We start from the raw sequence: 72,089 nt of genomic DNA on the forward strand, positions 1-72,089 counted from the left end.
AGTTTAATATTAATTTGTTTATACTCTAACAACATAATATTTTGTGTTTGGTAATTGGTCTAAGCAAATAATGTTATGTGCATGTAATTGATCTATTTTTAGTGGGAGTGTATTATCATATTCCTACCATTAAATAATCTACTGATAACACAAAAAAGAAGTTAAGTGGCACTAGGAGTTAAGAATAAAATTTAGAAAAATTCAAATATAAATTTTGCAATGATAACTAAATTAAAATTTACTACATTATGTCTCAAGTGGTTGGTTAAGACTAAGTATAATACCATTTTAAATATGTTAAAACTTATTTGAATTTATATTATTTAAAATTTAAAATTAAGTTAGCTGCTCTTGGATGCTCAAGAAGATTATGCATTGCAGGGACATAGTGAGTCACACTACATACTGGGGTATAGCTGTGCAAACTCGAAAATACATAACACATATGTACCGAAAATTCTGTAGAACGCAAGTGGATGTTGATTAGAAACGAGTGATGTATAACAATTACCCAAGGCCTCGAGCACAATTTATTTTGTGGATGGCACTCCTTGGTAGGCTCTCAACCAAAGACAAATTGCTAAGGTTTGGAGTTAGCACCAATGGTGAATGTTATTGGTGTCGACAAACGGGAACGTATTCTGTTTGAGTGTAGAACCACATATTCTATTTGGAAAAATGTGCTTGAGCGGATGAGCTACATCAGAAATCCAGAATGTTGGAATAGGGAAAAGGATTAGATAATACGCGAGACCAAAAAGAAAGGGTGGAGAAGCCAAATCCTTTAGATGGCAACGACTGAAACGGTTTATGAAATCTGGCGCAACCGGAATGCTATCATTTTCTCCCAAAGTGCTAATGATAATCTGGAGGAGAGAATTAAGAAAAGTATTGTGATAAGATGTACTATGCACCAGAGACTAGGTGAACATGTAAATGTTACTAATCTTAGCATAGAATAGTCTCTTTGTTGTTTGGTGACCTGGATCCTCGCGATCGGTTTGTATGAAACTGTTTTTTGTTATAACTATATTTTCATTTCCAAAAAAAATTAAGTTGTGTATGGGTGAAAATATGTCAGACCAACTAACATGGACCTACAGTATAGCCTACCTAGACCTAGGTAATGTCATATTTTTTTAAATAGAAAAGACCTAGACTTTTTTATAAGTCTATTTAGTCAAAAAGACTAGGTCATAGGCCCTAAAAAGCCTTATAAAAACCTATCAGGGCTTTGAAATATTTAGCAGGACATACTTGAGTTTTGCAAAGCCTAACTTGACCTATTGTATTCTCAACCCTAGTTATGTGTGATATTATCATTGCTTAATGCTCCAATCACATAATCTCACATGCTTCACAATTTTTCTTTGTATGGTAAATGCCAACAAAGTAAAATTCTATTACTGAATACAAAAAATAAAATGTCAAATTATAATCCCACGTCTAGAAATTTAAAAAACATGTAAAAGATGGATATAACTAGAGTGCGTGATCTAAATTAAATTTGGTACAATCTTAAGTCTCAACCAGTTGGCCTAGATTAAGTATTCTACCACTTAAAATTAGCTTAATATTAAATTTTTTATACTTTAACAACAAAATATTATGTGTTCGATAATTGCTCTAAACAATTAATATTATGTGTATAGTAATTTCTCTATGTTTATTGAGAATGTAGTATCCTATCTATTTCTACTATTAAATAATCTATCGGTAACACAAAAAAAAAAAAAAAAACTAAATATTAGCCCCACATCGAGGAGTTAAGAATATAGATTTGAGAATTTCATATATAAATTCTACGATGATAATTAAATAAAAATTTGTACTTTCTTACGTCTCAAGCGGTTGGTTAAGACTAAGTGTAGTACCATCCTAAATAGTCTAAAATAAATATCTCAATTTATTTATTTATATATATTTAAAATTAAATTGTGTATGATATTCTCTTTGCTCAATGTTCCAATGACATAACCTCATATGCTTCACAATTTCTCTTCGTATGATAAATGCCAGCAAAGTAAAATTGTATTATTTAATACCAAAAATAAGATGATGAATTATAATCCCACATTTAAAAATTAAAAAACATGTGATTAAATGATGGATTTAAATACAGTGGGTGAGCTAAATTAAATTTTAAACTCGACCACTTGGCTAAGACTGACTGTTGTACCTATTAAAATTATGTAATACCCCATAATATTTATAGGGAAATGTTAACTTGTGCCCCAAAGGCACAAGTTAAGAACTAAATGAAGAAAGAATATTTTTGAAACTTGTACATTAATTTTAATGAAAGTATAAAATTAATTTCTTTATTGTATTTTTCAAAACAAAATTTCTAAAATAGGTTTCTTACACCATAAAACAAAGAGCAAAACACCTACCAAGACAAATTCCACATTTACGACTTATTATAATGCATCAACATATATCACCAATTCAAAGTTTGGTTTAGGAGTTTGGGCCCGAACCATACCCAATCTGTTGTCTAGCCCTAGTAAACGAAAACAGCAAAAAATAAAAATATAGGTGTTGGAAGCTGGAATCAAGAAACACATCGTTGAAAAATGGAAAGAAATACTCTTTACTTTCAAATATATGCTCACTAGTACTATCATCTAGCATCTAACATCAATAAGAAACTATTTTAAAAACGATACATAATGCAAGCAAAGTATGCTTAGCTTCCACCACCATCTGAAGATACTCGACTCATACTACAAAACTTGGCATAAACAGATAAGGAAATTAATGAAGTACAAAAGTAAAATTTCTTTGACATAACATGAGATTCAGGATGCTTACACCATAAAACACCATATCCAAACTATAGTAGCAATACCTATAGGAGATATCTCCCTTGTAACGGCTTGAAAACTGAATAGCGATGCCATGAATCAAGCACCATCTGATGGCAGGGTGCTCTGAATATTTGAAGGCATGAGGACATTGAATCCATCTGCTGCAGTAGACACTATCATTCCAGGAATCTGTGTGTGCCAATGCAGTTCTTTGGGGTCTTTTTGCCCCTGTTTCAAGTTAAAGGAAATAAGAGAATAAATATCATGGTAAACAGCTAAATTAAACACCTATTATATAAGCATTTGTATAATCAAGAAGGAATGTAGTTAAGCAGTTTTCATAAGCTATTGAAAAAGTTAAAAACAGTTTGTCTAATAAGCTATAAACAGTTTATAGACATGACACACTATTTCCATAACTTATGTCATAAGAATAAGATGAGTAGAAAATGTTGAGCAAAGTAATTCAAATTACCTGGTGAATAAACAATAGTTGGGGAGGTAGATCTTCAGGAGCTTTTACATGTTCTTGGGTTTTAGCTTTAAATTCAGCTTCCTCTTCCTCGTCCTTTTCTAAAGAAAGGTCCCATATTCTGTGACAAAGGATTACAAAACTGATTAAAATCCAAAGGTAGAGAGATAAAGAAAAAATGGCAGTTTGGTAATGTAAAGCTTAAGTTATTTGCAAATTCCACGAAAGGGTAAAACCCCGAAACAATATGAAAGAGAGAATAAAGCTCTGAAACTTGTTAGGAATTTGACCAACAATTCTGTGGATGACGTACTGCTATCAATATCATATTACTTACGTGAGTTGATTATCAATATCATATTACTTACGTGAGTTGATTATCAATATCATATTACTTACGTGAGTTGATTATCAATATCATATTACTTACGTGAGTTGATTATCAGAGGATGAAACAGCCAGTGAAGAAGCTTCGTGTGGACTCCACTCAATGGATGTGATTGGATGCTTATGGTATTCAAAATGCGCTACCACAGAATCTCCTTCCTATTCACAAAATAAGGCACTTTCACGTCATCTTTAATTTAATAACAAAATCAAAATAGTCGGATTCCTCCTACTCCTAACTCCTACTAAAGGTTTGAGGTTGGCTAAGGGGTTGCGAAAGAAATCAGACAATACGAAAGTTTTTTTTCAAAATCTAGATAATGTTATAGTTCTTCACCAAGTGCATCTAGAAGTTTTATAAATTTGAATTCAAAGGTACTTGATTCAAACATTCAAAATGAAATATACAAGGATATATTAAAGGTAAAGAAAATCTGCTCATATAAATTTAAGTTAATGATACAATATGTTATTAAGATTTAAGACAATGAAAACAAAATTATCAGAAAATTGAAACCAGATACGACATAGCATAACTAAAGCATCATTGACATTAGACAGCATCGAATCTATACAATAATTTTGTTATAAATGAGCAAGGTTTATGATTCTGTATGGTTTTTCTGTATGAGCAGAGGGGGATATTCACAACTATAGTCAAATTATTCATACCTTAAGCAATCTGAGATCACGAATAGATATGGTTCCATCATCACTACCAGACGCCAACATACAACTGGCCAACCTATTCAGTACAATAAAGTACAACAACGTGAAGAGATATAGAATGGAAAATGAGATGATGGAACACCAAAAGGCAATGCTATAATACCTGTTCCATGACAATACATTCACATCAGCATTATGTGCTTTAAAAGACGCAGCTGGTGACCTCCCACGAGTATCCCATATTGCAATGGTTTTATCCACAGAACAAGAAGCAAAAACATTAGGTTCTGTAGGGCTCCACTGCAAGGATTCATTGAAATAGAACTCTCATTATACATATAAATAAAATAAAAATACAAATGTAAGAGGCTGGAATGCTCTCAAAAGCAGAAGAACATAAGGTACTAGTTTTGCTTTGCATATAGTACATACTTGCAGATCTTCAACACTACCAGTATGTCCAGTAAAAGCAGTTGTGTCAATATTCCATGTTGCAGCAGATGTAGGCTCCCAAAGATAAATACTATTATTGCAATCCCCTTCAAACATGAATATCAAAATTAAGTCTCAGATCTATTTGATAACTAAATATGAATGTATGCTAGAGAAAATTATAAACAAATAAAATAAAATAAAATAAAATAAACCAAGGATTACCAGATATAAGCCTTCCTGGAACAAGAGGACTCCAGTCTATAGCATAGCCTTCATTTTTGTGCTTAAATTTTTGAAGTGGAGACTGAACTACATCAACTCCTTGGACACCTTCGGTTTCCGTCTCTGCTAGAGCATTTAGATGAGAACTCATGTCCCAGATCTACAAATTGATTGCCCAAAGTATCAGATTCAGATTAAATGCATAAATAGAAGGCACACATGACTTCATTAACATTTATCATTAATAGTTTCCTCAAAATAAGTTCAAACATTGGTCAGCAGTTACAAATCATATCTTCTGTATTGCTTCAACTAGTTCTGTAGCTGTGTTAAGTATGGGTTGAAATTGTTGCAACACGTGTTCAAAAAGAGCTTGTATACATAATGGTTGCAACGGAACAAACTAAAACTCACTTGAAGTTTCCCTAACTGATTTCTGGTCTATATTAGCACTGTCTTATATTTTATCATAACATAATGAACATTGACACTGCCATATCACATGAATTTTCTAAACTTTAAATTCTAAAAATAAGGGTAGCCTTCATCAAAGATCGCCACAAATTGAAAAACTAAGTGGTATGGTTAAAAATCTAACCTGTACGTGACCAGATTCTGCCCAAGTTGCACATATATGAGGATTTTGTGCCATGGCGCGTATCCGGTTGATACAACCCTCGTGAGTTACCTTCCGCAACTGAAGGTTTGAACAGAACAAAAAGTATGAGCAAGATAAACTTCAAAACTGTTGAGAAATGAAATATTACAAAAGCAGATGAAGAGGATGTTGCCTGCAAAGTCGGACCAGCGGCACCGCCTTCTTCTTCATCATCACTATCATCCTCGCTGTCACTATCCTCACCATCCACTCCAGAGTCATCAGTTTCATGTTTAGGCACCAGCTCACGCCGCTTCCCAGAAATATTGGATACTTTAAAAATCCCAATAGAATTCCAAGAAGGTTTCTCAGCCTGGGGCACATGCAACATCATATCAATGTGAGATTTCCAATAAAAGAAAAAGACACAATACACAAGCTAGTAAAGAACAACATGACTAGGAGATGCTAAGTGTTATTTTTGTAGTGATAATCACTACTCTGATTATAACAATCATAATAAAAAAATCTTTCAAAGGGAAATCTTTCTCCAAACTAATTTCTTACATGGCTCAATACAAAAGCTACCAGATAGCATCGTGTGGATATGCGACAAGCACTATTCTTTGTTATGGTGCTACAATTTGCAGGTCACGATCTTAAAAAAAGTGAAGTCTAAACTCAAAAGTCCATCAAAGGAAGAAAAAATTCTCCATTTGATGAGTAAGGAATGAATAGTTACAGACAGGCTCAAGGTTGATTAACTGAGACATCATATAAAGTATAAACAAATAAAAACACACATGCACATAAAACATATAAACCTAACCTGTGTTCCTGCCATGAAATACACTGTGTGCGGAAACTCTGTTCGAACTAAGCCCAGGGTGTCACGTAAAATGTCGAAGCTGTCATAAGTGCCAAACAAAAACAAATTCATAACACGAAGATAGCAATATGAAGCACGGACATCAGAAGCACAACACCAACACTATCACGTCGACACCACAAATAATTTGAAAAAAAATAAATAAATTAAACATAATCACAAATGTTTGACACTGACACTCAACACTCGCACGTCTTTTTTCAGAGACGTCACTGCTACGGATACTAAACATACCTAAGACAGGGCCACCCAATATGAAAAGCATGAAGAGAGTTGTAAGCAGAAGGATCACACTGAAGCTCTTCATCTTCTTCCAATTTGTCCACACCAGGTTGCCACACTTTAACTGGAACCTGTGGCGCTGAAGCAGACGATGATGATTCACTCCGTTTCTTCAAAACAGAACAAAAATCACAAAAATTAGAAATTTCCATTAAAATAATATACATAATGAAGTGAAACAAAATGATACCTTGGTCTTGCTCTTTGCCTTTTGGCGATGTTTAATTCCACGAGTCATCTTCGATTAGTTCAGAAAAAACTGAATAAGTAGAAGAAATAGTGTAAGTAGTTAACCGCCGAAAAAATCGGTGCGTTTGCGGCGGAGGAATGGTGAAGACGGCGTGCTTGAGTTTCAGTGGCGATTTTTAGGTTAAGGGAAAAGGAAGAACTCAAATTTTTGTAAAGTGACGTGTTGAAATAAAAAAATAATAATAATAGAATATTCGTAAACTCCAGATTTTTTTTTTGTGATGGGCAAACTTACAAAATTGTTATTTTATGTGTGATAGCAAAGTGTGTTTATAATTTTAATTTTACATAATTCATTGTTATTTCTATCATTTTTTATTTAAATTCATTTTATTGTTAATTTTGTATTTAATTTACATGATTTATTTAATTTTTTATGATTGTCTTTTAAATTTCATTGTTTATGCTTGCTAATGGATATATAAAAGAACAAATTTCAAACTCAATTTTAAAATGTGATTAAATATCATGCATTAGAAAAGAGACGGTGGTGATATTGAATATCTTTAAATCAGAAAATATAAATTGGACAAAAACATGTGTACTAGAAAAGTTATAGTTTTTTTCGTGTGGCTTGTACTGCACTTATATTAGTACAATTGGAGCACATGTTATTGTAAATTTGAGGTTTACTAATAACAATAAATATGTAATTTGTCATGACCAATGAAGTCGTCTTGATTATATAATGATGCAAAATTTAACTTCTCATGTAGCTCTTATTCTCAAGAGAAGTTGATAATTCGACAATCAATAATAAAAATTAGACAAAAATCTCTCAACTTTTAGATGTTTTATGGTTTTAATTGATGTAATTAGATTTTTTTTAATGTGGTGTATGTTTCAATTTCTCTACCACCTTGCAATATGATGGTCCTCAAAGCAGGTTGAGAATATATGTTAAATATGAATCTCTATCTATAATAAAGTATCTCGAGTTGTTGATTATCATTTTGATAAAATTATCATAAGTCTTATCAATTATCAAATGCCTTCACCAATATAAAAAAAACGTGACTAAGACACAGGGTCGGCCCAAGGGCTAAGCAACCTAGGTTAGGGCTTTAGGTCTTAAAAGTTTGGGCTAAGAAAAGGCCTCAAATTTTTTTTATGAAAATATATGGTTGAGATAGTAAAATGTATGTTTGTTTGTATTTTTGACATTGGGTTTAGCTCTTAGCAACCACAAAATTAGTATTTTTAAGACCTCATTTTAAAAATTGTTTTAGGCCTCTAAACGGGTTGGGTTGGCCCTGCTAAGACGTGTATACGAACAGATGATAACACCAAAATACACCGTATATTTGACTTAATTTTTATATGTTTTATCACTGTTTATTTCTATTTCTTGTATTATGTGGGTATTTTGTCTATATTTCAGGTATTTGACCACAGAGGTGGCCATGAGTGGTCCACGCACTAACGGTCACAGGACCAAGTCTCGCCTATTTTCAAGGCATGGCGTTCGCCATGAAGGGTGTGGCGGTCGCCACACTGAAGAAAAGCGCATAAGTTGTTTTCGGCCTGGCTTGGTCACCCACTCTTCCCATTCTCCCCCTAAACTCACTCCCCACGAATTTAGCAACTACCCACACTACTTTATAGGTTTTGAAACATTATAAATAGACCTTGAATTTCACTTTATAATTTTGTAAGTCTTGGTCTCTTCACATCGAAAAGCTATCGCACCATTGATTGAGTCTATATCGAGTTTAGAGCAATATTTACATTCCGCAGAAATTTTCTTCCCACATTTACATTCAACCAAAGTTTATTTCTTGTATCAGGTTCAACCCTCTTCAGAGCAGGGGATCAGAAGAACCACTTCACGTACTTACAAACTTATTAGTGCAAACAAAAAAGTATTTAAATTCAAAGTGATCATTGCAGCTTAAAATATAAGTAATAAATTATTAATGTTGCAAGCCCAATAAATGGAACGAGACCTATCATTTTCCTGACAATGATGATTCAACCCTATCATTGATTACTTCTCTACCTGGTACTAAAGGAACCTCATTCACCCCAACATTTTCATACAGTTGGTTTAACCACTTCCAAATTGTTGGATCTTCCTGAAAATACCAAAACAATGTCAAACTCTTACCACACTTTTGTGTGCCTAAATAATAGGGACTTGATAGCATATGAATCAACATATATAAGATAGGCTACAATATAATTTTAGAATTTATATTGATTTTAACTCAAAATCAACTTATAAGACGAATATTGTGCAACTCTTAACAAATGTAATATTTTGTTGATAACAAAGAGATAGTCTTATAATATTAAAACATGTCATGTCATGTCATATCATTTTATGTTATATCTTATTATATACGTATCAAACAAGTCATAAATAAAATTTATATTTTGTCATATCACAAGAAGTACTTACACGAAGGCAATTAATGAAAGTGGTATTTGTGAGCATGTTTGGAAGACATCTTGTTAGTGCAATACCAGCCCTGCTTTTATCATGAAATAAGTTTTATCAAAAAATTTAAAAAGAAGGACAAATGATATAATCCCCCTCTTCTTAATTATAAGGAAATATTTTTTCCATATTCATTTATTAATTAATATAGTTTGTCTCAAATATAGATAGATCAAATAGAGGACGTATACTATGATAATGTCATTTTTATGTGAGAATATGATAATGTATCTGAACTATTAGATTTTAAAATAAATTGTGGAGATTATGTGTCATTCTTTTTTTCTTTTTCCTCCATCATTAAAATTTAATAACAAGGGAAGGAGAAAAAAAGAATAACACAAAGTCTTCACCATTTATTTTAAAATATAATAGTTCAGATTCATCCTCATGTTATCACATAAAAATGACATTCTCATAGTAAATGTCATCGGATCAAATATATTGTTATTCAATAAACCTTAAACACACATATTTGCTTCTATTTCAGATTAGAGCGAGTATTTCAGAACATTTAAGACAATGACTTTTTTCTACCAACCTGTGATTATTAGACAAACGAGAATAGCACTGAATTACAAGCTTTAAAAGACGAAGTGAAGGCTGTCTCTGAAGATTTTCCAACATCATGTCCAAAACTCGACTTACTGCAAAAAATCGTTCTACTGTAGCACAAACATAAGCCAAACCATCTTCATCTGCTAGAATTTTCTCAATTATAAATGTTGCAATCTACAAAGATATACAAGTTTTATTCGAAGATTAGTAACAAAAATGGATAACAATAAAACTAGGAACCAAATCCAATTCATATAAAAAAAATCTATGTAGAAATAAATTAGCTAGCAAAACAAGAATACAAAAACTTACAGTTTTTGACATTTCTTTGCCGATTTCCATATTGCTCAAGCACAATGGAATTACCTCACTTGAAAGAAGGAAACTTATTACTTCTTTGGTGTTAACCTATGAAAATAAAATGTAAAATAAATAAATTTTCATGTTTTATTTTAAAAATAAAATAGTGGATTAACTTCTTGAAGCTTAGAAAGAGAAGGTAGGGCGATTGGGAAGAAGAATAAGGGGAGTCTTGAGTTCATCCACTAATTTCCATTGCATGTGTGTGTTTGATTAATTTCTTAAAAAAGAAGCATTAAGGAAATCTAGGGGAATAATCGTCTAACCTCCAATCTTAAAACCAAGTTTTGAAATCCTAACGTGGGTTTTAATCCTAGGTTTGATTGGGTTTAGTACCACTTAGGTTATACATGATGGAAGAGGATTGAAATGCATGATATTATGATTTCCACAATTGAGTTTTTGTGCTTGTTTGATCTTGAGTAATCTTCATGTCTAAGTCTTGCATGTTAGATAAATTATGTTTCTTGAACCTTGCACTATGTTGATAACATAAATCTTGATTAAGTTGAAAAGATAAATGATGTTACTTGTTGTTGTTCTTAATAGTATAGGGAAATGATAGAATACTCATGAAAATACTATGAGAAATGTTGTGTATGTTTTTTTTGGCTTGATTTTTTCAATTTTTCCCTTGTTTGAGTATAAGTGTTTGATGCTAGAATGGTTTGAGTTGGGAACTGTGGAAAGAAAGAGAATTCGGGCCCAAATGACGGTTGTCACCCTTGGTGACGGGTAACCTGTCATACCTCATGCATAGTGACAGGCACCGTGCCCTTATAACAGGAACTCTATTTTCCCATGTCAAAATCACGACCGTCATAGGAGGTTACGAGTCAGGTGATGACCGTCAGCCTCATGACGGCCAGCGCGTCATTCTTTCTGTCCCAAGTTACATTTTGGCAGGAAAATTGGATTTTCTTGGCTGGAATCCTTCCTTGTCTACTAGTATGATATGCTTAAATGAATTGAATTCTCAATTGGTGCGTTGTATTTATTACTTGTTATGCTTAAAGGTGTGTGAATATCGTTGTAGGAAGCGAGGAATAACATTCGGAAACTCACCAAATTTTATGCATATGAATCAGAAACTCACCAAATTTTATGCATATGAATCTGAAACTCTACTCAGTTAGATAATCCATCCTTATACTGTGATGTCATGAGAGATCAAGTGTAGTTAGTTGTAACACCCCAATATAAAATTCCTACTTTTGGTGTTAATCCCTAATCAAAGCCACTAGAACCCACCTTCTAGATGAGGAGACGAAGATGGTGGTTTCTAACCTGGTCTTTGAGCTTCTGCTTCAAGAACTCCCACAAAACAATTCCATGCACATGAGAATCCACTTGAATCAAGTTTTTATTCCCCTTCTTCCAACCCTTCCTCTAGCTTTCTTTCTCACTCCCAATTTTCTCTAGGAAATCTGACGTGAAAAGAGAAGGAGAATATGAAAAATGAGCTCTTCTCCTCAATTTTGAACTTTAAATATTAGCCAAGGGAAATGTCCCATTTGCCCTTTGTACTTAGGCCAATTAACTAATGAATGTCATTCTATTCTAAATTAAGGTTTAGGTCTTGATTAATAACATTAATTATCTCTAATTAACCATTCATCATGGTAATAATACCTTTATGCAAAAATTAGGTTCATTACATCCTCCTTCCCTTAATTAAAATTTCATCCTCGAAATTTAGGTCTTCTCACAGATGAAGTAATTATCCGTGCTTTTGACTTTCACACCCAAGAAGCTTAACTTGGGTGCGACCCCTCCTTAAATTCCCAAGGGCCTCCTATGCTAAGTTGTGTGACTCTTCTAACTAACTTTAGCTTCATTCTCATCTCCCTCGGTTTCTTGGATTATCTCCTATCTCAAGATTTCTTCTCATCCAATTTCTACTCAACAATAGGCGCTATACCATTTCTTCTAAGTCACACTTCTATTGCGACAACTCTAACTCAATTGGCCGCATGATCCTCCAGAGGATTCAAATCCAATAGGTCAATCACATCTCATTCTAACTGGATTACTCTTTAATCTTCACCCTTTGGTGTATGTTCCCCAATTCTTCATGCATTCTTGCATTACTGGCACCTCTCCTTTCAAGTAATTCTCCGTCAATATGATGGAGTCGACGATTCAGTCAATTGACAATTCTATCAGTCTTATATTAGTTTGATGTTGCTTACTTAAGCATATACACATGACTTTACTTTCTTGATATGACTATATTACAACTAAATTACCCAATTGTGAAAAGATTTGGCATCCATCTTTTCATATGCGAGTATTTCCCTAATTCTTTACGGAAATCTCATTGAGGTCCATTACTTGGCATCGTATATTGATCCACTAACAATATATACTTATCCCATCACGGTTTACTGACTAACGAGTTAGGATAACACACATTGACATGAAAACGATGTTGCGTTAATACGAAATCTCCAACTTAGGTATTCACGTCTTATAAATCATGTGATGCCACATCGAAATAACAAAACCTTCCTTCACATAATTTCCATAACTCGCATATCCTAGCGTCAATAGGGATGTTGTGGCATTGTATATGTCTGATACCACTTATATGGGGGTCCAAGTTCGAGGCCGTGTATACGAGTGAACTACCCATGCCCTACTGCATGACAACTTGATAACTGGAGAAGTATCTCGAGGCCATTTATTGCAAGTCTTTCAAGTCTCACTCCTCTTGAATATACTAGGATATGGGAGTGCTATTTGCTTAAGGTTCTCCTAAGTCTGCCATATTTAATTAAACAGGCTTTTAGAAAAACCTAAACACAACCATTTTATTAAATAAACTAGGTCACACCAAGCCTTAAATAAGTCAGGTTATAGGCCCACGTAGGCCGACCTAGCCTATTCCCATCCCCAATGGCCATCCAAACCGTACATACATGAGATTTTGAGAACCATCATAATCTGAAAGAATCACTACTTACACCTAGTAGTATGACCCGTCAACTTCATACTAACACCTGTTATGTAAAGTATAAAATCACTGAATGGTTAATGAATTGAAAGACTCACACGAACCAAGTCTAGTATGAGAGAATACTTAATCATGCTCTCACAAGGTAAGACATATTTTTGATATCCAGCTATACATGGTAAACACCCGTAGGTTTGATCACCCCGATCCCTCACATAAGCTTAGTCTTCGATGTGTTGGCTCAATCCTGCCACAATTTCCTCTAAGGGATCCTAGCCCACCCAATAGGCTAGTCTTGATCGGATAACTTAACCTTACTAAAACTGATATGTAAGGTCATAACATCACCTTTCGGGTCATACCTTCTGGTAATGAATTTTGAGACGATATCACCCTTTCTATTGTACTTAGCTAGCACGACCTTCCCTCCACAATTATGACTAGAATACTCATATGTTTTAGCAAATGATAAGTTAACGACCTCGTCTAGCGTCTACCTCTAAAATAGTAGTAGGCACCTTTTTTGTAAAGCATACAACATAATCCTCTTTCGCAACCAACACCCAGTCTCATACTTAAGGTTGGCTCGAATTCTGACCACTTGCTGCTTAGTTGGACTTCTAAGAATACTAGACTCACTAAGACCCTAGAAATTCTTGCTTGATCTCACACACTTACCCTATCAATTGGAATAAAATGGGTGAGAGATTTCTAATCCAAAAGAATAATTAGAAATTAACCAGATATATAACATGTGCTAGTTATCAAACCATTGTATCAGGTTACACTAGTGGAACAAAAAACTCATGATAATCATGGGCAATGAGGAATGGAATCTTTAAGATGTAATGTGTGAAAGTTAATCAGGGGATTAATGTCGAAAATAAAAGAAATATCTCTTAGGCTAATCAATTAGGATAAAATAATGAGAAATCCTAGTGATTTATATGGCTGTGTTTTCCTAATATAAATTACTTGGTAAGTAAGGACACCATAGGATTGAGTTAGTATCCGATTGTGAAAAATAAACTGACGTGTAATAATACTCTGATTCTTGTTAAATAGCGATATCATGATTTTGATAAAATGGGGTCCAATAAGTGGAAGTCTTGATTCCTAAAGCTAGCCTAACTTGTAGTTCTAAATGTAGGAAAGTAAGCCCCGGTAAAAGGAAGGTAAGTAAACTTTGGATACAACCTTAATAGATATGATCCAAAGACAAGGGGTGGGTAATTCCAGAAACCACCTTAATGGGCATGATCTCAATAGAAAGGGGCAGAAACATCCATAAAACCTTAACTTAGTGGGAAGTGGATTTTCGTTCGTCAAGGATATTCGAAACACTAGGTGTCTAGAGGTTCGTCAAAGACTTCGATATAAGAATCCCTAGGTTCTATTGTTCTAGATGACTCGTGTAATTAGGATATCATATTCTGCGAGTGTAATACTAGTAAAGCAAAATAGGAATAGAAAACCCTTTAGAGCTGAGTGGACTCATGGTGTAATCTAGAACTCCACTGAGATGTAGCATTTCACCCCATTCATGTTATTCATTTCAGGTAGTTCAAAGAAGAATAAGGGTAAGACCAAGATGACTTGAAGACTCTGATATTTTCTATTTAGTTTCCGTTGTGTGATCTTATGTAGTATTTTAAATAGACATCTCATGTATTCCATGTATTGTGTTTATATTATAATTCTATCGTACATGATTTTAAGATGTCAGTTAGACACTTATATATGCATTCAATAACACTCATTAATGCTTCATGTAATACAATTCTAGACATGTATTATGTTGGAGTGTTACAAAATTATTATATCATAATTAATCACTTTCATTTTAACTTATAATAAACTAGAACAAGATTAATTAGGATGTAATACCTTCACCAAGGCACCAATGACTCCAAGACTAGCAAGCCTCAAATTCTCAAATTGTGGTAACTCTTTTCTTGTTTTAAGGAAGGAGTACAAATACAATGGTATATTAGCTGATAAAAAAAGGTTAGTGTAAGTACAACTTCAATATTCTATTACTAACAAATTTAGTAATTTGAACTTGTTAACTGAGTACAAGAGTAAATAGAAATTAAAAGTAATTAAAATAAATAAGAAACTTGATATTACCATCGATGAACAGCATTTTTGTATCAGGATGAGATGCCACACACTATAATAAAAATATTTAGAGAAAAAAAAAGTCAATTAGATTTCATATACATTAGATAAGAAAAAGGAAATTAACAATATAATATTTTCAGATTGTCTCATTTATAAAATGAGTGATTTTTTTTTTGTATTTAGAAGTATAATGCAAGTGTCTACGTGGAAAATAAAAGATTCAGAAGTTGACATGACAACCTTAACTCACCTGAAGTAGTGCAAGAATATTGCACACTCGAGTTGATTGCGCAGAATTAAGATTTGGTGGTGAAAGATTAGGATATATTGAAACTATTTCCTATAAAAAAAATATCACCATCAATAAGTACAGAGCAATCAATAAACAAATTTTTTAACTCTATTTGTGACAGGTACAAAACTAAACTACTATTTCAAACAAATGTTCTAAAAACTATTACAAACAAAGGAAATTTCTTCCCAAAATTAATAAAGAAAAAAATCCAACTAAAACATAATATATATATAATGTGAGACACATACAACATACCTGTAAAAGTACCGCAATGGTACCAAAAGAATTCCACAATAAAGGTGCAAGTTCCATGAATAAGTCAGTCCTCTGAAATATTAAAAATAATAAAATACAAAATTATGTGTTAACCAGACGAGTACAACAAACATTATAGAGTACAAATTGTGAAATAAAAATAGTAAAATAGAATGTGACGTGGTGCTTATATGAGGTAGTAATACTTATTTTCTCATAAATAAATTTGATGTTGCCAACATCATTATAGTAAATGATTTTGTATGTTAAATAAGATTAATCAATTGAGATATCGAGTAAACCCATAGAGTTAGTTTATTGGTGAAAGTTACGATTATGAGAGTGTGCTTTTGTTAAGGTTTTTGGTTTGAATCTCACTAGGAGTTAACAATTTATGGTTGGGCCAGTGTCATTGTGCTTAGTCCATACAAATCTTTGCTTTGTTTTTAAATTAATATTCGCAAGTGGACGGTGAGATCGTTCCCCTTGAATTAGTCAGTTGCAAAACTTAATACCAAATTTAAAAAAAAAAAAAAAAACTAGAGATATCGAGTCCACTTGGTCAAAGTCACATGAATGACTTGACTTCTATTCAACTTATGATATTAGTTTATTGTAGTGAAAGAGTCCATTTTTCTCTCTCTCATATTGTATCATCTTTAATGATTATGTTTTTCCCTCTTCTATTTTCATTTTTTTACTTTCTTCAAATATCTCTCTTTGTTACCCCAATTTTCTTCCTCTTAGAATCATGGAATGGGACATAAACATTGTTAGTGAAATATAGGAGATACAATAATTATCAAATATTATTAACTTCATATAATGACTAGTGTAAGTCACAACCTGTAACAAGATATTGTTCCCATCTAATAAACAACCGCTATCAAATTTTCTAAAATTCATATACTAGCTTATGCAAATTCATAACATGTAAGAATATATTATTCCTTCTAATTAACATTAATTTACCTACATTAAAACTCAAACAAAGCTTCAGAGTATATAGAAAAAATATCTGTTTTTTTTTATAAAAAAAGTACTGAAAATTTTAAATTCCATGATACACTAAACAATAAAGCTCCAAACTCAAATATTACTAGAATCTCATATTGATTCTCCCAAAATACAAAAAAAAAACCTAATTATATGATTAGATCTAGCAAAAGGAGCTAGTATGACAATCCAAATCTACATTGATGGGGGAAACACATTTAGTTTCATGCGAAACCAATCTTCAAAATTTGGATTGCTTGTGAATTTAAAGGAAAAGATAAAAAAAAGGAAAAAAATAAATAAAGGATTATAGAATGGTAAGAACCTTGGAGAGGACACGAATAGCGTTTTCTCGCAGATCAGAATTATTGAGTTCACGAACAAGGCGTTCCATGTACGCCATCCTAGAGGCGGTGGTGTTAGATTGGGTAGAAGCGATGAAGGGAACCGCAGATGACACATTTTTGTTCATTGACAGTGGTCGAGAAGAAAAGTTTTCCATCGATTGGATCAGATTGAAATGATGCAATAGGTAATCGATTTTATCACTTTAGTTTGGATTTATCTATTAGTGCGACGATATATATATATATATATATATATATATATATATATATATATATATATATATATATATATATATATATATATATATATATATATATATATATATATATATATATATATATATATATATATATATATATATATAATAAAAATTTATTTTATTTGACATTTGCAATTTTTCATTGATTATTAATTAATTATAATCATTTTATAACTCTATTGAAATATTATTTCTCATATGATATGCCATAACTTCATCCTTTTATATATACATATATATGGTATATCAATTTTCATATATATATATATATATATATATATATATATATATATATATATATATATATATATATATATATATATATATATATATATATATATATATATATATATATATGATCAAATTACACTCGAGTAGTTACACCACGAGTTACACTCGCTCATAACTTCACCTTAGATAATTATTTTTTAAAATCAATCGTTGGATTAAAACATATTATCATATAGATTATATGTATAAAGTTTGAGATTAATCTATGGTGATTTACTGTGTCATCAAGATGCACAAAAATTAACTCAAAATAGACTTTTATATGACGTTAATTTTAATGTAATTAATTTTTTTCACTCGGCCCTCTTTCCCACTTTCACTTAGGTTATTTGGAGTAGTAAATAGTAGTATTTGATTTCTAATAGTTTTGTTTGTTGATTTTCTTCAAAAAATTGTTCTATTGATTGGAATAAGCATGAAGTGAGTGTTTAAGTTTGATTGATCTTGTCCGGATCGGAAGCGGCTTGGATTCTAGAGTGAATTCGGAAAGCGGTAAACTATATGTTTACATTTGGTGGCTTCGATCTTGTCCGGATCTGAAGTGTGGCTAGATTCTACATGAATCGGAAGCGGTGGAACTTTGGGTCCACATTGGGTACCACATGCATTGAGTCACATGTTTTGCATTGATTCACATTGAGGTTATGTGATGTTTGAATGTATGCATTTATGTGATTGTTATGTGTACATGAGATGTGATAATTGTAAGTTGTACCAAATTACAAATACCATAGCATGAATATGAAACTTGTAATTTGTACAAATACCATGCCACTCATTCTTTTGTACTACTTGTTCTTGATTGAATCACTTTAGATCTTATCCCGAATGCGAGGAAGATTTCCATTGTTCATTATATGCAGGAGAACAACATTCTTGTTTTAACTAGATTTTATTATGTTTAATCTTTTATTTGTGTTGACTGTATGAAAGCATGAAAATTATCAAGGCACTTTGTTTTATTTTGAGCATAACCACCTAACCTAAAGCAACTTACCTTGTGAGTTAATGAGAATTTGTTTACCCCATTTGAGCCTTATGTCAGGATCCATTTTGATGATTAACTTTTGTGACTTGTATATAACTAATTAGTTCGTTGTTGATTTTAAAGTGTATTATGAAAAAAAAATCTTGAACCCTCAACCATAACTTATGGTTTGGATTTTTCTTTGCCTTAGAAAGTTGGGAATATTCACATTACATGTTTGGTTGTATTCAAGTTGGAAAAAAAATTGGTTGCTAATGGTTTGTGAAATTTTGGTATGCAGATCACAGATGTCCAAAGAGATGTCGAAACACTGATCTCTTAACAAGACACAATGACAAGGTAAATACAATTTAAAGGTACTGAAAAGTAAATGAACACACGTAATTGTGTACCCAGTTTGATGTACAACAATGCCTATTATGGGGGCTACCAAGCCAGGAAGGATATCTACTATCAGTAGTATTAGTTCGAAGTCCTACCCAATGCACTTCTTCCTAGGAACCTCCTAGATATGAGAAACCCCTCTCACTCCCACTCACCGCAACGATGTCTCACAGTCTCAGTCCCAGTTACTGATATTGACAGTTTTTCACCTATGTCTTCAAATACAAAGCAATACTTTATTATGAAACCCCTCAATCAAGAAAAATACTTGATCTTTCTTAAAAGCTCCGATCAAAAACAATATCTTGATAAACAAGCAACACCCATTCAACTCAATGCATTAAAATATACATGAGTGACACACAATAATTCAATGCTTAAAAGCTTATGAATGAATTATAGAGCTTACAACATAATAGAAACAATCCTACTCTTATATCAAGATGATATTATAGAGGCTCAATATTAACACACGCAAACCCTAACAAAAACACACATAAGTTCCACACTAAAACTAGGTTAGTGACAATCTATTTAAAGCACACATCTGGACTGGATTTGGGATTCAAAAATGCAAGGAGACTGCTAAAGATCTGCGAAAAATTCTCCATAATAATAGGTCTTCAATCAAAAGTTTCCTAAAATGTCTCAACATTCCTATAATGTCTCAACCTTTAGAAAACTGAATGCTTTTGAGTACCAACATGATCTCTGACTCATCAGTCTTGGACGCCACATAGGATTACTTAATATTCTTAGAAAATTCAGTAATTAAATCAAACTAATATAATCCAAACTGTAAACTGTAACAGACACGATGTCAAATGATCAGGATAGGACATATTGTTTAACATGTTTTCTCTGCAAATTAGAACATCTGATTTAACATGTTGTTGCCTAATTTGTTTTGCTAAAATTAATGCCAATCATAAAATACAAAATTAACAGTTTGAGAAAAAGAAAAGAAAAAGAAAGAGAAAAAAAACCCTTGAAAAAGGAACAGAAAAAAATAGCAAATAATTATGCTAATAAGTTGTGTGAACTGATGTAACAATTGAGAAAAAAGAGAAAAAGTGTGATTGAAGTTTTATGCTTGAACCTTTGTGAATTGATAACTCCCATAAGATTAAGCCAAGTTTTTGTTTCAATTAAATTTTGAAATTAACCCTTGTTTGTTAACCAAGCCACTCTACAACCCTCGAAAGCCCTTATAATTCTTGATTTTATGTTTTCAATACAAGCTTTTAAGATGAATGCATAATTTAATTTTTTGTTTTTAGGATTGTTGGGTGAGAGTAAAGTCCCTCATGTTTGTGTGTCTTTCATCCCTTGATGAAGTTTTTTGGTAGGTGTGATTCATGATTGGAGATATATTGTTTTGGAATGTTTGGCATGACTTTTGTACTTAGGATTTGTTTCATTTTCATATTGTTGTAGTATAGTGGTAACCATTGTTTTGTTTGTGCTTTTTCTTTTGAACCATACATCTGTCTTCTTTTTTTAGAACTTGTTGATTCAGAATTTCTTGAATGTTGCTTTTGGTTTGTTTAGGTTGGAGAGACATTTGTTTGAGGACAAACAATATTTTAAGTTGGAGAGAGTTGATGAGTGCCAAAATATCGTTATTTTAAGTAGTATTTTGCGGCACTTATTCGCTTTGTTTTGTTTGTTTTTATGATAAAACCCAATTTTAGTGTAAATAATAGCTTAATAGTTATTCGTGTAAATATTGTATCGATTGATTGTTTTATCTCATTTTTGTAGGATTCTTGGCATTATTGAAGCATGGAACATCAAAGGGAAAATAAAACTTCAAGATGCATTTTTGGAAAGGAAATAACATGTCTCAGGGCTGGCTAAGTGCGGTCCTAGCGCGCTTGGAATTTTCTGGACAGAGGGCAGCTTGATTAGCGCGTTATTTTTGGGCTAAGCACGCTCTGCAGCATAAGGCGGTTTAAGTGGAAGCACGCTTAGCGGACTCTGAGTTGGCTTAGCACGGTCTGCGATTTCAATTTTATATAAATACCATTCTTTTATATTTTTAGTTATGGTTTTGGAGATTTTTTACTCCCAACTCTATCACAATCATTCCTTGGTAGATAAGCTTAGAAAACAACATTGGAGCTTGTATCTTAAAGATTTGGAGCGGGGTTTGGCTTCGATCGAGATTGACACCGCGGGAAAAGATTGATTCTTCTTCCCTCTTCTCTATGTATTTTCTATAGTTGGGGTTTGTATGTAAGTTTACTCTGATTTTATGTATAGGTACTGATCATGGCGTTGTATAATATCTATTTTACAAATCTTTATCAATGTTTATTCTAGTTTACTTGCTTTATGTTTGGATTTAAGTTGCTATAGACATATACTCTTCAAATCTGGATCTAGGATGAACGTCTATTAGGTTTTAAACTCTAGACATATATTTTGATCTTATATTCACAGTGGGTATTGATTCATAATGCTCCTTGTTGTTTAATGGGCTGAGACATCGTCGATTAAGCAATAAGGTAGAATTCTCGTCGGTGCTGCAGACATGGGCACTGATGTGAGGAATATGTGAAGAGTATTTTAGGTAGCTTACAATTGATCGATAGATTTAAGTTTTTGACTGATAGATGAAATCCAAAGCTTGATAAGTTGTATATTGTCTAAGGAATGCATTTATTTTCTTGTTCATAATTTTACTTTCTGCACTTTACTCCTTTTAACCATTTCAAACCAAGCTCAGAAATGTGGAGATTGTTGAACGACATTATTTCTCTTGCATTAATCCCTGTGGAGATGATAAAACAAAAATATTTACTTTTGCTTACTGCTTTACCGCTTCAACACGCTGCTCACGAATAAGTCTTCTCACCTCACGCGAGCTTGTCCCTTATTTAAACAATCTAAAAAAACACTGTACATGGCTACTCGCCGCTGTTAGCAAATCCTCACTACAAAAACGTGTTATACACTAAGGCTCCTAAGTCACCATGCCCTTGCAGGGAGAACATACACACATGTACTTTTTAACCAACACAATGGCAACCACCGTGGGACCTCAGTAAACTAACCTAGGCCTAAGTTCTCCATGTTTTCTCCTCCTCCGTAGCCTCATTTCAAGAATCACCAACAATTAGATTGTAGAGCTGCCATGGCGAAACAGCCGTTTGTGTCGCCAAGTTACAAACAACATTAGGTTAAATAATTATCGTCGAATAGAGACTTAGAAGTAACCACTATCAGAAAGACTTTGATTGCATTCACACCGAAGAAATCCTCTATCTTAGTGATGAGATTACACGATCTGATTCCCGTCGACATTGATGATGAGGATTCACATGACGCCTCAAATGGGAAGGTCTCTGAAATGGCAAAGTCTAGGATATTCGAGAGGTTCTATGTCTCCTTCATTTCATTTCCTATCATAGTGAAAAGATTATAGCTCTCAATAATTACTTATGCAGTGCAAAGAGATAATTTATTCATATTTCTTCTTCTCTCTTTCTAATTTGTAAACCGAAAGTTATTATACTGCACCATTTTTCTGGTTTTCCTATCTAGAGCAGAAAATGAATAAGTGCAGGCACTTTTGTTTTATGGTGTCAACTACCTATTTTACTATGAATATAGTATAACAAGAAATCACAATTAAATATATCTTTATGTAATTGTTATATGCATTATTAACACTATATAAGTATTCTCATGGAAAGATTTAGGAATCATCAAAGAAATGAAATTTATTAATTAATCAGAATCTTTTTAGTTTGTAGTGAAGGATTAAGTCCATTTGATGATGGGCCAGAGGAGCAAGATGCAGTATATCAAATAAGGTGGTAGTGTAATTGTTTTACATATTAAATAACTCTCTCCTGACTCCTCTTCATCAGTAACCTATGTTCAATGCAGGAAAACACCTGTAAAGACATTTTGGTAGGATAGTGAGCATATCACATTGGACAGGGGAGGATGGACAGACACAATGACAGAAAAATAAGGAAGATATGGCTGGAAATGAGTCGAGTCGAACTCGCCTCAACTCAGTTTGACTCATTAAGAATTGGCCGAGTTCGAGTTCATGACGAACTTTTTTCCCAACTCAAACTCGACTCGTTAAGTATTGGCCGAGTTTGAGTTCGAATTCATCTCGAACTTTTTTTTCAAGTCAAATTTGACTTGTTAGAAGTTCACGAACATCTCGATTCAGCTCGGTAGGTTGATCTTTTTAGGTTCAACTCCTTTATTTCACGGACTTAAAAGTAATTTTTTTAAAATCTATTCTTTTACATATATATTTGACATTTTAAATTAATATTTTTTAAATAAAAAATATAGAAATAAAATAAAAGTTATAACATTGGAATTTGTAAGACGTAATTTTATTTGTATAATTATTTGTAGAAATATTTTTTGCACTAGAGAATATAAATTATCAATTAAACCTGTTAGATTAAAATAAAATATGATACTAAGATTTAGAGCAAATATTTAAACTTACTCTTAAAGACAATATAATTTATATCATATATAATCGAGTTGACTCATGAACCTAACGAGTCGAACTATGTATAGTTCAAGTTCAACTCATTTAGTTAACGAACTTAGTATTTAGCTCATACTCAGCTCATTTGGTTCATGAACCTAGTTCAACGATTTAATTTTCGAATCGAGTTTCGAACTATTTAGTTTGGTTCATTGCCAGCTCTATATGACAGTTTTGCAGCTTATGAAAAAATTAAACTTATTTAAAAGCAATGGAGGAGAGAATTATTATTAATTAAGTTGACTATTATACAATCATTTCGTAGTTTGTCACGTGAAATTATAAGGTCAAACTCCTATCACTGAGCTGACACTTCATGGACGAAAGAAATCAAACTTCATGGACGATGAAACTGATCTGCTATGTTGTTGCATACCATAACAGTGGAGTAGTATACTATAGGCCTTAATCTTCCCTACACAAAAGGATCAAAATAGGTATTGTGTACACACCATTCAACTAAAACAATGCAAGGTAAACTATATAATATAGTTTGGTTTGCTAAGTTCCTTGACATACACATATGAATGTGAGTTTGCTTGCTTACATGTGTGACGATAGACACGTCAAATTCGAGGAAGTCGTTCTCAGCTGTATTCATCTTTGGTCTCTTCAACTTTATCAGTAACATGGCCTAGTAACATGGCCTAGTTTTGCAACCATCTCCACTAGCAATGAAGTGAAAGCAGCAATAATCACTTTTAATACTTGATAATGTGATTCTATTGTCTTCTTCAAACTTGTACAAGATGTATCAAAACATCGACAATCTGAGTGAAGCTTTACAAGACCTCAGGGTCTTTATTAATCATATTTTGAATAATAAGTTAAACGCACATACATCTAAGCAACAAATACAACAGTACGTAACTGCATCATTATATGAACCATCAATTATATAGACTAAGATAGTAGAACCGTACATAGTAGTTTTTTTCATCTTTAATAACTAACTAGTTTAGTAGTTCTATATTTTACCTTCAATCCATCAAACTTTGATATGGGGGATTTACAAATGTCTTCCTCTGACCAATTTGGAAATACAAATAGGCTCATCACAAGACAAAGACCGACACCAATGCATATGTCTTTTTCCAGACATTATTAACGCGATAACATCATACAGTTATCAAATTTACTATCTACTATACAAACAATTAATAAAAGATTGACCAATCTGACTATTATGCCCTTAGCTAAAAATTTCTTTACAAATAAAAAAGGGCAATTCGGTAACTAACAAAATCACATATCACTTTTTCAACCTTTCAATAACCAAGCGCCAATTGTCGGTCTCTCATTGGTCCAACTTTTTAACTTTTCAATAACCAACTTTTTCTCCCCAACACATTTCTTCTCTCCCTTACTTAAATTTTCAAATTTCTTTCACATTTCATTTTCTCACACTTTCTTACTTCCATTTTAATTTTTTTTCATTTAATCACAAAAACTATTAATAATCTATTTTTTTTAACTTTAATAAAATTAAATATTTATTTATCTCACGGGTCACTATCCATACAATATTTAATTTATTTTAATCGATCATTACACACTTTTTCTTTCTTAATTAAAATTTCAAATTTCTCTCAAATTTTCTTCCCACACTTTCTTACTTTCATTTTAATTTTTTTTCTCTATTTATGTATCAACTCTAAAAAATAATTTATTTTTTAATTTTAATAAAATTAAAAATATTGTAATATCACGGGTCATTGTCAACATAATACTTATTTTATTTTAATCAATCATTGTTTTTATTAGAGATATAATATTCTTATTTTTAATTTTTTTTCTTTTCTTCATTTCACGATTTTTTTAAAGATTATTTAATACAATTAAATTCATATGATTATTGTTCATTTTACATTTGTATTTAAATATATTTTATATCAGATCAAATAAATTTTTTATTTCACGGGTCATTATCAACAAAGTATCTATTTTATTTCAATCAACAATTACTATAAATTGAGAGATAATTTTTATTTTTAAATGTTAAAATTTCATTTTTTTATCTTCATCTTCCAGATTCTTTTTTTATATAATTATTTAATATAATTAAATTTATATAATATTTTTCATTTGTAATTAAATCATTTATTAAAAAATTTACATGTATCTAATTAATTTCATACAATATTAAGCGCATACAGTACTAGCAACAGAGTATCGAAAACTGTACTGAATTGATTAACTACTTGAAATTCAGATTGGCTACCACATGTTTATCCAATGTTCTTTTTTTTCAACATATAGACATTGCTGAAATGATTGTTACCTATATAAAATGTAATGAGCGGTGATAAATGAAAAATAACATAGCAATTTCTCAAGTGGCATATTCCATATACCATAAGTTAACTAAAAGTAACCCATGAAGTCACTACTGATTAGAGTAAGCATAAAATAAAAATAAAAACAAGCCCATTAGTTAACTTATAGGCTGCAGTTGAGTCTGTGAATGAGGTCACAGAGCACAGCATCTACAAAGGTGATATCAAACTTTCGACATAGACTTCCCGTTCCACATCAAAATTGTTCTTGTTTAGAGATTTAGGAAAATTAAAAGTCTTATTTATTGAATCATAAACAACCAACTTATGTTTCAATGGCACCGCAATAAGAATCTCCATCAGCAGTGGACCATCCTCCGACATATGTATTACCTTGGCATAGCGACAACGACCCCATTCATTCAAGTAAAGAAACACTAAACAATTTAATCCAAGACTTTTCATTACCAAATTCTTTCATAATCCAAACATCAGCAAAACTATGAAAAGGAAAAAGAAGGGACAAACATCCCCTCAATCTCCCTAAGATAACATAAGGGATCATATCAAAAATAGGTAGTGAAAGCTTTTGATAGGACTGTTTCTCCAAACCAAGGGAAACAATGAACTGTTTAGTATTAGTTTTTGTGATACTTCTTGTCAACCAATGTTAGATCACCATTTTAACAAGTTTGTCACCAAAGAAATTAGGGGTGGCAAAATGGGTCGGGGTCCGCCAGGCCGCTCGCGCACCCGCCAAAAAATGGCGGGTTGGGTTGGGATTTTAGGCTCGCCGCTCGCCAAAGCCCGCCCCGCCAAAACCCGCCGCCCGCCATACCCGCCCCGCCAAAGTCCGCCGCTCGCCAAAGCCCGCTCCTCCTCCAAAACTCACTCTTTTTTTAGTTAATTCTAATAATTGCAATTCTTGATGGTTTATTTTATACATTTATTTATAAATATATGTAATATTTTTTAAGTAAATTTGTTAAAAAATACTTTTATAAAAAATTGTTTTAAAAACTAAGTGAAAAGTTTAATTAAAAAGTAAAAAAGTCTATTAATCTATTAAAAAATATAAATAAAAATAGGCGGGTAAGCCCGCCACCCCGCCATATTGGCGGGGCGGGCATGACTTTTACGCCCATTTTACTTGGCGGGCATGCCCGCCCCGCTCGTTTTTTGGCGGGCATAAGGCGGGGCGGGCGGCGGGCGGCCCATTTTGCCACCCCTAAAAGAAATTACCAGGTCGAGTCGCGGATCGGTACACTTTCTTTAAAACGTTTCACGGTACTGCCAAAATTATGCAAAGCAGCTCTTAATAACCACGACGCCTCCAGGATAAAACAGCCCAGTTCTATACTATATGATTACTACTTGCACGGTAGATAATCGGTCTAGAAATACACCCTCAGATGGTACTAAGACCATTCAAATATGGTATACATACCATCTTAGTATCTGGTATAACGACCAGTCATAGTAATTCCTCAAACCAAGAGAAATTTCAATAATTCTCTAAAGAGAATCCAAGAAAAAATTATACTTGATAATTTCTCAACTCAAACGAGGAGAAATTAACATTATTCTCTAAGGAGAATTCAAGAAAGTACTCGGAAAATTCAACGAGTAGAAAGAAAGGGGGAGAAGTTAGCGCTTCGACAATTCGAAAGACACCAAGTTATGAGAATGAGGAAGAAAAAACTCAAAAAGTTTTTAGAGTGTTTTAGAATGAAACAAGTGCTTCCTTATATAATAAAGTAAACTAGCCAAGATTTCTAATCTAAGCGATGTGGGACTAAGGAATTTTTCCAACTAACATACAATGTGGGACTTGACTTAATGAATTTTTTCAATTCATCTCCCTATATTGGAATATATATATATATATATATATATATATATATATATATATATATATATATATATATATATATATATATATATATATATATATATATATATATATATATATATATATATATATATATATATATATATATATATATATATATATATATATATATATATATATATATATATATATATATATATATGAGGAGGGATCAAATTACACCCGAATAGTTACACCACGAGTTACACCCGTTCAATAACTACATCTCGAATTAATATTTTTTAAATTTAACCGTTGGATTGAAACATAATATCATATAGATCATACCTATAAAGTTTGAGCTTAATCTATAATGATTTACTATGTCATTGAATCACATCAAAATTAACGTTATATGAAAGCTCATTTTGACGTTAATCTTTGGATATCTTGATGATATAGTAAATCATTATAGATTAAGCTCAAACTTTATAGGTACGATCTATATGATATTATGTTTCAATCGAACGGTTGAATTTAAAAAATATTAATTCGAGATGTGGTTATTGAATGAGTGTAACTCGTGGTGTAACTCTTCGGGTGTAATTTGATCCCTCCTCTATATATATATATATATATATATATATATATATATATATATATATATATATTAACAGAGTCATTCACAAATATTCCCGGTGAACTCTCAAATGTGAGTTTTGAATTTTTCTTCAATAATAATTGGTCGGGACTTGGAAAGTCTTGAATCCTTGTCCAATAATCTGTACTGAAAGTATAAACGTAGACTTCTCTTTCTCTGGTATGAGGATGAAGAAGAATAACCTTATAATTATTAAAGAAACGATCATACACTAATGTATATAACCTATTAGTATGTCCTTTTGGAAATTTCAATGGAGGCAGTATTTTGAATTTTCTAATAGAAGGGTTAAACAAGAAAGCTGAAAGACCCTCATGCATATTATAATAACATAGAATGCCATCACAAGTGGACTCGTATTTACAAAATTCTGGTTTACACCTGAACATGGTAGGGTCTCCGGAGCTGAAGATAGTTGTGGTTAGGGTGGGAAGGTGGCGGCGGAATTGGCGGGAGGTTGACAAGCGGAGGTGTTTGTTGGCGAAATTAGAATCTTGAGAGATAAGGGAATTCCATGACTTGCATACGCAACAAAGTTGAATGAGTTTTTCACGGGAAGTTTAGAAAGGATTTCTAAAACCAGATCGAACGGAAGATGATGCAGTGATAATGACGTCAGTGTTTGTTGAGATCGAACGGAAGATGAAGGTAGGGTTTGTTTTTTGGCCATGAAGTCGTAGCAAAATCCTAAGGAGAAGGTTGCCTTTTAAAAAACTTATAATTTCATATTAGCATGTTTCCGCATTATAATTCATATCTACCATAAATATTTTAATAAATTAAATATATTATCTTTAATTCCATTCATCAAATATCATATTTCTTTATTATATTTTAGTTTTGGATATGCACTATAAAAGAGTGAAGTAATTGAATATATGGTTGTGATCGGTTGACGGTAGTGTATCACTCTTTTTTTCTTATAGTTGCGGGGAATCGAACCATGGTTCTTCCTACAAAATCCTATAAATTTATAATTTCACTTTAGCAGCATGTTTCCACATTATAATTTCTATCCTACCATAAATATATTAATAAATTAAATATATTATCTTTAATTATATTCATCAAATACCATTTTTTTAATTTATTTTTAGATTTATTTTTTCTCAGCCAATCATACAGGCATGTGAATCTAAATTATGTCAGACTGTTAAGATAAACTAATCGAGTATTTCTCGGAATTCAAACACTATGGTATAAATCTACACGTTAAACTGGTATCTCTTTTTTGGGGAATCTAGGGTGTTCAAGCAAAATCTCTTTTTGTCACATTATTCGGGACTTCTTACCATCGAACATTCATCCCTTTATCTCAATATAATATTCCCGATCTCTTTGAAATTAAAGCACTTGTGCAAAACAAAAAAAATTCAGTCAAAATTTGGGAAGAACTTCAAAGTGTGGTTTTTGAACACACAAACAAATAAACGGAAGCAAATAACACAAGCTAATGAAAAGAAACAACAAAAATAGTAAATCCCTCCAAAACTTGAACTAAACATTGGCCTCAATGTTTTAGAACAAGAGAGGGGGGTGACTCATAGTGATTAGAAGTGTGGGATGTCTCCCACATAGCGCTTCGATTAACGTCGAATGACTTGACGACTCATTTCCCCTAGTTATGGGGGGTACTTCCACTTCCACACCTTGTTGTTTGTTTTTCTCGAAACAAAGATCCTGAGTGGTTCAAAGATAGGGACTACTATGAGCCCCAAGCCGCTTCCAACTTCCATATCCTTACCTTGGTATTCCTTTTTCTTTCTCCTCTTGACTTTTTTAATGAACTTTGGAGTTTTGATATTTGTTAGAGATGATGTCACCTGAGAGATTATGCATGAGACTTTTTCTAAAGGTGGTCTCAGAACTTTACTTTCTCCCTCTATTTTGATCATGCCAACTAAAGATTGATTATGTTCACCTTCACCATGCTTCTTAATCTCAAACACTTTCAAATTTATTTCCTCCCTTCATGCTTTACTGAACCAAACTTGACCCAAAAGCCAAAAAATCTACACTTTAGGGATACATATATTGTATGAAAGGCAGTGTCCTTCTTGGCTTGACCTGATGTCATACCACAAAATTTGCCCTCTCATTTTTAAAGACAAAAATCTTCAAATGCGGAAATAATTAAAGAGAACACCCTAAGCTTTCCAACAAATTCAAAATTATTCCCAAATAATGAAAATTGAGAAAATTATGGCTGGTGAAAGTTGAGAAATTTTTGAGTCGGTGCATAAAGTCCAAATTGAGCAAATTCATTATTGGGCCACAGTTTTAATCCAATCACCCCTTAAATTGTTTTATTTCAATTGTTTTGATTTATTCATATAAATAATTCAAAATAAAGAAAATAAAATAAATTAAGCTCTTAGTGAGGTCCAAGCCCATTTTCCTTTTAACCTAATATTTTCTTATAAATAACTAACAACCATTATTTTTAACCATTCACCAACCATTCACCTCTACCAAATTCTCCATTCTCATACACTAACAATCAACAACTCTCATAATTTTACACTCATCCACAAAAAAACCTTTACCATTGTTTCTGACTGTTACGAATAATCTTCTGTCACTCTAATTCCGGTTGTAGCAGAGTGATAAATTTACCATCGTTTTTCTATTTTATATGATTTAATTTCTATTTTAATATTTCAAAAAAAACTCAAAAAATTTGTAGCTTCGTTATCTTATTTTATTTGATTTATAATCAAGTTTTTATATTTTTTTGATTTTATTTTGATCACTTTTCTATTTTTCCATTTGTTTTCTTAACCGTATCATTGCAGTGGTTTATTAACAGATTTCTTATGGATTGGCTAAGTGGAAGGAGCTTTATCCATTGACCTCAAGGGGTACCCCAAGTGTTTGTCCAAAAACCTTTTGGTTTTTGGCCAAATCAAGGTTATTCGTAATTTTGACCATAATTTAATTTTCTAAACCCCAATTCTTTTATTGTATTATTACTATTATTATTATTATTATTATTATTATTATTATTATTATTATTTATTAATATTATTATCTTACTTTTGCGGGTACTTCATTTGGCCAAAAGGGAGCAGATTGCGCGTACACCATGGAATTGCATATCCCTTCCACACAAAATTACAACTTGGGCCCAATTATGATGTTGGGCTTAGTGGGCTCATGGCCTATGTTTTCTCTTACTGATTGCACCCCCTTCGGTTTGTTTTTGCTTTTATCATCCTTTTAATTAAGTCAAGGTTTTTTTTTTAGAAAATTAATTTAATTAATTATGTTTTTTTAGCCAAAAAAAATTAATTTAATTAATTAGGTTTTTTTAGCCAAAAAATAATTAATTTTATTAATTAGGTTTTTTAATCAATTAGGTTTTTTACCCAAAAGTAATTAATCTAATAAATTAGGTTTTTAGCCATAATAATTAATTTGATTAATTAGGTTTTTTAGCCAATTAGGTTTTTAACCAATTTAATTAATTAGGTTTTAATCAATAATTAATTAGATAATTTAGGTTTACAATCTTAGGTTTATTTTCACTTATTTTCAAACCTTAAATTTTAATTCACGAATTTCTCATCTCATACTCTATGATTGTCGCATGTTTGTTTAATTTCTGTATTTTATTTAATTATTCATTTATCTATTTATTTAAATTCTAGAAGGTGTATAGGTCGCAATAAGTTTTCTTGTAATAGTAATTAGGGTTTATATTTCTGCCTTTTATTTTCCGCATCCACGGGTTTTTGGCTATGTATCCCCCTCCCCGAAGCCTTGTAATAACGTAGGAACTTTTAATTTCTGCCTTTAATTTTGCTTATATTAACTGCGTGGTTAGTAAAATAGGGAGTGACAACGATTTAATGAATTTAGTTTGCCTAATACAAGATAAATATCTGAATATAATCACGTGATTGTTGCACCCACACACCTTTAAGGTAATTCCTCTTATTGTTGCCTTTCGATTATAATAGTCAAGTCCCTTCGAGCGCAGGGATACCTTAGCATGCTGCCTATGAATAAAGTCATCATAAAAAGATCATAGTCCCTTCGAGTTGCCTACAATAAATGATCTTGTCCCTCGATGAATGATGATAGTCCCTTTGAATGCTAAGGTATCTTTACTGGTTTCCTAAATGACTATTCCCCATCCTTTCCTAACACTTCCTACCTCCCATATGGTATGGATAGACTTATGGCAAACGATAATTCTCGATGACCCGTACATCCAATGAAAAGACTACCTACCCTCTTTATGGTATGGATAACCCTTTCAAACGAAAAACTTAAAGAACAAGAAAGACACTCTTAGGGTAGGTGCTCTTAATTGCTTACTCAACAATCAAATCAAACTTTCAAATGCTTTTCCCACTTCTTTTCAAAATACTTTCAAAAAGGCTAGGCTTATTTACAAGCTAAAGTCCTTATTCAAATCTTTCCAATTCACACACGACACTCTTTCAAACAATTCAAACAAACAAGTGAGTTAAGCAATTAAGAGCCCATGGATAACCATGGATAGAAAGGGTGCTCATATATTCCCTTTGTATAATCTACCCCCCGAACTCAAGTCTTTCAAAGGTCTTTCCTGTTCCTTTTGCCTTTTCAATTGGATAAAATAAAAGTCGGTGGCGACTCTTGCTATCCGCAACATTTCAAAAAGTCAGTTCTCCCACCGTATTACACCTGAAAAGAACTTTTACCTCTAGACAAGTTTCATTCCATAAGCACATACTTCTATATCAAGGTACATCCTCATGTACATCCATAACAAGGAATTATTACTTGTCTTCCAAACTTCCACATTCCATCATTCCCAATTTAATCATCACTTATGGCTCAGACATAAATAACATTAATCACACTATTCCTCTGTTCTTTTCCACATCTGACATAAACTATGATCCTCCCTCCATACTTTTCAGAACACCTTTAAGATAAAGGTATCCACTATCTTATTTGCAAGACTATGTTTTCATTCTTACAAATAATTCTTACCAATCATCCAAAGGTAATCCTTATATTATATCTCAATTTCGGTAATTTTCTAATCTTTCTAGCTCGCATATCCATTACTCTCTCTCATTGCCTTCACAAACTGAACTCAAATCTTAACTAGCATTTGATAGCGTTTATTTTGGCTTTCATATAGCGCTTTTAAGCGCTATTAAGGCTCCCGCTATTATAAGATAGACTCAATTAATAGCACTTATGAAACGCTATTAAATGTTAATATTTAATAGCGTTTTTCAAAAATGCGCTATCAAAGCCTATTTTATGTGTTCTTGAATAGGAATTAATAGAATTTTCTCAAAAAGCGCAATTGTTAGCTTGAATTTTAATAGCACATTTTATAAAAATGCTATCATAGACCCATATACTAATAACGCTTTTTTAGGAAAGCGCTATTAAAGGTTATTATTATTTTTAGGGTTAATACCACTTTACCCCACTGTTATATAGGCGTGTTTTGCTTTACCCCCCGCTAAAAAAAAATCTATTGGACAAACCTTGTCAAATAAAGATTCCATCAAATTTGACCCTAGTCAATTTTTTTGCCAAGATTCTTAGAATCTTGCCTACGTGGCATTTTTGGTAGTGCTGACTGTACAACACATAAGCGATGTGGCACAGTCAGCACTACCACGTGGAAATTATTTTTTTTTTAAAATTTTTTTAAAATTTTTTAAAAATTTTTTTTTTACGTTTTTAAAAAATATTTGACAATACCTGCGGATTTACCTACGAATTTGAGAATACCTACGGATTTAAAAATACCTGCGGATTTGACAATACCTGCGGATTTAAAAATACCTGGGGATTTACCTTTTAAAATACCTGTGAATTTGACAATACCTGCGGGTTTACCTACGAATTTAAAAATACCTACGGATTTACCTACGGATTTGACAATACCTGCGGATTTACTTGCGGATTTACCTACGGATTTAAAATTACCTGCGGATTTACCTTTAAAAATACCTGCGGATTTACCTACGGATTTGACAATACCTGCAGATTTAAAAATACGTGCGGATTTACCTACGGATTTAAAAATACCTGCAGATTTACCTACGAATTTGAAAATACCTGCGGATTTGACAATACCTGCGGATTTATATATAATAAAAAAAATTTAAAACTAATAAAAAATCTTGGAAAAAATAATTAAAAAAAAATTGGAAAAAATTTAAAAAGTAATAAAAAAAATTTGGAAAAAAATTGAAAAAAAAAACAAAATTCCACGTGGAAATTAAAAATAAATAAAAAATAAAAAATGCCACATGCGCATGCCACGTATGCAGATTCTCTTGGAATTTTGATTCAGGGTCAAATTTTTTAGAATCTTTATTTGACAAGGTCTGTCCAATAAGTTTTTTTTAGAGGGGATAAAGCAAAATACGCCTATATGGCAGGGGGTAAACTGGTATTAACCCTTATTTTTATTTTATTTTCAGATATCAAAATTATAGTTATATATTTTATTTATAAGTCAATACTAGAACAAAAACAACACATCAATTCTACAACAAAATAAGAATATAAACAAAAATAATGATTCATTTCATTTAAGATATGTTCAATTGATTTTTATTAATTGAAAAGTTAATGATAGATCTCATAGACAATATAAAGTTCATATCATAATCTTAATACATTCTTATTCTAAATAAAAGTACAAATACTTGTACTGTAACATAAACTCTGAAATTACTTTCATCTTCTTCTTTGACATTGTTGTTCTTTAAACCTTACCCGACACAATCAGTAGCACATGAGAGAATGGATAAGTGAAGATTATTAATGTTGTAGCAACTAAAGTAAAAAAATACTTAAAAGAAAAATTAAGAATTGCGTTTACCATAGAAAAGTTTTAGATGCATCTACATAATATCAAAAGATGTAAGATTCATCACAATGCTATATTTCATTGTTTTTTTTATATCAAAGTGAAAGATCTAATTTCACTATCATAATTACAAGGCATGTTCACAAATATTTATTATACTAAATTTACTTTTTGAAGTTTACTTTAGCAAATATGTTTTTAAGTTAAATGTTATTATAATGACATATGAATATGATCGGAAATATAATAATTTTTTTTAGTCATCAAATAAAACTTATTAGTCACTATTTACTATAATAGAAAATAAGATTTCAGATAATACAAGTTGAATAAAAAATAGATTACAATGTCGAGGTTAAGCAGGATCGGTCCTGACTTTCTAGAGGCCCGGGACAAATATAAAAAATAGACCCTTAAAAAAGTGAACAATTAATCAAAATATTTAATTATAAATAATACTAATATTATTAATTTTTTAATATATTATTATAAAATAAATTTAATAATGTATTTTTTTATTTAAAAAAACATCGTTTGAATTAAGTTTGTTTACCACTTTTTTTTCTTCCGATATTAGAAGAGTGGGAGTTATAAGTAATAATTACATAGAAATATTTTTTTTAGTTGTTTTGTAACACTTTGCTAAACCGTCGAAATTTATTGTAATTGATGTAGTATGAAAAGAGTTGAATTAATTAAAAATTTATAAAACTTTATAAATATTGTATTAGGTTATACTAACTTAAATCAAGATGTTTTAAATTTATTAATTTAATTTATTATCCATATATTCATAAGAATTAATTAAAAATAACACTAATATCCAATTTTTTAAATTTATTATTATAAAATAAAATTTAACAAATATATATTTTTATAAACAAAATCAAACCACTCATAATTATAGAGATTAAAGATAGTGCACTAGCAACGTAAAATAATTTTACACTCTCATTTAATTAGGATTCATCAATCAGCCATGTTACATATATATTTTTTTTTAAAATAACACTGTGAGTTACCACTTAACATGGTCGTGATTGACTGACAGTGTAAAATTATTTTACACTGTTAGTGTATATCCTTTTTTCTCATAATTCTATCATAGTATTTCTTATAATTTAATTATATAATAAAGTTTTAAATATTTAATTACAAAAAGTAATTATTATCAAAAATTTATATTAAAGAAATAAAATTAAAATTTTTAATATTATATATATATATATATATATATAATAAAAAGTAGTAGTTAGCCATTCAATTGTTTAGTTCATGCCGTAATATTTTCTTTCTAAGTACATGGCTTGTTTCAAGTAGTTTTGGCCTTTTATGAAAATAAACAATTAAAATCATGAAAAGCAGCAATAAGGTTGACTTCAAATTATTTGCACAATTCCATTATCGGTACTCAATACTCAATACTGAATTTTCAATATGACTTATATAGGCTTATACATGGTGCATAAGTAAATCCTTATGCATATTAGCCAAAGCTCGTTGGAAAGTTTCAAAATAAAAAATAGGGTTAAATATATAAAACCCCCTTATAATATTAACGAAATTCGCTTTAAACCCCTGTAAAAAAAATTTTTTTAAAACCCCTTCGTAGTCGTTATAGCCCCTGTTGAGTCCAGATTCCTTTTTTGAATGAGTTGGCAATCCAAGTGGATTTTAATTTTATTTTTTATTTAACTTTAATAAGCCACGTGGAATTATCTAATTATTTTATTTAATTTTTTACTTTTTGTACATCTACAATATAAGAAAGTTAACTGCTCTGGAAAATACCAATTTGCCCCTCTGCTTTTAGGTTGTTCCACGTGGACATCTTACTTGCAAAGCTTCCCAATCTACCTCATAGAATCACGTTTGGTCTGAACAAAGCCAAATCTACAAACTTTTCAAAATATGTTAATTTATATCTTTTCACGTAATCCCCTTCTTTTTTCTTACTGTTTATCTCTCCTCCATTCCACTTTCTCTTTTCTGTGATTTCTCATTTTCATCTCAAATCTCCTTCCCTAAACCCTAATCTCCTTTCTTACCACTTCCAAATTTCATGTCGACGGCGCCACTATCACCATCACTGTCGTCAACATGTCTCATCTTCTGTTTATGTCTTATTGTAGTCAACACAACACAATGTTTCAATGATTCACATTAAGATTTGTAAAAGGTAAAATCTTTATCCGTATAAGATACAAATTTTTATGGTTTTTGCTTCCAGCGGTTTCATCTTTTATTTACTCAACATCACTAACATTGTTTTGATGATTTTCGATTCAGATATGTTCTTATTCTTCAGATCTGGGGTTTTGAATGGTTTTGTTATTATTGTAGTTGAACTTCTGAAATTGAAGATGAAAATGGAAACCATGTGATTTTTCAAATGGTATGTAAACATTTAAGTAAATGTTTTTCTTGTAGTTAAGTAAATGTCTGTGAAAAGTGTTGAAGTAACGATGATGTAAAACCGAAAATCAGAACAACAGAAGAGGCTATAAAGTTTTGGTTTTTCTTGAAGATGATTTCTTATAATATTGTTTTACTTGATGATTTTTGACCTTCTCCATTGTCCATTTTCATGAATAAGACTCTTTTCTTCAGCTTCATAGGATGGAGAAAAGTCACAAAGGAAAAACATATTTGTTTATGTTCTGCCATGAGTAAGTGGTTTTTTTATTGATGATTTATTTCTGCTTCAGATTTGTGATTTACTTTAAAATGGTGTTCCTTAACTTTATTCTTTCTTCCTTCTATTTCTCTTTCTCCACTTCTCTCTCTATCCTACAATCAAAACTAAAATAGGAAAAAAATAAGGCATATCGATTAGATCTGGAGAAAATGCAGCAGCGACGATGGTGCGAACAGGGTAGCAGAGCATTAAAGGGTGGACCCGTCGAAAATCTTGAAAGTTTTTCGAAAGCATGGAGAAGTCTTAGTTATAGTCTGAAAATAACTCTTGGTAGCATGGTTTTGCCACTTGGTTCTTTGACTATTGGAATAGCTTGACATCGACCGTTGTTATTTAAGGTAAATAGTCCACCATTGTTAGAGCACATCGAAAGAAGAATCGGAACAATTATTACCTAATGTTATTTTTGTTATATTTTGATTTCAACATCTTCCACTTTATCATAAATGCAGGTCCTAGCTGATAGATTGAGTATTCCATCTATCGAGAAAGAGGACAAAAATATATATACAAGTTCTGATATATATTTTGATTGTAGTAATAGCGGTTTGTTCAAGTTTTGTGTTCTAATATTTTGATTGTGGTAATAGCGGTTTGTTTAAGTTCTGTTACCAAACAACAGAACTCTTATTCCATATGATGCTATTGGATCACATATTGTTGTAACAGCTATTGCTGTAATTAGGACCGTCTAATCCAGTTATGAATCCTTGCATTATACAATTTATAACTTTTTATACCTATTTTTGTTTCAGGTTTCTATTTGTTTTAAAAGTGGCAATGAAGGCTTTGAGAAAACATTGGTATATTGCTTCAAATGACAAGATTATGCAATGAGATTGCAGATTTTTCCATCCATGTCTGCATTGGCCCCATCAGTTTTGTAATCCATAATAATTTTCTTTTTGCTTTTTTGGTTCTTTCTTTGTGATTCCAATGCTCTTTAAAATATCCATGACAATAACTTTGCAAACAGGCTTTTCCCATCTGAAAGCATTTGCGCTGAGGTATCAAACAACTGGTAGTTGGAAATTGTATTTTGACAATGGGTTCTTGGAGAAGATGACACCGGTGATGAATCACCTATGTAATTGCTTCGTTCCCGAAAAGAGATCAATTAGCAATGTTTCATTGATCTCCACATAAGTAAAGAGATCATTGTCTTTCTTTACAAATCCTTATGTTGCAGAAATAAATAAATTCCCTCTCGCCGACCTTCTATTGTATGTGAGAATTGCAGTTATTGCGTAGGTAACCGAAATTACAGCTCCGTACAATTAGAAAAGAATCAATATAACATGTCTCTCTTTCTTACTATTTTATTAAAGAACACTAATCCATCTACTTTAGTATGGTACAACAATTATTCTGGTGTTACAACTATGATCCATGTTAGTTTATATACTTTTGGAAATCATTAGTTTCAACATTGTGAATCTCTTTTGTTGTGACTGGCCAATTTGGTAAAGGTTGCTTGCATTTGTACATGACATGATTATGCCTTTGAACAAAAAGCTTGAGCTGTTGTTGATAACATTTGAGATGACAGTGAAATAGGTGATGAGTTTTGAAACAGTGTCAAGATGCAAGCTTATTTTGTAGCAAGTATGTAAAAAACAAATATATCGTGGCCTAGACCCCGGTCGCTGAACTCTATTGAATGATCTAATTCGGTATTATTTTTGTAATGTTTAAATGAACTAATTTGTGAGCAGGCATGACAAAACGATAGCGGTTGATATCCTGGTGAAAGATTTGAAAATATTTTCATCATCTAATGCAGATGTGTACAGGGAAATAACACATCTAATAACTCTTAACAACTTCAGGTAAATGTTCGCTTTCAAAGATAAGGTTGTATTTCCTAAAGTGCAGTCATTGCGGTTGTGTCAGTTGGTTAATCAAGGGTAAATAATGTTTTTATGTTAATAGAATCTCTTACATCATTTGTAGCTTCATTAATCAATTTTATCTTGGCTAAAGTTTTGTTGTTATTCTCTATCCAGTTTGAATTGGCAGCATCAACTGTGCCAGTTTCCGAGGCCAAGTTTGGAGATAAAAACTTTGTTTACCGACCATGTTTGTTTGACGCCTCAATAAATGAACATCAGTCGCCTACTAACACGTTGCGTCCTGGTGCAGATGTTCCAAATAATCTCTCTTAGAAAACTAAGAATGGATCACAGGTGGAGATTTCATTGTTGAAATCGATATCTCACTGTTTTCCAGTACAATTTGTTTGTTTGTGTAAATTGTTCAACTTTATATTGCAGTATGCTGAAATCGATATCGCATGCTGTTATTGTTTTGGTATGTTTAAGTGAGTTGATTTTTCTACTGTAGTTTTTATGTGGCTTTCATTTCTGTCTTTGTTAATTTTGTGTTAAAGTTCATGCATATTATATGTAAAAATGGGTTGATTGGGAATTGATTTTTTCAGCACAACTCAATGTTCAAATTTTCGAACTGATTGATTTTTCTATCCTTTAAACTCTAGCATTATATGGCATCCCACCATTTAGCTCTTTGACTTCTGTTATAATTGCAAGTCTCGACTTGCATACTGTAACTTTGATTTCTATTTATAATTTGCAATATGGTTATGTCTCTTGATCTGATCCATAAAATTCATTAAAGCTTATACATTATTAATTGGCTATTACATGTGGGTTGGTGGGCTGGTATTTCACTTATAATGTTTCACTAATAAATTCCTTGCAGGTATTATATGACTGCATTTTTTTATAAGTAGTTGGTTCTAACAACGGTGCAATTTCGCTTTGGGAGCTCGGGTTGCGGGAAAGGCTGGTTCGAACAACATGTTCAAGAAAGTTATCCTTTCAATAACTTTGTCTCCTCTCCTGTAAGAACATCATCAGCTTTTGGATTTAATTCATCTTCTGATATGGCTGCAACATTGATGAATTCAAGATCTTTAGCCTTTGCGATACGAAGCCAATGCTCTATGGACCGCGGTGTGGCAAGACACCATATCAGTGCTTCTGAATCCAACAGAAGGATGAACTATAGATTTTCTGACTGAATTGCTCATGATGGGGATGATCTGAACAAGTTCAAAAAGTCTCCTTGGTGCTTGCAACATACAGCAAAAGTACACTCATAATTAAGCTCTGCTGGGTAACCAACTTGCACCAATATCAAGTAAGAGTGAATTTATGTTTATTAAATGTTGATGGTTAGGTAGGGCATGCCTTGCACATAAAAGTTTGAAGGTGATATAAAGTCATAAATATTGACCTGATGTTGTATGAACAAACTCTATCGTAGCACTCAGTGCTACTCATTGCATTTTCCTCATCATAATATGGTATACACAATGGTTAACTTGATTACTATAGTTATATTATTTGGCAGCCCTGTTGGAGAAAATAAGAGAAGTGGTGAAGTCTATATAGACTCTTTGATGTTGGTGGCCACATAAATGAGAGGAGAAAATGGATCCATATTTGTTGTTATATTCTGTCTTGCAATTAGGGAGTATGGTCTGACATTTGATTTTGATTTTAAGAGTAATGTGGTTAATAATAACAATGATAAAGTGTGTACTACAAAAATATCCAACTCATATTTTAAATACTTTCTGTTTGATTTTATTTTGCCATTATTTTCAAATAGTGTGTACTACAAATATATACCGGTTTGCCGAAACTGGTATATATATATTATTGGCAAATGGCAATAGGTATTTGGCATCTTGTAAGATTTTGTGTAGACAAAACAATTCACCAATTAAGTTTTTTTTACTTTATCCAATTATTTACTCTATTTTAACATTTATATCTTTTTAAAATGGTCATTAGTAAATAGTAATTTATTATATCTTTATAAATTTATTATTTCTTTAATTATTTATTGTGTTTTTTTGTTAAATAAATAATTATTTATATGAAACTAAGAAATTTATACTTCTTTTTATTAGAAGAATTTTACCGTAAAAATATCAGTTCAACAAACTATGTCACTTATTATTTTCGATTTGACATAGCCATCAGTTAACGTACATTAAATAAAAATTTTAGTTTAATTTTTTTATTATAAACTTATTTTCATATTTATAAATGATATCAGAATCAAAAGTAGTATTTATAAATGAAAAAAAAATAGTTTTATTATAATGTTAAATACAAAAAATAATTATTATTGATCTAAATAATATTTTTAAAATATTTATAACAAAAATACTATATTTTATCATGTATTATTTGATAATTAGGGAACGCACATCAGTACCCGTGCGAATGCACGGGAACACCAGTATCAGTGTACACCAATATTTGTGCGACGAATGCACAGGTAACACATCAGTACCGTGCGAACACAAGGGTACACCAATACCTAAGCAAACACACATATAACACACCAGTACCGTGCGAACACAAGGGTACACCAATACCTAAGCAAACACAAGGGTAACACACCAGCACCGTGCGAACTCACTGGTTATTACATTTTTTATACAATTAATAAAAATAAAAATAATATGAATTTAAACGCGAGAAAGTGTATGTATCACACCATTATCAAAAGTAATCAACTCTTTGGATAAAACAATTTTATTTTATTTTTATAAATATTTATTTTTTAAAAATAATCAACTCTTTTGATAAAATAAATTTATTTGTCAAAAGTGTATGTATCACACCATTATTCGTGTGAACGCATGGATAACACACAAGTACGCATGGGTAATCATACCAATATCCGTGCGAACGCACGGGTTTAATGCTATTATCAAAATTATATGTATGGACATAATGATGAACAAGTTCCTGAAAAAAATAATAATTGAAAATTTGACAAGAGTTAAAATTCGAACCGCAAACCATTATATATTCAAAGAAAAACTGCACCGCTGGGCCACAAATAACAACTATTATAATTATTTCACTAACAGATATATATTTATTGTTTCAGTATCATAATATTTTAAATATATCCAAAATTGAGGCCCTCATTTTTTTTAGGTCCTGGGCTGTGGGCCTGCTTGTCCTGGCCTAGGGCAGGCCCTGCTTACTATACATTGTCAACTCATTCAGCTATACATGTATAATATATTATTAAAATATTTTATCTCAATTTTCTCTTTTTTCATAAATTTTAAATTCAAATAATATTCCTCTACTAATGAATTAATATATCTTCCTATCTTTTATTTTTATTTTCAAATATTATTTTCTTTTCTATATTCATAAGATTTCTCTTTAATTTTTTTTATACTTTTTTCATTCGTAATTTTCTTAGCTTCTTTTTTTTATTACATTTTTTTAGCTTCTATTATTCATATATTTTATAACAAAATTATATTTTGTACTAAAAAGTCTTATTGATCTAAATATTTTTACGGGTACCAGACACTTTTTTATACATTCAATTATTATTTTTTCCGGATACCAGACATTTTTTTATACATTTAATTATTATTTTTTACGGATACCAGAAATTTTTTTTATACATTCAATTTTTAGTTGTTCACGGGTACTAGACATTTTTCTATACATTAAACTATTATTTTTTAACAGATACAAGATATTTTTCTATTAAAAAAATACATCTGAAACAAATGCGCATCCCGTACCAGAACCCGTGCGAACGCACGGGTTTGTTACTAGTATATTATGTATTTTCTGCATTTATATTTTCTTAAAATATTTTTATTAATTAAAATATTTCTTTAGATAATTAAGCCCATGATTTTTTCACAAAGCCCATTACTTGTAGTTTTGAAGGTATGTTTATGAAAGATGTTTATAAAACCTTTTATTCGGTGAACCAGTTTCTATGTGGGACTTTAAAAACATGAAACATACATGCACCAAGTGTATTTTTCAGAAAGCTTTTTTCTTCCTCTCATGTAGCAAGAACCAATAATGCATGACAGTACCTGAATATAACAAGATAGAACTTTCATATACTGCATGGAAACTTTCATATTTTTATATACTGCATGTTTTGAAACTTTCATGAAATTTACTGCAATGAAATCAACTTATAATTAATTAATGCATAAATGTTAATAGTTGAAAACTATATTCACACGCATCATCTTGGTTCTTCATATCCACACGAATTCATGAATAGATTGTATAAAAATTTCATAAGAAACTCAAGTCATGTTACCTTTTGCAAGCCAAGCTAAAAATAAATTAATCATTATATGTGGAAAATTCTAATCATGTTTTCACATTTCAACATCATATAGCTTCCTTCATAATATTTTCCATTCATTTTCATCCGACTTTCCTAGCAAAACCATACACTTTTTTCTACCAATATATTTACCAAATCTTGACACAATCCCACAATACCAACAACACAAACAAGATCCTTATTCACTACACTAAATTAGCAATGAGTTATGTTGTTTCTTTTAAGAAGAAGTTGCTCATTAAGGAACTTCTTCAGGGTAAGGAATATGCTACTCAGCTGAAGTTTCTGCTTAATAATCGTGTTAGTTTAGGCTCTGATAAGGTTACAAAGTTTTACCATCTTCAATTCATTCATAAATGTCAATGACAGAAACAATGTGAAGAAATCAACATTGAACTGGAAACTAATTTATGGACAAGGTGTTATAGATCTAGCTATAGAAAACTAAATCTAAAGTGGTAGATCCTAACAAATTTGAAACTAACTTTAACAACATCCAACAACTTCACAAACTAGCTTTTGAGACTGAGTTAGACTTTAATCTAAGTTATAAAATGGTATCAAAGTTATGGCTTATGATTTATGGGTTAATCTAAGTTATAAAAGGAGTACATAATATGGGTTAACTCCCAGTATTGTTCTTAATGCTGCTACATAATATGTTTCGCAGTCACTAAGGCCTTCACATTATGATGAGTTTTGGTTCTAGCCATTACACAAACACCTTGAGGTTAAACATCAGATTAATTGAAAATCTGTGATAAGTTAGAACTCTGAGCCCACAAGTTGTTGTCTTAACTTACAATCACGTCATCCACTCTAACAAACATGTAGAAATCCAAGTGCCTCTCGCATTTCAATTTGTTCTTTTTGTTAATTCATTGGAAAAAAAATGGTTTGTGAACTATGAGGAAGAAGGTGAGTTTGTAAAGTGAAGCTAACGACTGACAATGTAACTCTGGGAAAGAATGCCAGTTTTATTATTATTATTTTTTTTAATTTGAAGAAATCCAAAAAATAAAAATTAGTCTTTTATCATTATTAATTTTTTATTTTTGTAAAAATGTTAGGCTAACAATAGGGGTGTTTCATTATATTTCGTAATTCTTCTTTGTAGGGCTCCTTTAAATAGATCCAAATAAAAAAATTGTAAAATTCTATAAGATGTTGAGCAATAGTCCTACATTAAGGAATTAAAAAAAAGTGACTGAATGTTATATATAAAATTAATAAGAGAACTTATGAAAATTTGTACTACCTAAATCTCGAGCAATTGGTTAAGATTGAGTGTAGTACCATCTTGAGAAGTATAAAATTATTTTAGTAATTTTAGCCAAGTGATGTACTTCTATAACTAATAAATATTGATAAACACTTACATAAATCTCTTTCACTCCTGCACATTGTTTTCACTTTCATTTTGAAACCTTAAATCAGGACTCTACTTTTTGAATGCTCAAATCAAATAATATCATGTACTCGGCCATTGTTAATTTGTTATGTATTTTTTGACATGAGGTTCCTCCTTATTTAATACTTCAATCACTTTAATATCACTTGTATTTCGTAATTGTTCATTTTAGGGGCTCCTTGCAATAGATGCAAACAATAAATTGTAAAATTCTATATGTTGAGAAATAGTACCACATCGAGGAATTAAAAAAAAAAAGAGTGACTAAATGTTATATATAAAATTAATTAGAGAACTTATGAAAAATTGTACTACCTTAATCTCGAGCGATTGGTTAAGATTGAGTGTAGTACCATCTCAAATAAGTATAATATTATTTTAGTAATTTTAGCTATGTGATGTACTTCTATAACTGATAAACACTTACACAAATCTCTTTCACACCATTGTTTTCACTTTCATTTTAAAACCTTAGATCAAGACTTTACTTTCTGAATGCTCCAATCAAATTATATCATGTACTCAACCATTGTATATTTGTTATTTGTTTTTTTTGCATGCGATATCACTTGTATTTCGTAGTTGTTTAGTATAGGGGCTCCTTGTAATAGATGCAAATAGCAAATTGTAAAATTCTATAAGATGTTAAGCAATAGTACCACATCGAGGAATTTAAAAAAAAGTGGCTGAATGCTATATATAAAATTAATAGGAGAATTTATGAAAGTTTGTACTACCTTAATCTCGAGCGATTGGTTAAGATTGAGTGTAGTACCATCTTAAATAAGTATAATATTATTTTAGTTATTTTAGCTATATGATGTACTTCTATAACTGATAAATGTTAATAAACACTTACATAAATCTCTTTCACTCCTCAACATTGTTTTCACTTTTATTTTGAAACCTTAGATCATGACTCTACTTTCTGAATACTCAAATCAAATAATATCATGTACTCACCCATTGTTATTTTATTATGTGTTTTTTGGCATGGGGTTCCTTCTTATTTAATACTCCAGTCACTTTAATATCACTTGTATTTCGTAATTGTTCTTTGTAGGGGCTCCTTGCAATAGAGGCAAACAGTAAATTGTAAAATTCTATAAGATGTTGACAATAGTACCACATCGAGGAATTAAAAAAAATGAGTGACTAATTGCAATGTATAAAATTAAAAGGAGAATTTATGAAAATTTGTACCACCTTAATCTCGAGCGATTGGTTAAGATTGAGTGTAGTGCCATCTTAAATAAGTATAGTATTATTTTAGTTATTTTGGATATGTGATGTACTTCTATAACTGATAAATGTTCATAAATACTTACACAAATATCCCTTTCACTCCTGCACATGGTTTCACTTTCATTTTGAAACCTTAGACCAGGAATCTACTTTCTAAATGCTCAAATGAAATAATATCATGGACTCAGCCATTGTTAATTTGTTAAGTATTTTTTCGCACGAGGTTCCTCCTTATTTAATACTCCAATTACTTTAATATCATTTGTATTTCGTAATTATTCTTTGCAGGGGCTCCTCTCAATAAATGGAAACACTAAATTGAAAAATTCTATAAGATGTTGAGTAAAAGTACCACATTGAGGAATTAAAAAAATGAGTGATTGAATGTTATATATAAAATTAACAAGAGAATTTATGAAAATTTGTATGACCTTAATCTCGAGCGATTGGTTAAGATTGAGTGTAGTATCATCATAATTAAGTATAAAATTATTTTAGGGGTTAATAGTGATTTACCCCCTTCCATATAGGCGATATTCGGGTTACCCCCCTATAATTTTTTTTCTGGATTACCCTCTTGAAATATGAAAAGTTCTATGTTTTTGCCCCACCCCATGTGAAATTTGTTTTTGATTTATCTCCCTTATTTTTCACTGTTTTTTACACGCTTAGGGGTACCCTAAAATTACAGGGGGGTAATCCAAAAAATAATAATTATAGGGGGGTAACATGAATCTCGCCTATATGGCAGGGGAGTAATGTATGATTATCCCTTATTTTATTTATTTTAGCTATGCGATGTATTTATATAACTGATAAATGTTGATAAACACTTACACAAATCTCTTCCACTGATAAATGAAGAATGAGCACGTGTCATGAACGCTTTAATATTTTAGAAAGCTTTAGTATTTTGAAAATAGAGCCTTCAATGTATTGCTGAAAATAGACTAAGCAATGGTTATAAGTCTCACAGTGGTTCTGTTCATTCTGGTATAACCCATGGAACTGCAATGGTGAGTGTTCATCCTTCATAGTACAGAATCTTCCATACTGAAACTAGTTGCAAGGAACTACAATGTTGTTCAGACGGAGCCAATTTCAACTAAGGCTATAAGTGATGCACAAGAAACTAGTCGCAAGGAGCTTGCTGATTTGGGAGGAATGTTAGGAAAGAACAAAGACTTGACTTCTTTATCTTGGTCAGAATTTAGAGATAGCCAGCCTGGTGTTGATGATCTATGGTATGCTACCAATAGAGGCTTGAAGTCCCACATCGATTATTATATTAACAAAACAAGCGTTTATAAAATACACACACCAATGGATTATCAATTTAGAACCATACCATGTGTTCATGGACCATAAGCCCAAGTGCTTCAATAAAATAATTTTGTTTGATTAAAAAATAAATGAAAAATCAATAATTAATAAATGTTTAGTAAAATAATAATTAAATAATGAATATTTATTCTGTAAACATTTAATATATAAAATAATAGAAAAAAAAGTAAAAAAGAAAATGTTTTAAAAAATAATCCATGTAGATCTAAAAATATTATAAAATAAAAACAAATGCCAAGTAGACCGCCTCGTTAGAAAAAAAATGCCACGTAGACCGCCACGTTAGAAAAAAAAGAATCTTAAGAAAAATAGTGAATCTAAGGGCCTAACGGATGGAATCTGAATATTATAAGGTTTTTTAATAAAAAACTTTTACAAGGGCTTAAACCGAATCTCGCTAATATTACAGGGGGTGTTTGTATATTCAATACTCCAATCATTTTAATATCACTTGTATTTCATAATTGTTCTATGTAGGGGCTCCTTGCAATAGATGCAAACAAGAAATTGTAAAATTCTTTTTTATGTTTAAAATAGTACCACATCGAGGAATTAAAAAAAATGAGTGACAGAATGCTATATATAAAATTAACAAGAGAATTTATGAAAATTTGTACTACCTTAATCTCGAGCAATTGGTTAAGATTGAGTGTAGTACCATCTTAAATAAGTATAATTTTATTTTAAATATTTTATCTATGTGATGTACTTATATAAAGGGTTAAATGTATAAACCCCCTGTAATGTTTGCGAGTTTTGCTTTTAGCCCCTCTGACTGCCACATTCAGCAAAGATTCTCTTTTGCTACCTATGTGGCCGTCCACATGGATTTTTTTTTAAATTTTAATTATTTTTTAAGTCCACGTATAAATTATATATTTTTTTACGGTTTTTCTTTAATTATTTTTATTTATATTATTTATGAAATTATATTTTTAAATTAATTACTAAAAGAATAATTTGAGGCTTAATATTTTACACAAAACCCATGATTTGTTCACTTAGCCCATTACTTTAAGATTTGATAACAATTGAACTAAAGAGGTTTATAAACACTTGGATTTTATTACTTTTTTTCGATGTGGGACTCTAAAATCATACAACATACATGCAGCTCCTCTTGTCTTTCTCTCTTGCATTTCATCTTCACCATTACCTCCACGTCTCTATCACCATTACCAACACCACTATATTATCAGTAAAATTAACACTCCATGGAACAAATTTAAAGTTTTTAATAGGGTGTTTAAAGTTTAAATTTGATGGTGCAGTTAAGTATTGTTTCTAATAGAGTGTTTAAAGTTTAAATTTTCATGAACAAGTTGCAGTACACCATTTTCATGAACAAGTTTAAAGTTTAAACAAGTGGGATAAGTATCAGGATAAGTATGAATATGATTTTCTTTCCCCTTAGCGTGAAGACATGTCATTTATCTCTGCTAATTGTTCCATTTGTGTATGCATGTACATAGGCATCCTTTTAAGGCAAGAGGCGGTTCATATGAAATTGGTCCGATAAAAAATTTGCTTAGTAATGAAGATTGAGCACATGTCATGGAAGCTTTAGTATTTTAGAAAGCTTTAGTATTTTGCAAATAGAACCTTCAATGTATTGTTGTAAAAAGACTAAGCAATGATTATAAGTCTCACTGTGGTTCTGTTCTTTCTGGTATAACCTATGGAACTGCAATGGTGAGTGTTCCTTCTTCATAGTACAAAATCTTCCATACTGAAATTAGTTGCAAGGAACTGCAATGTTGTTCAGACTGAGCCAATTTCAACTAAGGCTTTAAGTGATGCACAAGAAACTAGTGGCAAGGAGCTTGCTGATTTGGGAGGAATGTTAGGAAATAACAAAGACTTGACTTCTTTATCTTGGTCAGAATTTAGAGATAGTCAGTCTAGTGTTAATGATCTATGGTATGTCACCACCAGAGGCTTGAAGTCCCACATCGATTATTATATTAACAAAACAAGTGTTTATAAAATACACACACCAATGGATTATCAATTTAGAACCATACCATGTGTTCATGGACCATAAGCCCAAATGCTTCGATAAAATAATTTTGTTTGATTGAAAAATAAATGAAAAATTAATAATTAATAATTGTTCATTAAAATAATAATTCAATAATTTAAAAAATAGAAAAAAAATTAGAAAAGAATTTTTTTAAAAAAATAATCCATGTAGATTTAAAAATATTAAAAAATAAAAACAAGTGCAAAGTAGGCTGCCACGTTAGAAAAAAAATGCCACGTAGACCGCCACGTTAGAAAAGAAAGAATCATAAGAAAAATAGTGAATCTAGGGGCCTAACGGATGGAATCTGAATATTATAAGGGGGGTTTTAAAAAATCTTTTCCAAGGGCTTAAACCGAATCTCGCTAATATTATATGGGGTGTTTGTATATTCAATACTCCAATCATTTTAATATAACTTGTATTTCATAATTGTTCTATGTAGGGGTTCCTTGCAATAGATGCAAACAAGAAATTGTAAAATTCTTTTTGATGTTTAGCAATAGTACCACATCGAGGAATTGAAAAAAAATGAGTGACTGAATGCTATATATAAAATTAACAAGAGAATTTATGAAAATTTGTACTACCTTAATCTCGAGCAATTGGTTAAGATTGAGCGTAGTACCATCTTAAATAAGTATAATTTTATTTTAAATATGTTAGATATGTGATGTACTTATATAAAGGATTAAATATATAAACCCCTAGTAATGTTAGCGAGTTTAGTTTTTATCCCCTGGTTACAATTTCCAGATTCCCTCAAGGACCCCTCTGACTGCCACATTCAGCAAAGATTCTCTTTTGTTGCCTATGTGGCAGTCCACATGGATATTTTTTAAATTTTAATTATTTTTTAAGTCCACGTATAAATTATATATATTTTTCACTGTTTTTCTTAAATTATTTTTATTTATATTATTTATGAATTTATATTTTTAAATTAATTACTAAAAGAATAATTTGAGGCTTAATATTTTAAACAAAGCCCGTGATTTGTTCACTTAGCCCATTACTTTAAGATTTGATAACATTTGAACTAAAGAGGTTTATAAACACTTGGGTTTTATTACTTTTTTTTCGATGTGGGACTCTAAATCATACAACATACATGCAACACCTCTTGTCTTTCTCTCCTGCATTTCATCTTCACCATTACCTCCATGCCTCTATCACCATTACCAACACCACTGTATTATCAGTAACATTAACACTCCATAGAACAAATTTAAAGTTTTTAATAGGGTGTTTAAAGTTTAAATTTGATGGTGCAGTTAAGTATAGTTTCTAATAAAGTGTTTAAAGTTTAAATTTTCATGAACAAGTTACAAAACCCCATTTTCATGAACAAGTTTACAGTTTAAACAAGTGGGATAAGTACCAGGATAAGTATGAATATGATTTTATTTCCCCTTAGCGTGAAGACATGTCATTTATCTCTGCTAATTGTTCCATTTGTGTATGCATGCACATAGACATCATTTTAAGGCAAGAGGAGGTTCATATGAAATTGGTTCGATAAAGAATTTTCTTAGTAATGAAGAATGAGCACATGTCATGAAAGCTTTAGTATTTTAGAAAGCTTTAGTATTTTGCAAATATAGCCTTCAATGTATTGTTGAAAATAGACTAAGCAATGATTATAAGTCTCATAGCGGTTCTATTATTTCTCTTATAACCTATGGAACTGCAATGGTGAGTGTTCCTTCTTCATAGTACAAAATCTTCCATACTGAAACTAGTTGCAAGGAACTGCAATGTTGTTCAGACGGAGCCAATTTCAACTAAGGCTATAAGTGATGCACAAGAAACTAGTCGCAAGGAGCTTGCTGATTTGGGAGGAATGTTAGGAAAGAACAAAGACTTGACTTCTTTATCTTGGTCAGAATTTAGAGATAGCCAGCCTGGTGTTGATGATCTATGGTATGCTACCAATAGAGGCTTGAAGTCCCACATCGATTATTATATTAACAAAACAAGCGTTTATAAAATACACACACCAATGGATTATCAATTTAGAACCATACCATGTGTTCATGGACCATAAGCCCAAGTGCTTCAATAAAATAATTTTGTTTGATTAAAAAATAAATGAAAAATCAATAATTAATAAGTGTTCATTAAAATAATAATTAAATAATGAATATTTATTCTGTAAACATTTAATATATAAAATAATAGTAAAAAAATAAAAAAGAAAATGTTTTAAAAAATAATCCATGTAGATCTAAAAATATTAAAAAATAAAAACAAATGCCAAGTAGACCGCCTCGTTAGAAAAAAAATGCCATGTAGACCGCCACGTTAGGAAAAAAAAGAATCTTAAGAAAAATAGTGAATCTAAGGGCCTAACGGATGGAATCTGAATATTATAAGGTTTTTTAATAAAAGAATTTTACAAGGGCTTAAACCGAATCTCGCTAATATTACAGGGGGTGTTTGTATATTCAATACTCCAATCATTTTAATATCGCTTGTATTTCATAATTGTTCTATGTAGGGGCTCCTTGCAATAGATGCAAAAAAGAAATTGTAAAATTCTTTTTTATGTTTAAAATAGTACCACATCGAGGAATTAAAAAAAATGAGTGACAGAATGCTATATATAAAATTAACAAGAGAATTTATGAAATTTTGTACTACCTTAATCTCGAGCAATTGGTTAAGATTGAGTGTAGTACCATCTTAAATAAGTATAATTTTATTTTAAATATTTTATCTATGTGATGTACTTATATAAAGGGTTAAATGTATAAACCCCCTGTAATGTTAGCGAGTTTTGCTTTTAGCCCCTCTGACTGCCACATTCAGCAAAGATTCTCTTTTGCTACCTATGTGGCCGTCCACATGGATTTTTTTTAAATTTTAATTATTTTTTAAGTCCACGTATAAATTATATATTTGTTTACGGTTTTTCTTTAATTATTTTTATTTATATTATTTATGAAATTATATTTTTAAATTAATTACTAAAAGAATAAACTGAGGCTTAATATTTTACACAAAACCCATGATTTGTTCACTTAGCCCATTACTTTAAGATTTGATAACAATTGAACTAAAGAGGTTTATAAACACTTGGATTTTATTACTTTTTTTCGATGTGGGACTCTAAAATCATACAACATACATGCAGCTCCTCTTGTCTTTCTCTCTTGCATTTCATCTTCACCATTACCTCCACGTCTCTATCACCATTACCAACACCACTATATTATCAGTAAAATTAACACTCCATGGAACAAATTTAAAGTTTTTAATAGGGTGTTTAAAGTTTAAATTTGATGGTGCAGTTAAGTATTGTTTCTAATAGAGTGTTTAAAGTTTAAATTTTCATGAACAAGTTGCAGTACACCATTTTCATGAACAAGTTTAAAGTTTAAACAAGTGGGATAAGTATCAGGATAAGTATGAATATGGTTTTCTTTCCCCTTAGCGTGAAGACATGTCATTTATCTCTGCTAATTGTTCCATTTGTGTATGCATGTACATAGGCATCCTTTTAAGCCAAGAGGCGGTTCATATGAAATTGGTCCGATAAAAAATTTGCTTAGTAATGAAGATTGAGCACATGTCATGGAAGCTTTAGTATTTTAGAAAGCTTTAGTATTTTGTAAAATATATTTTAGAAAGCTTTAGTATTTTGCAAATAGAACCTTCAATGTATTGTTGTAAAAAGACTAAGCAATGATTATAAGTCTCACTGTGGTTCTGTTCTTTCTGGTATAACCTATGGAACTGCAATGGTGAGTGTTCCTTCTTCATAGTACAAAATCTTCCATACTGAAATTAGTTGCAAGGAACTGCAATGTTGTTCAGACTGAGCCAATTTCAACTAAGGCTTTAAGTGATGCACAAGAAACTAGTGGCAAGGAGCTTGCTGATTTGGGAGGAATGTTAGGAAATAACAAAGACTTGACTTCTTTATCTTGGTCAGAATTTAGAGATAGTCAGTCTAGTGTTAATGATCTATGGTATGTCACCACCAGAGGCTTGAAGTCCCACATCGATTATTATATTAACAAAACAAGTGTTTATAAAATACACACACCAATGGATTATCAATTTAGAACCATACCATGTGTTCATGGACCATAAGCCCAGATGCTTCGATAAAATAATTTTGTTTGATTGAAAAATAAATGAAAAATTAATAATTAATAATTGTTCATTAAAATAATAATTAAATAATTTAAAAAATAGAAAAAAAATTAAAAAAGAATTTTTTTAAAAAATAATCCATGTAGATTTAAAAATATTAAAAAATAAAAACAAATGCAAAGTAGGCTGCCACGTTAGAAAAAAATGCCACGTAGACCGCCACGTTAGAAAAGAAAGAATCATAAGAAAAATAGTGAATCTAGGGGCCTAACGGATGGAATCTGAATATTATAAGGGGGGTTTTAAAAAAACTTTTCCAAGGGCTTAAACCGAATCTCGCTAATATTATATGGGGTGTTTGTATATTCAATACTCCAATCATTTTAATATAACTTGTATTTCATAATTGTTCTATGTAGGGGTTCCTTGCAATAGATGCAAACAAGAAATTGTAAAATTCTTTTTGATGTTTAGCAATAGTACCACATCGAGGAATTGAAAAAAAAATGAGTGACTGAATGCTATATATAAAATTAACAAGAGAATTTATGAAAATTTGTACTACCTTAATCTCGAGCAATTGGTTAAGATTGAGTGTAGTACCATCTTAAATAAGTATAATTTTATTTTAAATATGTTAGATATGTGATGTACTTATATAAAGGATTAAATATATAAACCCCTAGTAATGTTAGCGAGTTTAGTTTTTATCCCCTGGTTACAATTTCCAGATTCCCTCAAGGACCCCTCTGACTGCCACATTCAGCAAAGATTCTCTTTTGTTGCCTATGTGGCAGTCCACATGGATATTTTTTAAATTTTAATTATTTTTTAAGTCCACGTATAAATTATATATATTTTTCACTGTTCTCCTTAAATTATTTTTATTTATATTATTTATGAAATTATATTTTTAAATTAATTACTAAAAGAATAATTTGAGGCTTAATATTTTAAACAAAGCCCGTGATTTGTTCACTTAGCCCATTACTTTAAGATTTGAAAACATTTGAACTAAAGAGGTTTATAAACACTTGGGTTTTATTACTTTTTTTTCGATGTGGGACTCTAAATCATACAACATACATGCAACACCTCTTGTCTTTCTCTCCTGCATTTCATCTTCACCATTACCTCCATGCCTCTATCACCATTACCAACACCACTGTATTATCAGTAACATTAACACTCCATAGAACAAATTTAAAGTTTTTAATAGGGTGTTTAAAGTTTAAATTTGATGGTGCAGTTAAGTATAGTTTCTAATAAAGTGTTTAAAGTTTAAATTTTCATGAACAAGTTACAGAACCCCGTTTTCATGAACAAGTTTACAGTTTAAACAAGTGGGATAAGTACCAGGATAAGTATGAATATGATTTTATTTCCCCTTAGCGTGAAGACATGTCATTTATCTCTGCTAATTTTTCCATTTGTGTATGCATGCGCATAGACATCATTTTAAGGCAAGAGGAGGTTCATATGAAATTGGTTCGATAAAGAATTTGCTTAGTAATGAAGAATGAGCACATGTCATGAAAGCTTTAGTATTTTAGAAAGCTTTATTATTTTGCAAATATAGCCTTCAATGTATTGTTGAAAATAGACTAAGCAATGATTATAAGTCTCATAGTAGTTCTATTATTTCTGGTATAACCTATGGAACTGCAATGGTGAGTGTTCCTTCTTCATAGTACAAAATCTTCCATACTGAAACTAGTTGCAAGGAACTACAATGTTGTTCAGACGGAGCCAATTTCAACTAAGGCTATAAGTGATGCACAAGAAACTAGTCGCAAGGAGCTTGCTGATTTGGGAGGAATGTTAGGAAAGAACAAAGACTTGTCTTCTTTATCTTGGTCAGAATTTAGAGATAGCCAGCCTGGTGTTGATGATCTATGGTATGCTACCAATAGAGGCTTGAAGTCCCACATCGATTATTATATTAACAAAACAAGCGTTTATAAAATACACACACCAATGGATTATAATTTTAGAACCATGGACCATAAGCCCAAGTGCTTCAATAAAATAATTTTGTTTGATTAAAAGATAAATGAAAAATCAATAATTAATAAATGTTCAGTAAAATAATAATTAAATAATGAATATTTATTCTGTAAACATTTAATATATAAAATAATAGAAAAAAAGTAAAAAAGAAAATGTTTTAAAAAATAATCCATGTAGATCTAAAAATATTAAAAAATAAAAACAAATGCCAAGTAGACCGCCTCGTTAGAAAAAAAATGCCACGTAGACCGCCACGTTAGAAAAAAAAAGAATCTTAAGAAAAATAGTGAATCTAAGGGCCTAACGGATGGAATCTGAATATTATAAGGTTTTTTAATAAAAAACTTTTACAAGGGCTTAAACCGAATCTCGCTAATATTACAGGGGGTGTTTGTATATTCAATACTCCAATCATTTTAATATCACTTGTATTTCATAATTGTTCTATGTAGGGGCTCCTTGCAATAGATGCAAACAAGAAATTGTAAAATTCTTTTTTATGTTTAAAATAGTACCACATCGAGGAATTAAAAAAAATGAGTGACAGAATGCTATATATAAAATTAACAAGAGAATTTATGAAAATTTGTACTACCTTAATCTCGAGCAATTGGTTAAGATTGAGTGTAGTACCATCTTAAATAAGTATAATTTTATTTTAAATATTTTATCTATGTGATGTGATGTACTTATATAAAGGGTTAAATGTATAAACCCCCTGTAATGTTAGCGAGTTTTGCTTTTAGCCCCTCTGACTGCCACATTCAGCAAAGATTCTCTTTTGCTACCTATGTGGCCGTCCACATGGATTTTTTTTAAATTTTAATTATTTTTTAAGTCCACGTATAAATTATATATTTTTTTACGGTTTTTCTTTAATTATTTTTATTTATATTATTTATGAAATTATATTTTTAAATTAATTACTAAAAGAATAATTTGAGGCTTAATATTTTACACAAAACCCATGATTTGTTCACTTAGCCCATTACTTTAAGATTTGATAACAATTGAACTAAAGAGGTTTATAAACACTTGGATTTTATTACTTTTTTTCGATGTGGGACTCTAAAATCATACAACATACATGCAGCTCCTCTTGTCTTTCTCTCTTGCATTTCATCTTCACCATTACCTCCACGTCTCTATCACCATTACCAACACCACTATATTATCAGTAAAATTAACACTCCATGGAACAAATTTAAAGTTTTTAATAGGGTGTTTAAAGTTTAAATTTGATGGTGCAGTTAAGTATTGTTTCTAATAGAGTGTTTAAAGTTTAAATTTTCATGAACAAGTTGCAGTACACCATTTTCATGAACAAGTTTAAAGTTTAAACAAGTGGGATAAGTATCAGGATAAGTATGAATATGATTTTCTTTCCCCTTAGCGTGAAGACATGTCATTTATCTCTGCTAATTGTTCCATTTGTGTATGCATGTACATAGGCATCCTTTTAAGGCAAGAGGCGGTTCATATGAAATTGGTCCGATAAAAAATTTGCTTAGTAATGAAGATTGAGCACATGTCATGGAAGCTTTAGTATTTTAGAAAGCTTTAGTATTTTGTAAAATATATTTTAGAAAGCTTTAGTATTTTGCAAATAGAACCTTCAATGTATTGTTGTAAAAAGACTAAGCAATAATTATAAGTCTCACTGTGGTTCTGTTCTTTCTGGTATAACCTATGGAACTGCAATGGTGAGTGTGTCTTCTTCATAGTACAAAATCTTCCATACTGAAATTAGTTGCAAGGAACTGCAATGTTGTTCAGACTGAGCCAATTTCAACTAAGGCTTTAAGTGATGCACAAGAAACTAGTGGCAAGGAGCTTGCTGATTTGGGAGGAATGTTAGGAAATAACAAAGACCTGACTTCTTTATCTTGGTCAGAATTTAGAGATAGTCAGTCTAGTGTTAATGATCTATGGTATGTCACCACCAGAGGCTTGAAGTCCCACATCGATTATTATATTAACAAAACAAGTGTTTATAAAATACACACACCAATGGATTATCAATTTAGAACCATACCATGTGTTCATGGACCATAAGCCCAAATGCTTCGATAAAATAATTTTGTTTGATTGAAAAATAAATGAAATATCAATAATTAATAAATGTTCAGTAAAATAATAATTAAATAATGAATATTTATTCTGTAATAATTTAATATATAAAATAATTTAAAAAATAGAGAAAAAGAAAATGTTTTAAAAAATAATCCATGTTGATATAAAAATATTAAAAAATAAAAACAAATGCCAAGTAGACCGCCACGTTATAAAAAAATGCCACGTAGACCGCCACGTTAGAAAAAAAAGAATCTTAAGAAAAATAGTGAATCTAAGGGCCTAACGGATGGAATCTGAATATTATAAGGGGGTTTTAATAAAAAAAATTTACAAGGGCTTAAACCGAATCTCGCTAATATTACATGGGGTGTTTGTATATTCAATACTCCAATCATTTTAATATCACTTGTATTTCATAATTGTTCTATGTAGGGGCTCCTTGCAATAGATGCAAACCAGAAATTGTAAAATTCTTTTTTATGTTTAAAATAGTACCACATCGAGGAATTAAAAAAAATGAGTGACTGAATGCTATATATAAAATTAACAAGAGAATTTATGAAAATTTGTACTACCTTAATCTCGAGCAATTGGTTAAGATGGAGTGTAGTACCATCTTAAATAAGTATAATTTTATTTTAAATGTTTTATTTTATCTATGTGATGTACTTATATAAAGGGTTAAATATATAAACCCCCTGTAATGTTAGCGAGTTTTACTGTTAAGAAATGTGGTTGGGCCTAACTCAACCCTACAAAATAGGCTTGTAGGGTGAGGATTGCCCCCTTTATAAAGACATGTCCAGGCCATATATTGTCCGATGTGGGACTCTTAAAACCCCCCTCACGCCCAGGACTAGACAACTGGAGCGTGGAAATAAATGGTGGGTGGCCCGATAACGGAAACCATAGAAGGTGGCCCACCAGATCTTAAACGAGGCTCTGATACCATGTTAAGAAATGTGGTTGGGCCTAACTCAACCCTACAAAACCGGCTTGTAGGGTGAGGATTGCCCCCACTTATAAAGACATGTCCAGGCCATATATTGTCCGATGTGGGACTCTTAAGGTTAATATTTTACACAAAATCCATGATTTGTTCACTTAGCCCATTACTTTAAGATTTGATAACAATTGAACTAAAGAGGTTTATAAACACTTGGATTTTATTACTTTTTTTCGATGTGGGACTCTTAAATCATACAACATACATGCAGCTCCTCTTGTCTTCTTCTCTTGCATTTCATCTTCACCATTACCTCCATGCCTCTATCACCATTACCAACACCACTGTATTATCAGTAAAATTAACACTCCATGGAACAAATTTAAAGTTTTTAATAGGGTGTTTAAAGTTTAAATTTGATGGTGCAGTTAAGTATAGTTTCTAATAGAGTGTTTAAAGTTTAAATTTTCATGAACAAGTTGCAGTACCCCATTTTCATGAACAAGTTTAAAGTTTAAACAAGTGGGATAAGTATGAATATGATTTTCTTTCGCCTTACCGTGAAGACATGTCATTTATCTCTGCTAATATTTCCATTTGTGTATGCATGTACATAGGCATCCTTTTAAGGCAAGAGGCAGTTCATATGAAATTGGTCCGATATAAAATTTGCTTAGTAATGAAGAATGAGAACATGTCATGGAAGCTTTAGTATTTTAGAAAGCTTTAGTATTTTGTAAAATATATTTTAGAAAGCTTTAATATTTATCAAATAGAACCTTCAATGTATTGTTGAAAATAGACTAAGCAATGATTATAAGTCTCACTGTGGTTCTGTTCTTTCTGGTATAACCTATGGAACTGCAATGGTGAGTGTTCCTTCTTCATAGTACAAAGTCTTCCATACTGAAATTAGTTGCAAGGAACTGCAATGTTGTTTAAACTGAGCTAATTTCAACTAAGGCTCTAAGTGATGCACAAGAAACTAGTCGCATGGAGCTTGCTGATTTGGGAGGAATGTTAGGAAAGAACAAAGACTTGACTTTTGTATCTTGGTCAGAATTTAGAGATAGTCAGTTTGGTGTTGATGATCTATGGTATGCTACCACCAGAGGCTTGAAGTCCCACATCGATTATTATATGAACAAACAAGTGTTTATAAAATACACACACCAATGGATTATCAATTTAGAACCATACCATGTGTTCATGGACCATAAGCCCAAATGCTTCAATAAAATATTTTTGTTTGATTACAAAATAAATGAAATATCAATAATTAATAAATGTTCAGTAAAATAATAATTAAATAATGAATATTTATTCTGTAAAAATTTAATATATAAAATAATTTAAAAAATAGAAAAAAAAGTAAAAAAGAATTTTTTTAAAAAAATAATCCATGTAGATTTAAAAATATTAAAAAATAAAAACAAATGCCAAGTAGACCGCCACGTTAGAAAAAATGCCACGTAGACCGCCACGTTAGAAAAAAAAGAATCTTAAGAAAAATAGTGAATTTAGGGGCCTAACAGATGAAATCTGATTATTATAAGGGGTTTTTTTTAAAAAATTTTTTACAAGGGCTTAAACCGAATCTCGCTAATATTAGAAGGGGTGTTTGTATATTCAATACTCCAATCATTTTAATATCACTTGTATTTCATAATTGTTCTGTGTAGGGGCTCCTTGCATAGATGCAAACAAGAAATTGTAAAATTCTTTTTGATGTTTAGCAATAGTACCACATCGAGGAGTTAAAAAAAAAATGAGTGACTGAATGCTATATATAAACTTAACAAGGGAATTTATGAAAATTTGTACTACCTTAATCTCGAGCAATTGGTTAAGATTGAGTGTAGTACCATCTTAAATAAGTATAATTTTATTTTAAATATTTTAGCTATGTGATGTACTTATATAAATGCTAACTATTAATAAACACTTACACAAATCTCTTTCACTTCTGCATGTTGTTTTCACTTTCAGCCATTGTTAATTTGGTTTGAATTTTTTCGCATGAGGTTCCTCCTTATTTAATACTCCAATTACATTAATATCAATTATATTTCGTCATTGTTCTTTGTAGAGGCTTCTTGCAATAGATGCAAACAATATATTATAAAGTTCTATACAATGTTGATCAATAGTACCACATCAAGTTAAAAACAATAAGTGTTTGAATGTTATATATAGAATAAAAAAGAGAATTTGCTAAAATTTGTACTATCTTAATCTCGAGCGATTGATTAAGATTGAGTGTAGTCCTGTCTTAAATTAATTAAATATTATTTTAGTTATTTTAGCTATGTGATGTACTTATATAACTGAGAAATGTGGATAAACATATATTTTGTTTGTTAATTTGATAATTAACAAATTAACAAACTTCTGAATTAACATAAGCTTTTAGTTGGAGGAGAAATTTGTAAAAATATTAAATCTGTTAAGGTGGATTCATATATCTACATATAATTCTAATAATTTGGTAAAGTTACTCTATGTAAAATTCATTAAATATAACAAGAATATTAAAATTCATTAAATATAAATAATATTTAGTTGCATTATCACGCCATTAAAATCAACCCAAAAATGGCTTGAGATGTCCAAAACTAAGAAATTAAAATTAAAGAATTAAAAAATTAATTCTTAAAAAAGAAAAAGATTTTTTCTAAATAAAAGGACCAAAATACATTCAATCTTATATATCAGTAAATTCAAAAAATTCAAATTAAAGAGAAATTAAATATTGTCATATGTTTTTTAATATGTTGGTCATCGTTTCATGGCAGTTGACAATACTTAGAAGTTTAACATGGACAATCCCTCTAAAATCTTGTCCTGACTAACAAGTTTTTGAAAAAATTTCAACCCCTCGTATTTTTATCTTTCTCGTTAATATGATTTTATACCTATATCTTCTTGTCCAAAGCCTCAAAGCAAAATATCACCTAATTTGAAAAGATCGCATGTTTCTCTCCATGTAGCCAAGAAATTCAAAATGTGATGATCTTGCAAGGATTTTTTATTCACAAACCTGCGATTCCTCTATTTTTAAGACTTCGCCACCAATAAAGTTCAACGAGGAAGAAGTAATTAAATAACCCAAGTAGGTACATACAGTGGCGGAGCCAAAAAAACTATAAAGCCTGGGCAAAAATTTTAAGATTGCAAATTCACATTGTATATAATACATAAATAGTCATGAATTAAAATAAAATAGACTCCTCATTTTAAAAGAGATGAAACATAAACTTACAATAGCGGGTTAAATAAAATCACGAGGCAAATGTCCTTTCCGAGACTTTTTTGCGGTGAAAGTTCGAATAATATCAATATCATCAAGTGACTTGAATATCTCCCGCTCAGTGTAACATACCATCAAGTCATTGAACCATACATCGTTGATCTTATTGCGCAATTTAGACTTGATAATCTTCATTGCTGAAAAAGCTCTTTCAACTGATGCTGTAGACACCGGCAATATCAAAGCTAACTCAATAAGTTTGTAAACCAATGGAAATACTAAATGTTTCTTAGTTTGAACCATCTTCATAGCCAAACTTTGAACATCTTCACAAGTGGAAAATGAAGCATTAGAAATTGGAAAATACAACTACTAACCTCAACATCACTGCCATTTGCTCTTTGACGGATATATCACGTGACTCGTCAATAAGCACAGAGAATTGTCTATCACCAAGCTCTTCCAGTATCACCTTGGTAACTTCATGTGCACAACAGGTTGCAAGCTCTTTTTGAATGTCACCGGATGTCATTGTGCAATTTTTTCCACCACGATCAAAAGCATCCCTCACTTGTTCATTCGAAGATTTTACCCAATCCACCATCTCTCTAAAATTTCCCTTATTTAGAGAAGTAGAGGATTCATCATGACCACGGAAAGCCATGCCTTGTGCCATGAGATATCTTGAACAATCTACAGAACAAGTCAAACGAATCTTATACAATTCTTCTGATTCCTTGGTTGCTTTAGCAAACTTACTTGCCACACTTTGTCTTTGATTATTATAATCATCGTAATGCTTGACACATGAGTTGTGTAAACTGTTATGACTACCAACGTGATCTTTCAAGCTTTTAGATGCATGCTTCCAATCTCTATACCCGCTTTTAGTGAAGACTTCAAAACCAAAGTGCTCGGCCCTCCCGGGTTGCTTAAAGAGAAAGCAATAAAAACAATAAGCTGCATCCTTGATCTCACTGTATTCTAACCATGTGTAATTCTTATACCATGATTTACTAAATGCTCTAGAAACACTTCCAAATGGAGTACGAGGAAAGCTTGGCAAATCTGGTTGCATTGGACCCTTCAATATATATGCCCTCCTCACCTGATCTTGAATATCCGAAGCATACTCATTAATTTGTTTCCTATGACCTGGATCGCGCACAATCTCATTTGGGTTAAACTCATTAACTACGTTAGGTGGCGGTTCTAATTCGGCTTCCGGTTGCACAACATTCACATTCTCAATACTTGCTCTATCAACCAAAAATCTCCTCATCTCTGAAATTAAATGATTTTAAGTTAATACTCAATTAACAATCAACAATCATAAGAATCAAAACTTAAATAAGAATAGTTTTACAAAATAAAAGTAATTATAAAGAATAGGAGCAAGCATTATATTATATTCAATTAAAAATCATTATAAAAACTAATAAAATTAAATAACTAAAATATTTATAGAAACCTTTATTGTAGATAATTTATCTATCAATAAACAAATTTACAAGTGGTATGATTCCTGAAAAATATCTTTTTACTACTATTATAAATAATACTAATGCTTATAATATTATTATTACTAGATACTAGACATTTTGGTTTTGGCTTATCACTTATGGTCTTATGGATGGATGCCAATGTTTTGGTTTTATAACCAATAAATATTGCAGTGCAGCTTGATATGACATGACAGTAAGCACAATTGACAATAGCACACACAATGACAAATAACATTATAAAGTAAATATTTTCAGAATGATACAATATTATAATTTATAATTTCAATGAGATTTTGGATAAACTTCAAAAACGTGGGACCAATATACACCATTCTTTTCAAAGACAAACCCAATATACACCATTCTTTTCTTCTTCTCTGCTAGTCTGCTACTACTAGGCGGTGCATATACCCAAAAAATTGCTTCTTCTTCTCTGCTATTTTTGTTGATTGTTTCAAATAAAATCACAATCAGTTGAAATTAAACAATTACATACCGAAATAAAAGGGGAGGGCGGTAGTCGGAAAAGAACCAGTGGAGTCGTCGGCGTCGATGGCGGAAGCTTTAAGAATTTTACAGTGCTGCTGCACTCACGAAGTTTTATTCTTCTCTTGTTTCTGTTACCTATTATTTTTGCCCTTTTTAATTTTTAACTCTTTCAATGTTTTGCCCTTTCAATTTCTTGTCCTTTCAATTTCTTGCCCTTTCTTTAATTTTTTTCCTTTTAATTTTTACCCTTTTTTTATTTTTTTACCAAATCAATTTGGGCCAGAGCCTGGGCAATTGCCCAGGGTAGCCGGGCCTTGAAACCGCCTGTGGGTACATATTTCATATCAACAACCACCTTATAAAGAGCCTTAACCGATGTTTAAGATAAAGAACGCCGTCAATTAGGAGGCACACTCTTCACAAAGAAGATAGGTGTTGTGAGGACTTCCTCTAACAACTTTGAGTCCAAAATAAACCATTTCGTTGCACCGAAGCTTTCAAGGTTCTTTTTAGATGGTTTTAAAATATCTACAATGTGACTTTCGACCTCCCTTATCTCGTTAGTAACCTAAATCAGTCCATAAAGATGATTTCATGCCTAAATTATGACAAGAATACTCACGCATCTTCCGATCACATGAATCAGGGGCAATCACCTTAATTTTCCTATGATTCATTCATCATCATTGCTTTTTCTATGAGATACCATCCGCACCAATTTCTTGATCTGGAAATCTCTCATATCCAACTAACCTTGTCGACTCAGTTCTCGATCTTCTCACATTTTACTCAAGTAATTCTTCATTTCGATTTTGAATGGTTGTGGCTTTAGTTTGTTGGTCTTCTTCAAGCACAATTCTGACTGTATCTTGATCATATCGAACCGGCCCTTGGGTCCAATTCCACCCTTTAATTTCATCTACCAAAACATCTCTACTTATCACTAGTTTATCATCATTTGGTGAATACAACTTGTATGCACCGATCGAATAATAACCCATGAGCAACCATGGCCTAACTTCGATCATCTAGCTTCTTCCTCACTTGTTTAAGTACATGAAACACATTGATCCAAATACTCTAAGATGACTCACATTTGGCTTTATTATTGTCCAAGCCTTATAAGGTGTCTTTTCGACTATCTTCTTGGTTGGACATCTATTTAGAATGTATAGTACTGTCAAAGCTGCTTCACCCCAAACTCTCGTTGGCATTTCTTTAGCTTTTAACATACTCCTGGTCATGTTCACTATACTTCTATTTCTTCTCATTATTATACCATTATGCTGAGGTGTATAGGGTGCAATGACCTCGTACTCTATACCTTCCTCATTGCAGAATCTTACAAATTCCATAGAGGTGTATTCACCTCCACAATCAATTCTAATTTTCTTTAACTTGCATCCACTTTGTTTCTCGATATGTAATTTAAAATTCTTGAACTGTGTGATACCTCATTCTTCCTTTCAATAAGGTAGATCCACGTATATCTAGTGAATTCATCTATAAAAGTTAGGAAATAAAAATTCTTCCTTTGATCTTACTTCAGAAGGTCCACACACATCATAGTGAATAAGCTCCAACTTTTCTCTCAACTTCCTGGGCAAGTCATGCTTGAATGTTTTCCTAGTCTGCTTTACTTTGCAGCATTCCTCACAACCTAACTTGGTTCCTTCACTTGAGGTAAGTCATATACCATATTCTTCTGGTTGAGCATACCTAGACCTCTGAAGTTTATGTGACCATACATGTGATGACATATCCAGTTCTTGATTTCAACAACAGTCGAAGTAAGAGATTGATGATCAACCATGTTGATCTCAATCTTGAAGGTTTTGTTATTTGTCAATGGTGCTTTCAAGATCATCCTTCCTCCGTAATTATACACCTTCATTTGATTTTCTTCCAACTTCATATTATATCCTTTGGCAAGTAACTGACATATTTTTATCAGATTATTTGTCATTGAAGTTACATACAATACATCATTGATACTAGCTTTCTGACCATGTCTTCTCACCACAGTTATGTTTTCTTTTCCACTGGATGTGGCATACCTGTCATCTGCAAATCTGGTCGCTTTCTTAACCATTTCGTCTACCTTGGTGAACCAATTTTCATACAAACATTAATCCTTGGTCAAGATTGACAGAAAATTCGAATACACCGTCAAATCAATTCCTACGAATTCTCCAATATTTAAAGGTAAAAACTATAACCGAATTTGTTAGTATTTATAGTCATTCTTGAAATTGTGAATGATGGTCTTGTATCATTGGAGGAAAACGCAAAAGGGGTGCATAAGACACATCATCGGTAGTAAAATGGGTTGTTCATAATCCATCAATGTGTGGATCCAATTATTTTTGAGATGATAATTGAGGAAGAAAACAGTGAGTGAGCTAGTGAAGGTTGAAAAGGTTTTGAGAACCTTGACTCCAAGATTTGATTACATTGTTTTTGTTTTAGCAATGGAGAAATTAAAGGATCTTGTTGCAATGAAAATTGAAGATATTCAAACCTCTCTAAAAGCTAATGCTAATGAGCTAAGAATGAAGCGAAGGAACTTAGAAAAAGTGATTGGGTAAGCATTGCTAGCTAAGATAGAGAAGAAGATAAAGGTCGATGACTCAATATAACTGCAAAGGAAAATATAGTGTAATGTAATAATATATTCAATAGAAAAGTTGAAAATGTTTTTGTTTTGCTTTCCTTAGAATTAAAGATGAGAAATTGATGTAATTGGTAATACAGTTCAGAAACCTTCATTCAATGATATATAAATTATGTGTCCTCAAAAAGGAGGATAAATATTTGAAGATGAAACGATGATTGATACCAAAAAATGAAAACTGATTGTTACATGAAAATAGGAAAAATGGTACACCTATTGTTTCAGAAAAACTAGGATATGTTCCAATTCCAGAAGAGCATGCTATGAAAATGTGAGTGCTCTTCAGTAGTGCACTTTGGGATGAAATACATTGTCCCGTTTTCAAATTAAATTAAACCGAGCTTAATGAAATAAATAACTAACACGTTGAACTATTTGTAGTTTATACTAGTTTTCAATCATAGCAATCAAAGAATTTGATTTAATAGTCACATACACGAATCTCTTTCTCTCATACACTTTGTTTTCACTTTCATTTTGAAACCTTAGATGAGTTTAAAATTTAACCGTCTAAATTTCTACTTTCTAAATGCTCAAATCAAATAATATCATGTGCTCAGCCATTGTCAACTTGTTATGTGTTTTTCCCCGTAAAATTCCTCCTTATTTAATACTCCAATCACATTAAATCACTTTTATATTAGGTAATTGTTCCTTGTAGGGGCTCCTTGCAATAGATGCAAACATAGATTATAGAGTTCTATATGATGTTTAGTGATAGTGATAGTACCACATCAAGAAATTAAAAAAAAAAGTAATTGATTGCTGTATATAAAATCAACAACTGAGAACTTTAAAAATTGTACTACCTTAATCCCGAGCAATTGATTAAGATTAAGTGTAGTACCATTTTATATCAGTTTAATTTATATATTTATATTTATATATTTATTTATTTATATATTATATATTTATAAATTATAAATTTATAAATAAATTTATAAATAAGTAAATATAAAAATACAAATAAATATATGAATATAATATAATTGCATTTATGTGATTAGGAGCCCAACTTGGTGATGTTAAGGATGTTGGCATTTTTCATTGGAGGAAAATGCAAAAGAGGTGCATAAGGCACATCATTGCATGCAAAATGGGTTGTTCATAATCCATCAATGTAATTAGGAAGAAATAATCATGGCTGTGTGGGACACACTAAATAAAAATTATGGTGGAGATGATGAGCCTAAGAGAAAAATACGAAATGCTCAAAATGAATAGATAAGAATCAATGGTTGAATTTCTAAAAAGATTACAAGTGGAGATTAATCAAATGAAGGCATGTGGTGAAACTGTGAGTGAGCTAGTGAAGCTTGAGAAGGTTTTGACAACCTTGACTCCAAGATTTAATTACATTGTTTTTGCAATACAGAAATCAAATGACCTTGTTTCAATGAAAATGAATCCATTGTTTTATAAAATATATTAGCCCAAGCTTCTGATTCTGATGTAGGACCAGTGAGTGTTGTATAAAAGGTTGAAGCTTATTCAGCAGCACTATGTATTCCCGTAATTGCTCTGTGTAAGGGGCAAACAAGAGATTATAGAGTCCTATAAGATGTGGAGCAACAGTAGTACCACATTGATGAGTTAAGAAAATAAATGAGTGAGTGTCATATAAAATCAGCAAGAGAGTTTGTGCATAAAATGTACTACCTTTATCTCGAGCGGTTGGTTAAGATAAAGTGTAGTACTATCTTTAATTAGTATAATTTTATTTTAGTTTTTTAGTTATGAATGTTTGACTTGAATTAAATGTAAATTAATTTTTTAGTTGGACTATATTTCAGTTATTCTCTTATAAATGTTTTAAGCTTAATTTCTTTTTAAATCTAAAATATATTGAGTAATTTTAAAAAATAATATATTTTTTAATTTATATATTTATAAAAATGGTATTTAGGAAGATTAAGAGTAGTGTCATCTTTAAAGTTAATGATAATTTCAATTCTCACCCTCAATGTCTCTCTCTAATTCTCTTCTTCTCTCTATTTTCTTCTCTACAAGCACTAAATTTGAAGTTTTATGTTCTAACAATAGCAATGCTTGACCTAGTTTAAAGACTTGAACAACATCGATCAAGACATGACAAAATCTGCGGACACAAATGTTAGTTTAGGAATGGAAAAAATGACAGATTCTTAGGTCTCTCTGGCAAAGAACTAAAACATACTGATGTACAAATGCAATTGAAACTTATGATTTATGATGCTGCTTAATGGCTGATCCCATTTGGATGGAAGCCTCATAGACCTCTTTACATGTGAGCCATGAATATGGTCCCGCCCGAAAATTCATGTTCAATGTTCACAGTTTAAAATATTTACTTTTTTGTTTTGTTTACAATTATAGATTAGAAATGGATGGAACTTTCATATTGTATACAAATCTTAAGAATAAGGCAGCATAATAAAATGAACCCATTGTTATAAAACCTTCATTCAATAACAGATAATTCCGAGTCCTTAAAAACGAGGAGAAAGATTTGAAGATGAAATGATGATTCATACCATAAAATGGAAATTCATACTTAAGTTGACATATGAAAAATTACTTACCTATTGTCTCAGAAAAACTTCAACCTGCTCGTGATGCCAACAATAGATTATTACTACATATATTGGGTCCGTTTGTTTTGCCTTTTTTTAAAAATGATTTTTATAGTGTTATCAAATTTTGTGAAAAAATTTTTTACAAAATTCTTTTTTTATAAAAGCTTCAAATTAAAATTTTGTTTGAATAGTTATTCTTAAAATGTGATTTTAGGTATTTCATCTATTTATGTGGAAAAAATTTGAATATCAAATTTTCAAAAAATCACTTAATTTTGAAGCTATTTCAAATAGATTTTCATAAAAATCATTTTTGAAATACAACTTTTAGAAAAAATTATGATTTTGACTAAGTTTTGGTCTTCAATTATGTATGTATATGTTATAGGATGTCAAATTAAGTGTTTCATTTTAGAAAAAACGAATATAAAAAAACTTGTAATATTATGAAAAACGGTTTTAGAAAATCTATTTTAAAAAATACAAAGAAAAAATTCATTTTTTTAAAGCTGAAACAAACTGGCCCATTATAGAGTTCTATAACATGTTGAGCAATATTATCACATCGAGGAGTTAAGTAAATAAGTGATTAAATGCCATATATATATATATATATATATATATATATATATATATATATATATATATATATATATATATATATATATATATATATATATATATATATATATATATATATATATATATATATATATATATTAAGCAAGAGATTTTGTGCCAACCTGCGTTACCTTAATCTCGATCTCGATTATGAGTAGGTTTTGTTTGTTAATGAGTAGTGCCATCTTAATCTAGTTTAATAATTTTTTGTTTGTTAATATAGGTTAGGTTTTGTGATTACAATTTAATAACTCTCACAATTATAAATTGTAAGAGTTGTTAAACACTTTTTTAATATATATATTTTCATTAAGATAATTTTAGAAGGAATGTTTAATCTAAAATACTCTATTTTCATAAAATTTCTCAAATATTTATTTTTTTTCTTTTCAATTTATTTATTTTATCTAAAAATAATTTAAAAAATACGAAATTTATAAATTAATTATTTTGTTATGCAAAAATAATTAAAAAATAAAAATAGTGTAATGTTCGCGCACACCATAATAGTTTCGATCGACCACTTTGAAGGCACTACAATTCTAGAATCTTTTTAGTACATAGAACTACCGACCACAAGAGATGACCACAAAAGATCTGAGTTTTAGGTGTATCCAACGACTCCTGTGTTCATGTCTGATGAATCGCGTATTCGAAGCCGTGTCTTCGACACTTTATTCCTCGAGGCTCAAATATGCATAAATACCTATATAACAAAGGAAAAACTATCAAACGGTACACAAAACGAATCAAAAACTCAATTATACTAATATTTATACAAAAGTTTGGATTTTATTACAAAAACCAAAAAAATAGAATTGATAAGTGACACATATATACTCAAAATAACAACATTTTGGCACTTAGCTCATTAAATCTACTATTCAAAAAAAAAAATTCAACTTTTAAGTAATGTTCTAGTGTGACTTAATTCTCTGCAAAACGAGGGCGTCCATGTCTTGCTGCTGAATGAGTATCATCAAAAATAGGAATCTCAATATCATGTCTCATACAATAAGACGTCACATTAGCATACAACTTATCCCTACCATTTTTTCTCAAATCTTGAATAAGAGTTTTTGTTTCGCGATAATTTTTTCTCAAATCTTGAATTAGAGTTTTTGTTGCGCGAACTAAAATCATAGCATTAACTTCACCCTAAGATTGTTGTTGTAAAGCTTGACACAACACATCTGTTATCCCTATAATTTCTTTCATCAAATGTAAGATCAATATAAAATCAAATACCTTCAACTAATTGTAACAGTTATTACCATCCTTATGTGTGTTGTAATTTGCTCTTTCCCTTAATAATGTTTTTAAAACACGAAAGTTGTTTCATACATATTCCTCAAGCTACAAATCTACAAATTACAAATCTACAAATTCTAGAATTGAAATGTGATCACCAACTAGTAATCCCAGTATAGGCATTGTTGATGTTTTTGAAATATTTAATTTGTGAGTTTCTCTTGGTTTGTATATTGTTGATGTATACATACTTGTTTATTTGATTAAGTGATTAATAATGTTGACATCCATGGCAACAATAAGAATAAGAATGTTGTG

General features: G+C 31.0%; 3 protein-coding genes and 1 long non-coding RNA gene across 7 annotated transcripts; 1 reads left to right on the forward strand and 3 right to left on the reverse strand.

The window, feature by feature from the left end:
* Window positions 1-2,569: 2,569 nt before the first annotated feature.
* Window positions 2,570-7,181, reverse strand: LOC131603999 (protein HEAT STRESS TOLERANT DWD 1-like). The gene is made up of 12 exons (XM_058876484.1): window positions 6,955-7,181; window positions 6,717-6,874; window positions 6,423-6,501; window positions 5,787-5,966; window positions 5,594-5,692; window positions 4,996-5,155; window positions 4,771-4,877; window positions 4,502-4,638; window positions 4,342-4,414; window positions 3,713-3,828; window positions 3,286-3,403; window positions 2,570-3,038 (listed from the first exon to the last, which is right to left on the reverse strand). The coding sequence occupies exons 1-12, from the start codon at window positions 7,000-7,002 to the stop codon at window positions 2,907-2,909; spliced, it is 1,407 nt and encodes a 468-aa protein (XP_058732467.1). The 5' UTR covers window positions 7,003-7,181; the 3' UTR covers window positions 2,570-2,906.
* Window positions 7,182-8,766: 1,585 nt separating this feature from the next.
* On the reverse strand, window positions 8,767-17,545 carry LOC131608231 (uncharacterized). 2 transcript variants are annotated; one of them, XM_058880151.1, is made up of 9 exons: window positions 17,323-17,545; window positions 16,002-16,073; window positions 15,702-15,791; window positions 15,458-15,500; window positions 15,215-15,321; window positions 10,324-10,419; window positions 9,995-10,185; window positions 9,415-9,484; window positions 8,767-9,088 (listed from the first exon to the last, which is right to left on the reverse strand). In XM_058880151.1, exons 1-9 carry the CDS (start codon window positions 17,497-17,499, stop codon window positions 8,963-8,965), a joined length of 972 nt encoding a protein of 323 aa, XP_058736134.1. In that variant the 5' UTR covers window positions 17,500-17,545; the 3' UTR covers window positions 8,767-8,962. The 2 variants fall into 2 exon arrangements, with proteins under 2 accessions (XP_058736134.1, XP_058736132.1); XM_058880149.1 differs by having other exon boundaries at window positions 9,415-9,487.
* A 19,823-nt stretch (window positions 17,546-37,368) lies between these two features.
* On the forward strand, window positions 37,369-41,717 carry LOC131608232 (uncharacterized). Of its 3 annotated transcripts, XR_009285539.1 has the most exons (8): window positions 37,369-37,583; window positions 37,694-37,799; window positions 38,015-38,073; window positions 38,216-38,440; window positions 38,858-40,009; window positions 40,109-40,288; window positions 40,824-41,264; window positions 41,478-41,717. It is a non-coding gene; the product is annotated as an uncharacterized LOC131608232 (long non-coding RNA). The 3 variants fall into 3 exon arrangements; XR_009285537.1 differs by having other exon boundaries at window positions 40,824-41,717; XR_009285538.1 differs by having other exon boundaries at window positions 38,858-39,931; window positions 40,824-41,717.
* A 21,308-nt stretch (window positions 41,718-63,025) lies between these two features.
* On the reverse strand, window positions 63,026-63,958 carry LOC131606038 (uncharacterized). Its single transcript, XM_058878324.1, has one exon. It carries the CDS (start codon window positions 63,956-63,958, stop codon window positions 63,026-63,028), a length of 933 nt encoding a protein of 310 aa, XP_058734307.1.
* Between the last annotated feature and the right edge of the window lie 8,131 nt (window positions 63,959-72,089).

This window comes from Vicia villosa, linkage group LG5 (genome assembly GCF_029867415.1).
Source record: "Vicia villosa cultivar HV-30 ecotype Madison, WI linkage group LG5, Vvil1.0, whole genome shotgun sequence".
In the NCBI taxonomy this organism is placed as follows: Eukaryota; Viridiplantae; Streptophyta; class Magnoliopsida; order Fabales; family Fabaceae; genus Vicia; species Vicia villosa.

Excerpts from the sequence above, each read along its gene's own strand:
- LOC131603999 (XM_058876484.1), bottom strand. The coding sequence starts at position 7,002 with ATGACTCGTGGAATTAAACATCGCCAAAAGGCAAAGAGCAAGACCAAG. Across the intron at positions 6,502-6,716 it reads ATTGGGTGGCCCTGTCTTAG|CTTCGACATTTTACGTGACA; the intron begins GTATGTTTAGTA and ends CACTTATGACAG. Across the intron at positions 3,039-3,285 it reads AACTATTGTTTATTCACCAG|GGGCAAAAAGACCCCAAAGA; the intron begins GTAATTTGAATT and ends AACTTGAAACAG.
- LOC131606038 (XM_058878324.1), bottom strand. The coding sequence starts at position 63,958 with ATGAGGAGATTTTTGGTTGATAGAGCAAGTATTGAGAATGTGAATGTT.
- LOC131608231 (XM_058880149.1), bottom strand. The coding sequence starts at position 17,499 with ATGGAAAACTTTTCTTCTCGACCACTGTCAATGAACAAAAATGTGTCA. Across the intron at positions 15,322-15,457 it reads AAAAATGCTGTTCATCGATG|CTAATATACCATTGTATTTG; the intron begins GTAATATCAAGT and ends TTTTTTTATCAG. Across the intron at positions 9,488-9,994 it reads CGTTTGTCTAATAATCACAG|CAGGGCTGGTATTGCACTAA; the intron begins GTTGGTAGAAAA and ends TCATGATAAAAG.